Raw genomic sequence first — 63,894 nt, forward strand, 5'->3', positions numbered from 1 at the left:
GGGGGGAGGGGGGAGCTGAGCAGACCCCTGCTCCCATCCAAGGGACAGAGGAACTGAACAAGGAGCCACTTGCCCCGAGTCTCAGAGAAAGCTGGTCTCTGAGTCAGACCGGGAGCGTATGGCCCTCCGTGGAGCCCAGGACCCCTGCAAAGACCCCTGCAAAGACGTGGGTAAAACGGAAATGTACACGCTTCGGGCGGGACAAGGGGAGGGGAGGGAGGGCTGGAGGGTATTCTGTGTTTGTCCCAGTTCCGGGCAGTAGACAGAGCCTGAGCCTAGATGCCAAGACAGAAGATGGGACCAGCTGTTTATTCAACAAAAGCCTTTTATTCATTCAAAAATCAACCATTGGGTTTATTCCGCAGATATTAAAAAAATGGGTAGAGGGCCAGGCTTCCCATCACGGTGCCCTTATGCTAATTAACTTGCTATCCCCGGGAGGGAGACTTAGAAGAGGGGGCATCTGGGAGACACGCTGCCGATAATACTCGGCTGAAGCCCAGAGCCCAGGTGAGATCGAAGCCCCCTCCTCTGCTCCCGCGCAGCTGGCCCCCTCCAAGCTCCTGTTTGGCCAGTTGGGGGCGGGGTGGGGGTGGGGAGGGGGCTCACATGCCTTTGCAGCTCCCCGCCACCAGGGGGCGCGCCTGCGTCCCCTTGGATTCCCCTGACTAGGCGGCAGGGCTGCGCTGGGAACAGGGTAGCTTTGCGCAGGGCTTGCAGGGGGCTTTTCTCCAGGGAGAGGCTGCCTCTCCCGGGGGGCCAGGGCACCCCCAACCTTCTTACCCTTAGAGGAAAGACAGGTTCCCGAAAGCCCAGGTGTGCCTGTCGTCTAGGAAGCTGGCTGTCAAACAGAAAAGCATTTCAGGGGAACGAAGACACACACGTGTTCCTAGACGTTACTCAGAATGTTGCCTGGTTACATTACCAGGAACTCTGGCATTCGCCTCGGTGCCATCAACACAGAGTGGGGAGGGGACGCTGTGAGGAAGAGGCCAGGGCCGCTGCTAGGGTCAGCAGAGGGACGGAGAGCCTGGCCACCAGTGGGTCTGGAACCCCCAGAGAGCAGCATGTGACCGCCCTGGGCCTCGGGTGGAAATCGCTGCTGGGGACAGAGGCCCACAGCTGCTCAGGATTCCAGATCTAGAGGCGTGGTGAGAGAAGGGGACAGAACTGTCCCTGCCCGGCAACGTAGGGCACAAATGGCCAGTGTCCAGCACCCCACCAGGAAGAAGGCTGGCCCTTCCAGGGGCTCCGGGCTGTCCCAGGGCATGGACCCAAGGTGCGCCTGAGCCATGGGTCCACAGAACACCTGTTAAGGCCAAAAGCCACACCCATGGCTCCAAACCAGGACAGAGGGCAAGAAGGTGAGAAGAAGGCCTCATAGGCAGATGCTCTATGGATGTCTGGGGGGGTGGGGTGGGGGCTGGGGGGGCTCCACATGGGTAACCCTGGGTAATTCTGAGCTACAAGTCCCTTACCGAGATGATGCCTCTAGCACAGGCTACTCGACAGCTCCTCCCCACTGGGCCAGAGAGGCAAATCGAGGCTCAGGCAGGAGCCAGAGAAGAAATGTGACATGGGGAAGGGCCCCCCTCTCCCCAACTCCAGCCCCAAGCCAGCAAGTCAATCTCCTGCCCTAGGTTCCTAGATCAGAGCTGGGATCAGGTGGGGAGTCCCGGGGCTTCTGAGCCAGTGGCCTGAGCAGGAAGGTGACCATGGGGGCCTGGAGGGACCCCGCCTACAAAGTCGCCTGTGAAAATGAAAGCGGTCCTGGTACCCGTGGAATCTGGGGGCTTCCAGTGGAGGTGGAGGACAGCCACGGGCTCTGCTGAGCAAAAAGGGAGTCTGGGACTAGCTGAGCGGTCCGGCCCGCGGGAACGGACATGCAAGCCCCGCGCTGGCAGAGCCATGCTCTGGGTTAATTAGCAGACGCTCTGGCCTCCTGGGAAAGTGCAAAGTGAAGACCAAGGACAATTCAAAGTGAGAACCAAGGGCCAGCTTTTCCTCTCCTGGGGCTGGGGTAAGCAGGGAGAGGACAGGCTGCTGACTTTGCAAAGAAGCAGGAATTCTAGAGTCAGATCTGGACTGAGGGAGGCTGCTTCCCATTCCAGAAGCCTTCCTTCGATGAGGTTCTCGGCCAAAGAGTCCAGGAGGGACCAGGAAGAACTGCAAAAAGAGCCAGGTAGGTCGTCTGACCCCACACACCACAACTGCCATATCCGCAGAGACTTGTGCCAAGAGACCAAAGAGTGACTCGGGCCGTTCCCGTGTCTGCTGGACTCTGGCAAACTTAGCCACGACCGCAGAATCATAAACCGTAAAAAGCGCAGGTTTACAGTTAGACAGCGTCGGCATGGAGGAGGACCTTCCAGATCAAGCAGCCCAAGCCCTCCTGGCTTTGCAGCTCAGGTAGCCGGGGCCCAGAGAGGCTGGGGCTGCCCACAGTCACACAGCAGGGCCGGCCGCAGGCTTCCAGCCTCTGGCCTGAAGTCATCTGGCTTTTCTGATGGCAGCTCTCGGGCTATCCTGTCTCAGTGACTGGTGGGGTTAGAAGCTTCCTATGAGCACATGGGGGCCACAGGCTCTAGGAGCGGTCACTACTGAAGGGGACTGCCTGCGGCCTTTCTCTCCTGCCCTCCCTCCCAGCATCTGAGCTGAGAGGGTAGCAGGCAGGATGCTCTGTGGTCCCCTGGACAAGGCAGGCAGGCAGAAAAGCAAGTGGGAGAGAACTAAGTGACGGTTTTCAAAATATCCACCGCGGAGGGCGAAGGAGCCCTTCCTTCTGCTCAGGCGCTTGCCGAGAGCGCCCCCCTCCCCTTCCCGAAGGGACCCAGTCCTCCTCCGCTGGCTCCGAGGCCCCATGCTGCGGCAAACACCAAAGCCAGAGTCGCGAAACCAAAAGATGTCCCCTGTTCGTCCTCGGAAAAGATGCTGTGGACTCAGAGGAGGACACAGGATGGGGAGCGCGGACAGGAAGCCGAGAAAAGGGGCTCAAGAGGAAGCATTCGGGCTGGGGGTGGGGGGGACAGTGCATCAGCCATTTAAGAGACCTACCCTTCCCCCTCTCCACACATCAAGCACAGTATCTGGAAAAAAAAAAAAAGAGAGAGAGAGAGAGAGAGAGAGAAAGAGAGAGAAAGTTTTTTGGCTTCTTGGCCGCTGCCGGCCACCATCCTCCCAAGCACAGGTGGGCAGGGGGGCAAGGGCGTGCACATGTCAACGGTAGCCCCCGCATCCCTGGGAGCTTTGGACACGCGAGGCAGCAGCAACAGTTAACAACCAATAAATAAAAGATATCAATTCTATATGTATAAAAAAAACTCACTTTCCCCACAAAAAGCACAATACTGTTATCACACAAAAAAACCATTCTCATCATGAATCATCCTAGCCACGCAGGGGGTTTCCACTGCTCGAGGATGGAACGGCAAAGAGCGGGATCCGGCGGCCCCTCCCCCCGCCGCCCCGAGCGCACGGCGGGATCCGGCGCCCCTCCCCACCCCCCGCCACCCCGAGCGCACCGTGGCCGTGGCCCTGACTCCCCGTGGCCTCTCCGGCTGCCGAAGGACGGCCGAGGCGGGAGGCAGTGTTCTCTGAGGTCAACGCAAAGGTAGCCTTCTCCCCATCTGTCAGTCTGCACCTTCTAGGACAGAAGGTAGTTTTGTTTTTTGTTTTTTGTTTCTTTTTCAAGGTCTGTTTGAAATAAAAAACAAAAGCACACGCACAGGAGAGCGGGAGGGACCCAGAGGCTGCCCGCGAAGCAGCCGAGTCCTTGGTTTTGCAGAAGGCTCGAGCCTTTTCCGTTCCGTGTTGGTTTCTGGACAAGCAGAGGTGGTCGGCGATTGGAGCCGGTGGCTTCAGGCGGCGGTGGGTGCAGGGCAGGGGGGAGGCGAGCCGGGCCTCGCGGTTCCAGGGCAGCCCGGCCGGCTGTGGATGCGGAGAAAGGCTGGGTGGACACAGGAGGGCGGTGTTGGGGCGGAGGGGGCCTCACGGCTCGGAGGAGGTGAGTGATTCCCAGGCATCTGGAAGACACGAGAAGGTGAGACAGGCCCAGAGCTGGCTGCCAGGGACGCACCCCCACAGGGCTGGGAGCAGAGTCAGCAAGGGGGTGGGGTGGCATTCTGTCAGAAGTCCTGAAATTTAAGGGGCGCACCCTCTGATCCACCATTCGGTATTTATCCTTCAGAAATAGATCAGGTGGGGGCGCCTGGGTGGCTCTGTTGGTTAAGCACCTGCCTTTGGCTCAGGTAATGATTCTGGGGTCCTGGGATAGAGTCCCGAGTCGGGCTCCCTGCTCAGCAGGGGTCTGCTTCTTTCTCCCTCTCCCTCCGTCTGCTGCTGGCCCTACCTGTGCTTTCTCTCTCCCTCTCTCTCTGTCAATTAAATAAAATTTTTAAAAATAAAAATTTTTAAAAATATTTTTTTTTTTAATTTTACCTATAACAGGAGAATAAAAAGGAAGGGACCAAACTCAGCGTCCACTAGTGGGGAGCTGGCCGGACACCCAGGACACAGCCTGAGCATCACGTGACGGACAACTGTTGAGAACCAACGCATGGCGAGGCCTAGAAGCTCAGTGGGCTGAGTGAGCAGGGAAGGGCAAAGAACGCCCTAAGACCCCACTTCACACCCACTAGGATGGCTCTCCCTGAACACGGGGAAGTAGCAAGTGTTGGAGAGCATGTGGAGAAACGGGGACCCTCACCCTTGCTGCTGAGGAGGCAAGATGGTTGCATGGAAACCAGTCTGAGGGTTCTTCAAAAAGTTAAACACAGAGTTAGCCCAGGAGCCAGCATTTCTACTCCTAGGGATCCTCTCAGTGGATATGGCATCTGATTTTGGAGGGATACAGGTGTTTTGAAACTAGACAGAGGGGATGGTTGCATGTCATTGTGAATGTACGAAATGCCACTGAATGGTTCATTTGAAAATGGTTCATTGGAACCCACACTTCCCCTCTGAGATGGGGCGTCCTGCTGGCTCCATCACTAGAGTATATGACTCCTGATCTCAGGGTTCTGCGTTCAAGCCTCACATTTGGTGTGGAGCCTCCTTAAAATAAATTAATATTTTAAAATGGTTAAATGGTTCATTTTAAGTTAGGTGAATTTTGCCTTGATCTATTTTTGAAAAAAGGCACGGAGGGCCATCCTGTCTGTCAGCGTCTCCGCCATCCACAGATCCTTTCTGTCACCTGCTCCACTTAAATCGCACGTCTCTGCTCTCTTGACTGCACGGGCGTAGGTGTCTGATCCAAAAGGGGCCACTTCCCAGATCTGTGTGACATGACCTGAAAGCATCATCTGGGTCAGTCGGAAGCTAGGGGGCGGGGCCGTGGGGGAACAGCAAGGCCCCATGGGACCAGAATCAGGGGCCACCGTGGTAGAGGAAGGAGTCACTCAGGGAAAAGCCTGCGTCCTCTCAACCTTCCCTTCCCGTGCCAACCCTGGGGCACTTGGCTGAGTGTCCAATCACAAGCTTTGCCTTCTGTGGCAATCTGCGAACCCTTGTGATCTGCAGTGTTGTGTTAAAACTGCAAACGTGGTGAGACTCATGAAATGCATTTAAATCCATGAATTCATGATTGTATATTAAAAAAAAAAAAAAGTCACCGGTCACCTCAAAATGACGTTGGGAAACCGACTCCTTTTGAACACTGAAAAGGAGGAAGAATCGAGTATCTATCCTGCCTTTCCAGTTAAAAAGTAGGCTTTGGAGTAACCAGATAGTTGATGAGGGGAAGGTTTCCTGCATAGAAGCAACGAAGCCACCGACAACGGACAGGCTGCTTTAGGACGTCAGCTACAGAATGAATGAATGAAGTGGTCCTCACCAGTGCCTGCTGGTGTCACCAGACCTCACGAGCTACCTGTTGGACATACACAGCCCCACTTGGGAGGTGTTCTCAACAAACAACAACCAGACTGAGGGCCAGACAAGCCTGTAGATCCAGGAAGTACAGGGAACCGAAGAACATGTGAGAACCACCATGGGGGCACCATCCGTAAACCCCAGACGGACAACTCTACAGAAAATGTTTCTCAACATGTTCAGCAAGCCAAAGAATGAAGGGGAAACACAGACTAAAATAAATTTGAGAGACCTATCGACCAATTGCTACGGATGGCATTTACTCAGATTCTGATTCCAAGAAACAAAACCCGTGAGGTAACAGGAAATGGGAATGCCAGCTACAGGCCGGGGTGCGGGGGTAGTAAGGCATTAGTACTGATTTTTCTACTATTATGGATTTTGGAAAGGATCGATATCTTTCAGGAATACATTTTGAAATACTTACGTATGAAATGACAGAATGTCTTGAATTTGCTTCAGAGTAACTGCAAAATGCATAGGGAGGGTATAGACCGTACAAGACTGGTGGCAAATAGGTGATTCTGAAGGAGGGTGGTCAGGAATGAGATTACACCATTCGCTCCACCACTGCTTGGGAATATAAAGTTTTTTAAAAAATCCACTTCAAGATTTCAAGTGTCCCGCAGCACAGGACTCTATAAATTATGGCCCAGCTATACAACAGAATACTATGCAACTATTAAAAACAATTGTCTCAAACCACCTTTTTACGGATATAGAAAACAGAATCACCGTTTTGGGGTGTCTCCGAGAATTATGTAACAGTAACTTATCTAACAATTAGGATACATTAGGAATCTGAGAAGGCAAATCCATTACCAAAATGATGGAACACATGTTGGATATAATTACGACACAGTAGGTTCTAGGACAAGCCTGAGAAAAGGAAGAGGGCTATTTTGGGGACGAGCTATAGAAAGGCTGTCTGAAAAGCTTGTCATGGAAATAAAGTCACATCTCCTTGTCCACCATGTTGCTGTTGACACTCAGATGGATGTCTCCATACATGGTGTTAAGGAAAGCCCATGCAGACACAGCGTGACATGAACTTTGTGCCAAGTTGGGTAAAAGGCACTACAGATTTCTTTTCTTGGAGCACCTGGGTGGCTCAGTTGGTTAAGCATCTGACTTCTGACTTTGGCTCAGGTCATGATCACAGCAGGGTCATGAGATCGAGCCCTGCATCAGGGTCCACACTGGGCTGGAGCCTGCCTGAGATTCTCTCTCTCTCCCTTTCCCTCTGCTCCTTCCCCCAACTCCTGTGTGCTCTCTCTCTCTCTTAAAAAAAATATATATATATTTTCTAAGTGTTGAGTCTCCAAAAGAAAACATAAATGTTTCCTATAAGTTGTTCATAAAAAAAAGAAAAAAAACAGCCAACAACATATGGTTATGAATTCATTGTGGCTGAGGAATACAAACACATATGTGTTCATAAAAAAACGTAAGGCAGAAACAATTAGGGTGATTGAAAAACAATCGTGCACCATAAAGAAATTAGTGACACTGTGTGAGTTTTTCTGGGGGGTGGATATATCAAGAACCTATGTTTGTACCACTTTTTCCATGGCCTGCGGGAGACAAAGCAGCATGTCACAGGACAGCTGCCAAGGAGGCCATTGGTGGTAATACACAAAAGAAGCTTCTGGGAAATGAGACAATGGATCATACACACCGTGGGGCTCAGAGCCACATACCGAGTGCTTCTAAGATCAGAGAAACAACTAGGATGATTCCTTTAGAAATTGGTTTGATTACATATCCCCAAGTGACCCAGTTACTGAGTATTAAGTTTTTGTGAGTGTTCCATTCCTTTTGAATCACTCTAGACCCAAAATGCTCACAGTGGTTATATCTGGGTTATACATGAAGGTTTTTAAAAATAAACTTTTTGTGTTCTATTTCAACATGTTGTCTAAGGTCTCTTCAATGGAAAAGGATTTCTTGTGTAAATTCATCAACAGCAGCAGCTGCCTCATAGAAGCCTCAGAACAGCAGAAGCCCCTGAAATAAAGCATCAGCAAATCAAATCTGATGATACGTAAAAAGGCTAACACATCACAGTGGAAGTGGAGTTTATTCTAAGAATGCAAGGGAGGCTCAGCATTCAGAAACCAATCAGTGCTATTCATTAGGTTAACACCCAAAAAGGGAGAAGAGGCATATGAACATTTTGATAGTTGCAGAAATTTTCTTCTATAAAACTCAACACTCTCCATGGTTATTTAAAAAAAAAAAAAAAGAAAAAAGAAAACTCCTAGGAGTCGTCCCTGGCTGGCTCAGTTGGAAGAGCATGGGACTCTTGATCTCAGGGTTGTGAGTTCAAGCCCCACGCGGGGTGTAGTAATTGCTTAAAACAAATGAACATAAATAAAAACAACTCCTGGTGAACTAGAAAAGGAAACTTTCTAAATCTGATAAAACCTATCAACAGAAGACCTATACCAGACATTCTAATGATAGTTATTGGACTAACTGTAACTTAACTAATCTAACTAATAGTGAATTATTGAAAGCTATCCTGCAAGACCAGGAGTAAGACAAGAATGCTCACCATCCCTACTCCTAGGTGACACTGCACTGGAAGGCCCAGCCAGTGCAAGGAAGCAGGACAAAGAAAAAGATGGCAGAAGGACAAGAGAGGAAGAAATAAGGCATAGACAGTCCCAAAGAATTGAAGGTAGGTTCTTAGATTTGATAAGTGATGTTAGCAGGACCATTAGATCTATCATTAATAAACAAAAACCAAATGAATTTCTAGAAACCAGAAATAAACGGGAAATACAATTTAAAAAAAAACATTGACTATCTAGTGATAAATCTATCATAAGATGTGAAAGACCTTCTAGCTGAAATCAATAAAATGTCCTAGAGGAAAAATATTTAAGACCTAAATGAATGGATATACCATGTTCATGGATTGGAACACTCCACACAACAAAGATGCCAATTCTCCCCCAAACTGAACTGTTGATTCAACTCAATCCCAATCTGTGTGCATATGTGTGTATAGAGATGGATACATTGATCCTAAAAATCTATATAGAAATGCACATAGCTTAATGTATCCCAGGCACTCCTGAAAAAAAAACCAATGAGGGGTCACTTCCAAGATCAGATTATGAAAAGATGGATGCCTGCAATTCGGGTTCTCACTCTCCTTCCCTCCTGGGAAGCTCACCCTGTTGGAAGCCAGCAGCCCCATGCAGAAGTCCCCACAGTGACCAAGGCTGCCGATCCAAATGAGTGAGCTTGGAAGTGGGTGTCCCCCACCAAGACTTCAGATGACACCGCAGCCCTGGCCAGCAGCTGAGGCTGATCTAGGTTACTTGAGGCTGAGGAGTTTCCCAGAAGTTGAGTCTCTTGGTGCTAAACCTGGGACAGTCCCGGGGAAACGGGGATGGCTGGTCACCTGGCTGACAGCTCGACTATGTCCTCATGACCGACCTCAAGCCAAAGGCCCCCAGCTAAGCTGTGCCCAAATTCCTAATGTCCAATCTTTTCAGTGCCTATTTTGAGGTAACCTAGCATTCAGCAACAGATAACTAAGATGGTACTTCCTAAAAGGGTTTGGTCCCCGACGTCCATGCTCACCAGAGAAAGGCAAGCTAAAATTACAAGCCATCATGACACACACCCCAAAATGTGTGAAATGTCAAAGACAGGGAATATCCAGCATTGGCTGGGCTGCGGAGGAACTGGAACTCTGAGACAGTGCTAGCAGGGTCCAAAACGGGGGGCCACACGGGAACACTCGAGTGGCCTCTAGTGGAGCCAATGCACACATAACCTATGTCCCACAATCCTCCTCAGATGCACACTGAGGGAACACCTTGTCCACCCAGCAGAAGGCCCATTCAAGAATGACCTTGTGGGGGTAGTCAACGCCCCCATTCCTCGCCCACAGCACGGAGGACAGAACAGAGAGAAAGCAGACAAAAGAGGTAGGGGAGAATCAAGAAGACAAAGGGAGACAGTCCTCTTGTGGCCACAGAGGCCTCTCCGGCCGCTACAACTCAGCACGTCCAGCAAACTTGACTGGATGAAACAGAAACCATATCTGAGCTACAGAGCAAGAGACCCGGGGCTCACTCAGGGCTTCCACGGGCCACACACGGAGGGTGCACACGGCCCTCACTCCCCACCCTGCCGCCTCCCAACAACTGTGCTTTTCAAAGCGCTTCCGATCCAGGGACATTTCTACTTAAGCAAACTCTCGGGCCGAATTGGGGCATATAAAAATGACAAAGACAGAGGGGCTGTAGCTGATTGGAACTCCAGCTCCAGGCCATCTCCTACCAGCTCAGCTCCAACTGGACAGGCCCCAAGGACCCCCAGGAGACCCAGTGAATCCCAAGTGTCCTGTGGCTGGCTTCCCACCCACCTTCGCCCCTAACTCCAAGCCCCAGTTCCCCCTCCACTCACCCCGGCTCTGGGCCCCGGACTATACCAGCCCATCATAGAGGGACAGTGCCTGCACGATGGAAGGGTCCGCCTTCGATCCTTCCTGAAACTCCTGCAGGGTCAGCTTCCCGTCGGCATTCTGCGAGCAGAGAGAGGGGGCTGAAGGTGAGGGACAACCAGCCTCCTAGGATAGGGACCTCAGGTCTGGACCCTGGAGCCCTGCTCCCCAAGTCCATCCCAGGACTGGCCCTGAGAGAGCTTCCAAAGTTAGGTCAGGAGGGAGGCAGTGTGGCTCACTTGGTAGGAGGAGTCAGGTATCAGAGAGACCCGGGCACTTCCTGGCAAGGTGACCTTGGGCACGTGACCCGGGGCCCCTAACGCCATACTTATCATTATCATTGCAATGAGTTCCCATAAATGGCAGTCAATCCCCAAGGGCTGAGAGTCCACTGCGTTTCTCTGGGGTTACTCCTGCAAGGGCGTTTAAACCACTCCCAGAGCAGCCCACACCAGATGCCAGGAGACCCAACAGAGCTCACAAAAAAGGACTTGAGTGGGTCCCTCGGGCTAACAGTGATTTGGACCAGAATCCCTGTCTTGGAGCATCTCTCAAGGAAACCCAGGAGAACCCGGAAGAGACGGCTCACTGCGGGCCCTGAGCTGCACATCTCATGCATGGTCTCAGAGGCTCCTCGCGGCCGCCCTAAGAAGAGGCACGGCTCTTATTCCCATTTTGCTGGTAAGGAAACTGAGGCTCTGTCACCACCCCAGGATCCTATGGCTAGTCACTGGGGAAGGTAGAATTTACACCAGTCTGGGTGGGTGGTGGGCTCGGTTTCCCTACATAAAGGAGGTATGAGTCAGGGAGATTTAAGGAGCTTGTGGTCTTGCCATTAAACAGCATCGAACCATCCTGTACAATGTCAATATCCTTCACTCCACACGCTGTGGACGCATCTTTTGATCATCGCCAAGAGATCTGCACAGTCTGAACCTAGAGGTCTTCGCTGCCTCTCTGACATGTGCTGATCTCGGGCTCCAAGCTTTCCGGGCAGGCACCTGGACCCTGCCCACTGTCAGGGGAGCCTGGGTGGCTCTGTCGGTTAAGCATCTGCCTTTGGCTCAGGTCCTGATCCCAGGGTTCTGGGATTGAGCCCTCCATCGGGCTCCCTGCTTATTGGGGATGCCTTTTTCTCCCTCTCCCACTCCCCCTGCTTGTGCTCTCTCTGTCAAATAAATAAAATCTTAAATAAATAAATAAATAAGCCCTCTGTCACTGCAATTTGTGTTCTTTGATTTAAAGCAAGCAATACTGGGTTGCGCTACTCTCACCATATCAAATTTCTAATAAAAACAAAGTTATTTCACTTGTTAAGAAGAGTTTGATATAAACAAGAATTTCTTAACCAGGGGGTCTGTGGCTAGAATGCAGCAGGTCTGTAAACTTAGATGGGAAAAAAAATGAGGTCTTTCTTTCTTTTTCTTTTTTTTTTTTTTTTTTTTTAGATTTTTATTTATTTGACAGAGAAAGAGAGAGCACAAGCAGGCAGAGCTGCCGGCAGAAGGGGAAGGAAAAGAGGAAAAGCAGACTCCCCACTGAGCAGGGAGCCCCATGCAGGACTCCATCCCAGGACCCTGGGATAATGACCTAAGCCAAAGGCAGACGCTTAACCAACTGAGCCACCCAGGCACCCCAAAATGAGGTCTTTCTAGTCACTAACTCGTAACTGAAATATAGCTTTTCCATCCACGATGCTAGTAGGTGACAATGCCCGAGAGAACCAGCCGCACCTGGGACCTGTGTCAACCGTGGGGGGTCACGGGCCATGTCACAGCGCATCACAGACACCGCGGGCATCACGAATGCCTGCCATCGCTTTGAAACTGGGGGGTGATAACACCCACCGTTACACCTTCTTAAATTTCAGAAAGAAGCTTACAGAATGCTGTATCACAGAGTCTTTTAAAAGATATTTTGAAGGCTGTATTCCAAAATCATTGACTTCCTTTTTGATCCAATGGACATGACTGGATGCGCTGAAAACTGTTATTTGAGACGCCCAGAGACTTCTCCAGTACGCCCAAGGGGTCCAGGTCAAGAAGTAAAAACGGTTAAGAATCCTGGCTGCGGAAAGAAGTGCTGGCTTAACTTTCTTAAAACTCTGGCCTGCATGGACCGGCTCTGCATCTCCGAGGGTCTGCACGGCCCCCCCACCGCGGCCCAGGGCCTCCACCCCCGCCCCCACGCCTTACCTCCCTGGTCAAGGACCAGCCTCACCCGCGGCTCACCTTGTCCATCATGGCGAAGATCCGGTCCACCCTCTTCTCGGGGGTGTTCTCCTCCTCGGGGAGCTCCACGGTGTTCCCCTGCCAGAGAGAGACACGCTAGGCGCTGCGCTCCTGGCCATGCGGCTTTGGGGTCCCGGCCAAAACTATGCCCCCAGATCTGGGCGGGCTCCCCGTGTGGGCTGCTCTCCCCCGCCTCCACCCCTGCCCTCTCTGCCTCCTGCCCTGGAAAGCTCTGCCCCTCCCCCCTCAGCCCCACAGACACCCCAGCCGCCCGCCACCGCCACCGCACAGATGCGCAGCGACCCCTCTGCTTGCCAACCCAGCCCCGGCGAGAGAGCGGCTGCGGGAGCGGACTCCCTCTAAGGGCCGACCAGGCCCTGTCCCTACACATGAGGCTCCTGCTGCCTCTCCTACCCCACAGGGCCCAGGCCTCACCACCATCTGGTAAATGGCGTCCACAATGTCCAGCATCTCGTTCCTGGTGATGTAGCCGTCGTTATCCAGATCGTAGAGCTTGAAGGCCCCTGCGATCGAGCAGCGGGGCGGAGTCACCCCCGCGGGGGGCGGGGCCTGACAGGCTCTGTCCCGCCCCGGCCCCGCCCCCCAGCCCCCCATTCCCCCAGCATGCCGGGGAGCCCCTCCCCACTACTCCTCCGCAAATAGGATTCACATCAGAACAAACAGGGACCGACAGACACACACACACACACACATCGACACAGGTACCATTTCAACTAGGGGTGTGTTTTTGTTCTTTTGTTAAAGGAACTAAAAGTAAAAAGAAGGGGGCTCTGGGCCTGCAGAGCTGGTCTCCCCACCAAGTGTCAGCTTCCTCCCCACCGAACTCACTCCCCTCCCGCAGTCCCGAGCTCCCTGCTAGGGGGTCAACTTAGAAAACAAAATAATATGCCCGGAATGGGGGTGAGGTGGGGGTAGATTTTACAAGAATAAAACCCTCCTTTATTCCTAAAAAAGAAGAAGAAGAAGGAGAAAGAGGAAAGAGAAACCACTGTTTTCTTGTTGCCGGCGCCATGCAGCGTGAAGGCCCAAGAGAGCAGTGGATTCTGGCTCAGCTCTTTCCACCCTGGCTCCAGACTCCCTTTTGCCCCTGCCCGCTCTGCCCTGAGGCCTCGCACACGCTGTTCCCCTGTTCCACACACCTTCTCCCCTCCTCCCACCCATGCCAGCTGTCCCCCGGCCAGGCTCAGCTCCTGACCCCTCACAGCCCCGCGGGCTCCTGTCTGCTCACCCTCCCTTTCCTGCCTCCATGGAGGTTTTATGGGATTTTTCAAAATCATGTCCCCAGGCTAGACTGACAACCACAGGAGCGGTCGCCTGCCTGTGTGCTTCTCTGGTGGCTCCCTGGCCTCCTTGCCAGCATTGACCGTGGCCGTGGCTGTGGCTGTGGCCGTGGATCTCTGCTGAGTGAGTGAGTAAGTGCATGAATGAGACCGGTCATCAAAACAGCGCCAGCGCCGGAACCGGGTCTTTTAACACAAAGGCTACACTACCTGCGGTCCTCGTATACGCCTGTTGACAGCCCCATCTGTCCACCCTGCCTCGGTAAGCTGTGTTCCTCCTCCATGGTCACCCCCAGGGAAGCTCCTCTGACCCATAAAGGCAGGACATCTGTGCCATCTCTCAGCCCTGGACCAACAGCCAGGGCCCAGCCAGGGGCTGCCTGGCGGAACCCAGGGACAGGACTTACACCGAAGCTTTTCGTCCAGGGTTCCCCTTGAGGTCACCGACAGTGCCTGGATGAACTCGGAGAACTCAATCCGCCCATCCTGATGGGAGAGAGGGGCAGGGTGGCCCCGGTCAGTACTGGATCTCTGGTCAGGCCGGGCCCTGGGTGTGTGATGGGCGACGGGCAGGCACCAGATACCCACAACCGAAGGACAGACACCCAGGCAGAGAGGACAAGAGACAGGGGACAGGGACGGGGTGGGGGGTAGGATCACAGATGAATCAGGCCAGGCAGAAGGAACAGAAGAAAGAGTGAGGCCAAAGCCAGAGCCCAACTCCACATCTGATGGGAGAAAGAGCCGGAAGGTGCCGCCAATACACACACCCCCTCTCCGGGCAAGGGCCGCCTGGAGATCCCCTTTCCCCTTGGCCCAGAGCCCCAGGCTCCCAGACTTTGGAGGAGGGCAAGGCTCTAGATTGTTTAATCCCACCTGTTCGTTTTGCAAATAGAGAAACTGAGGCTGGGGGAGGGCAGAGCTCTTCCCAGGGCCAGGCAGTGTGACTGTCAGCCTGAGGGCACCTGGGGAGAAAGCTGGGGTGTGACAATCCAAGTCCGAGGGCCCAACAGGACAGAATGCGAAAACAAGTTACAGTAAATCCACCGTGAACACGAGGAAGCCTGGAAAAATACAGGCGTGGGACACGGTGCTGAGGACTGTGGGGGCCTGACAGTGGATCCGCCAAGATGAGACTCGAAAACACGATGCTCTGCGAAAGCAGCCGGGTGTGAATGACCGCCCCCCACCCTCGGTTCTGTCTGCTGCTCAGAGCCTCAGTTTCCCCATCTGCAAAACGGGGGTGTTCAAAGCACATACCCCGCAGGGAGCTGGTTGTAAATAGTCCACCTAGAAAGCTTTGCACACAGTCCAGGCTCGGTGGATGTCAGTGCGGATGATTCTAAATCTGGTTATTATCCCTGTAGGCATTTGCATTCTGTGCTTGTAAGAAAAAGGTCAAGGTATACATATGTGTGTGCGCGTGTACGTCTCCGTGGAGCAGGTGTTAAGTGTGTGCGTTGCATTTATGTGGGCACGAGTGTGCATACGCAGGCGTGTGTGCCTGTGTGTGCAAGTGCACACTGCGCGTGTGTGCGCGTGTGTGTGCCTTCTCCAGCAGGGAACGCTGGCAGAAAAGCGTGGGTGTGGAGGTGCGGCGGGCGCCTGCCGGAGGGAGGGGGCTCTGCGCCGGGCGCGGGCCCGTCCATGTCCAGCTCACCTTGTTTTCATCAAAGACGTTGAAAACAAACGTGGCAAACTTGGTAGGATCTCCAAATGGGAAGAACTGCTTGTAGATTTTCTGGAAGCCTGCAGCGTCCAGCTGCCCGCTGGGGCAGTCCTTGATGAAGCCTTTGTACCTAGAGGTAGCAGACCAGGCCAGAGAGGGGAAAGGAGACGCTGACATCACCCTCCTGCCAGCAGGAGGCTCTGAGCCCCGTGGGGGGTGTTGGGCTGCACTTCCTCTGCCTCTGGCCAGCTGGGCGACCTGGGACAGGTGACTGCATCTCTCAGAGCCTCAACCGTGCAAGGGGGATAAGAAGTACCATGAGAATGAACCCCTCCTGCCTGTCCCCCAACCACACGGCGGGGCTAAAACAAAACTCACCCGAACCAGCTCCCCAAAGGAGCGCTCTTACACCAACCACTCCCCGCCTCCCCCACCTTCTCCACTGAGCCTCTCCTGACACCACAGAGTAGGCAGAGCCACCATATGGGGCCGGCAGCTGGCTCCTCCCACACGCCTGCGCCCCACAATATGCACACCCCCTCCCCCACCTTTGTTCCCAGGGATCTGCGCTGAAGGACACGGGGAGCAGGGCAGCGAGCGCCCAGGGTGCTCTGGTTTGTTCCAGCATCCTGCAGCCACAGAGCCCACGGACAGCAGCCTGGCTTTGTACTCCAAATCCCAGCTTTGCTCCTTGCTGGCTGTGCAACCTTGGGCAAGTGCCTTCCCGTCTCTGAGCCTCCATCCCCTCCTCCATAAACGGGGCCAGCTCCCACAGCTATCTTGTTGCGATCAGATGAGATGATCATGTAACATACTTACCCCAGGGCTGGGCATAAGAGATCAGCAGCAGCATGATCTTTAGTGTTATGAACTCAGAGGAGTTGTTGTAAAACAATTCATGAGTCGGCTCCTGTGTGTAGCTTAGCAACCCAGCTGGAGGAGGAGATTTCCCAGCATAAAGGGAAGGGAGCGAGCCACCAGCCATTATCTGCTCCCAGCCCTTCGCTCTCTGCGCCCTTCCCTGCAAACGCCTTCTCCCGGGCCGCCCACGCAGCCGGTGAGCAGGGCTGCAGTTAAGCCCATTTAACGGATGGGAAAGCTGAGGCTCAGGAGGGGGACTTGCTCATCCTTGCAATCCAGACTGGAGCTGGGTGGAAGGCAGACACCGAAGAAACCAGATGCTCACAGACACGGGGTCGCTGAAATTCACCTGCCGCATTGTTCCAAGACCCTCGTGTCCAGGGAGGGGATTCCGGGCACCCGCTGTCCTCCTGCCCCCAGGGAACAATCTAACGGGCCTGGGGGGACACTTCACACGTAAGGACCTAAAGGGACACCTAGGAAACTCAGGGATCTACAGCCTCAGAACTGAGATCAGATGTGAACAAGAAAATAAGAGGGACTCCTGGTGGCTCCGTCAGTTAAGTGTCTGCCTTAGGTTCAGGTCATGAGCTTGAGTCTTGCATCAGGCTCCCTGGTCAGCACAGCGCCTGCTTCTCTCTCTCCCTCTGCTGCCTCTCCCTGCTTGTAAGCACACTGTCTCTGTCAAATAAATAAATAAAATCTTAAAAAGAAAAAAAAAGAAAAGATTCTTGCTAATGTATCAGCTGCTCCTCGGGCATGAGTGTTGTTGGGGTGCAGGGGAGGCTGGAAGATGGAATGTGGTGGGGGGCTTCATGCCTGGGGTGGGCTGAAGTGGGCGCCCATAGGCGGCCCTCCCATGGCGGCCCCAACCTCACCCTCCGCCTGGACCTTTGGCAACAGTCCCCAAGCCCTGGGTGCTGAGCTCAGTCTTCACAGCTGTTCCTCGTGAGTCGCCTCTGCCCTGCGAAGTGGGCTCGCAGATGAGGCAAGAGGTCGGGCACCCTTCCCACCACCGGAACCAGGAAGGGACCCAGCCTGTGCAGTTCCCTCCCCTAAATTCTCCTTCCCAGCGGGGTGCTCTTGGTCCAAGCTTCATAGCCAGGCAGGACACACACACACACAGCTAGGGAGGAGCATTTCAAGGACAAGATCTGGTCCATGAGCCCAGGCTCCCTGGCCAAGACAGGTCCCTGGGCAGGAGGAGGGGAAGTGTCTGGTGCCAGGACTTGGGGGTCATGTGGGGGCCGGCTCCAACATCCCCAGATCCCTCTGGATGCCTGATTGGGGGGCCTCCCCCTGAGCTTCTCATTTCCCCACAATGGGTATATGTTACTTAAATGATCCGCAGAGACTGTTAAAAACAATAAAGAGAAGACAGAAGCCTCCCTGGAGGGTCCCTGCGGGTGGCTCCCCAGGGGGCGGGCTCTTGGACTAGAAGGCGGTTAGCTCAGCGGCAGAGCCCTCAGCAGGGAGAGCAGCTGCCTGAGCCCGCAGCGGAGGTCCTGCGGGGGTAACCGGGGACAGGCAGGGGCGCAGGAGGCCAGCCTCAGTGGGGAGCCTTCGGGGAGCCTGTCCGGTTCCCCCTGCAGAGGCTGTCATGGTGGGGCCCCAGGAAGCCCACCTGCAGGGGAGATGCCAATTAGAGGCTGCCCAATGGCCCGGCATCCTCTTGCCGGGCACCTCCCCCTTCCACACTCAACCCCTAGGGCCTCAAAGGTTCCTCTGCTCCCTCAGCCCCCAGAGACCCCAGCACACCATGTCCTGTTTGTCTCCAGGCTGTGTCCCCGTCTGACTGTAATCTCCCTGACGCAGCAGTGCCCTGTGCCCAGGACAGGTGCTGGTGTACGATGGGGGTTCAGTAAATGTCTGTCCAAAGAGATGGATGGATGGACGGATGGATGGATGGACGGATGGGCATACAAACTGCCAGGCAAGGACAGAGGGAGGGCGAGCCCAGGCATCTGGTACCTCCCTGAGCCCCGAGGACCCTGGCCAGAACCGGAGAGCTTCCTTCAGATGGCTAAAGAACCGCGGATGTCCCCCTACCCTCTGCGACAGGGAACTGGGGGTCTCAGAGAGGGCGAGAGAGCGGCTCAAGGTTGCACAGATCATTAGCCGCAGGACCAGGGCTCAGACCCAGGTCTCCTGCCTGCCACCCACGCCTCCTCCAGCCGGTGGAAACACAAAGCACGTGCCCCCCAACCACTGTGCCACCCCGTCGTTCATCATTAGAAGGCGGGGGCACCCTGCCTCGCCGGAGCAGAGATGGGGGAGCTGTCCCAGACACCCTGGTTACCCCGACTCCTGATTCACCCTGTGAGTTGTCACAGCTCTGGGCAGGACTTCACAAAAGGGTCCAGTCCTGAGGCGCCGCCTACCCTCCAGCGGTGGGACACCCCACCCCGGCACATGCCCCCTCCCCACTGCCTGCAGGGCACCGGGGGTGGAGGGGGAGGGGCTGCTGCCTCATGATGAAGTGCATGTCCAGGACTTCTATCCCCAGGACGACTGAGCGACGTGACCCCATCCCCCTCCCATGGCCAGGCCTCAGGTTCCAACAAGCCCAGGTCCCTTCCGCTCTCCTTTAGACACACAGCGGACGGGAAAGCGGACACACAGCCTGGCCCCATCCTGTCTCACTGGGAGAGGGACCTTGAGGGACCCCTTCCCTGCAATGCCCCTCAGTTTCCCTGCTGCTAAAATAAGTGACCCAGACCGGCTCCGGAGGCAGGGTTTCCCCACAACAGCACCTCTGACATTTGGGGTTGGAAGATTCTCGGGGGGGGGGGGGCTGTCCTGTGGCCCTAGCCTCCATCTGCTAGCTATCCGTAGTACCTGCCTCCAAGTTGGGACAAAGGTGTCTCCAGACAGAGGCCAAATATCCCCCGGGTTCCTCTGGGAACCCCATGAGCTAGAGGGGGTCTGGCACCTGAGTCTTCTGTGCTCCTGAGTGACAGCTACTACCGGGGCCTACCGAGAGCCAGAAAAATGGCTACATGCCTTCTAAGCCTAATTTCACCCCATGATCCCAATGAGCCCAGGAGGCAAGGACGATTATGCCCATTTTACAGATGGGGAAACTGAGGCTGGGGAAGGTTACGTCTTGCCCCGGCTCAGGGCCATCACTCAGCACCCCTTCTGTTCAGCCCTCACCTCCCCCCCTACCCTTCTGCCTCCCACCCACCTTTTCCTTCTCAGCTTCTATGTTTCCCTTAGAGACACGCCCCCTGGCCACTGCAGACAGTGTCACGCTCTGGGACCAACAGTCCCCGCAAGTCAAGTGTCATATGCGGTGGAAAGGAAGCAGGGAAGATCTTTTTATTTTGTTTATTATTACTAGCTCCATGCACTGAACATGCCCAAATTCCAAAATTTGTAAAAGAAGTTTACAATTTTTTTTTAGTTTACAATTTAGTTTACAATTTTCTTTATAAAAGAAGTTTTAATTTTTTTTAGAGTTTAAATAACTGAAAAGGAAGGGCTCGGGCTTGCCCATTAGACGTGGCTCAATCCCAGGACCACCCTGGACCTGTGTGTGACCCTGGGCAGGTGACTTCCTCTTCCTGGGCCTCAGTTTACCGATCCATGATGTGGGAACCAACACAGCACCTACCCCCAGGCCCTGGGTGAGCTTCGGCAAATGGCAAGTGTGGTAGATGGCAAAGGACATCCTGGACATCTGCCGGACGTCAAGCTCCAGCCCCAACCTCTCCCACAGAGCAGAGCCCCAGATGTCACGGACACGGACCCCTCCCAGCCTGGCCACCCTGTCCTGCCAGGTGCCCCAAGGAGCAGGCTCCAGTGTACCAAGACCCCTGATGCCCTGTGCAGAGGCCACTCCCATAACAGCCTTAATGGTTAGGATAGTAAATTTCAGGTGATGTGTATTTCACCACATTAAAAAAAAGTAACTAAAATCATTACAGAATATTCTAGATCAGGTATAAAAATAACAAATACAGACACAGTTTGGTTTAAGACAGCATGCGATATAGAAAATCCTACATAATAAGAGTTCTTTATATCCACATAGATCCTTGAACCTCGAACACAACTGACCATCATCTGCTAAAAAATGAGCTACCTTCAAAAAGGGTGCTGGGGTGCCTGGGTGGCTCAGTGGGTTAAAGCCTCTGCCTTCGGCTCAGGTCATGATCCCAGGGTCCTGGGATCGAGCCCCACATTGGGCTCTCTGCTCGGCGGGGAGCCTGCTTCCTCCTCTCTCTCTCTCTCTCTCTTTCTCGCTCTCTCTCTGCCTACTTGTGATCTGTCACATAAATAAATAAATAAATCTTTTAAAAATAAATAAATAAATAAATAAAAAGGGTGCTGCCAAAAAAAAAAAAAGCTACTGCAGAAAACGAAACCTTTGAAAAACCAAACCAAACTACAATCATGACGCTCCCTAGATTTGCCTTCTCTTTTGTAAACCGTCCTTAGTTACTAGGACTCATGGAAGCTAATTTTTTATATTAAGTCATCTTTTTATTGAGGCAAGAAGATGACATTTTGTTCAATCAGTTATCTTGGTACCTGTCGCCAGCCTTGAAATCTTGTGCGAGAATAAGGGTCTTAGCTCCCTGGGGGCCAGAGGCGTTGTCCGGCCACCTAAGCACAGGCATTTGATGGGGTTGGCTATGTTGGGGGGCCGGCAGTTCGAGAGAGGGTGGGGATAAGAACAAAGTCGCAGACCTGACCAGTGCTCTCTTACACGTCTTTGAAAGGCAAAGGACTAAAGAAACCTGTCGTTTCATAAAGCAGCAAAGGCTGAATGCCACTTCTGGAAGGGGCTTCCCCACCATGCCAGCCTGGGCTGTGCCTGTGTCCCCCTCCCCCAGGGGACTCCAGGCACCTGTCTCCACCTGCCCTCAGCCCCCCTGCACTGGCCTGGCACATAGCAGGTGCTCAGTAAAGACTTTCTGAGCGGACAACTGAATGGAGAGTGAATGAACGAATCCTCGCTGTGATACGGGGGTCCGACTCCATCTCTGCTTCCCATTCTCGGAGGACCCCGAGCAAGGCCCAAAGGCTCCAGCCTGCTAGGACTTTCTGGGATTCCGTGGTCTCAGTTCTCAGGGAACCCCGCCGCATGGGAGCCAGCTCGAGGCCAGGCCCAGAGCATGCCCCTCTCTCGCCAGGCCCAGGGTAAAACAGCCTTCTGCAGCGGGAAGGGTGAGGGATAGACGGATACACGGGAGCGCTTTGCCCCCACCCGCCACGCGCCACCCGCCGCCAGCGCGGGCCCAGCTGCCTCCGAGGTGCACCTGACGGATTCTTGTCCCATTCTCTCTCAAACAACCCCCTCCCGTGCTGCTCCCCTCGCCGCGCAGATCCTGGAGGAGGATCCCACACACACCCATGAGGAAGAAGCCTCTTCCTTCCTGCCCTCCCTGCCTCCTCCAGCCCCCATGGTCTTCTGTCTGCTTTCTCTCTGTCCTCCGAGCGATGGCAATTTCACAATCATCCGCAAGGGCCTGGGACCTGCCGCAGCTTCTTAGCCCGCACTGCGGGTCCTCACCTTCCACGGCAACAAGCCGGGCTCAGCATGTGGACCCCGACACTGGCCTGACCTCTCAGCCTCCAGCCCCCTCCCTGCAAATACAGAGAACCACACAGCAGCGCGGGGCAGGGAGCCCCTGAGATGACCCCGAGGGGGCCGCCAGCAGGAGCCTGGTGTAGACTGAGCCCTGATGAGTCTGGCCTGGGCACCCACGGCTGCAGGCTGGCCTGTGCTCCGGACAACCTGGGGCCTGGGCTCTCCCGAAGACCTGCGCCCGACCAGCACCAAGGCCCAAGTGCAACTCCAGGCTCTGCTTCTGCTCCCTGGGCAGTCTATGACCAATCATAGAATCATGTAAGAGCCCTGGGCCTTGGGCTTAGCCGGAGGAACAAGGGGCTCTTAATCTTGAGGTTATGAGTCTGAGCTCCATGCTGGGTGCAGAGATGACTTAAAAATAAAATCTTAAAAAAAAAAAAAAAAAAAAAAGGAGGGTGCCAGGGTGGCTCAGTGGGTTAAAGCCTCTGCCTTCAGCTCGGGTCATGATCTCAGGGTCCTGGGATCGAGTCCCGCATCGGGTTCTCTGCTCGGTGGGGAGCCTGCTTCCTCCTCTCTCTCTACCTGCCTCTCTGCCTACTTGTGATCTCTGTCTGTCAAATAAATAAATAAAATCTTTAAAAAAAAAAAAAAAAAGGGAAAAGGGAAAAAGCCCTGGGCCTTGGTTCCCCGCTGCATTGTGGCTACTGAAAATCTACACAAAATAAGGGGATCCTAGAGCATGCTGGAGAAACAGAGACTGGGTGGTCAGGGCATGCCTCTCCGAAGAGAGGACCCTGGGCTGGCGATGCCAAGACCTGGGTGCAGAGGGAACAGCAAGGATGAGGGGTTCAGAGGTAGAAATGAGCATGGTGTGGGGGAGGGTCAGCAAGTGTGTGTTGGGGGGGTGCCCAGTGAGGCCATGGGAGAAGGGGAGGTGAGTGATCCTGGGAAGCCCACGCTTTCCCGGGAAGGCTGGCGTCAGCACTGCCCCCAGCTGTTGGGTGCCCCAAGAGCTGTCTGAGATGTGAAGGGGCTGCCTGGGGGCTGTGGTGGCAAAGTGTCCTCTGAGAACGGCCCAGGGCACTTGGGACATAGGAGCTCATCTTACCTGCTTCCTGTGCAAAAGACAGAGGGGACGGTGGGCCACCTACAGTGCCAGTGAACCAGTGACATTCGGGCCAGTTGAGGAAGAACAGAAGGGCTCATTTTGTTTGCCAGCAACAATGGCACTGGCCGCCCAGAGCCCTGGAGGAAACTGATCGAGTGCTATAATCTGTGATCCATTACCAATGTCTGCTGTGGGCACCAGCGGAGAGGGTGGAGGTATGAGTGTCCCTGTTTAACTATCCCCAGGCTAGCTTCGCCCTATGGGATTCTAGAACACCACAGTGAGGTGGGTCAGTGACTGACCCAGGAAGGCCAGTGGAAAGCACTGAGTCGGCTGTCTCCTAGGCTTGAAGGCACCACCAAAATGAACCAAAGGACATGTACTTGAGGCCCACAGAACTTTCTGGCAAAGAAAGATCAGTTCTTGTCTTTATAAGCTCTTCAGAGAGAGTCACCCTATGGCAAGGGCTGCATGTCACAAGGCCCAGGGCCCCGGCTCTGTTACGGCAGCCTCCACGACGGCTCTCCAGGGGCCAGCCTCTACGGCCTCCCTGCTGTTCCTTGAACACACCAAGTCTATTCCCCGTGCACCTGCCGATTGCTCTTCCCTGTGCCTGGAACTCCCCTCCACGGCCAAGTCCTTGTCCAGGTTGTAGCTGAAATAGCAGCTTGGCAAAGGAACCTAAGTCACTCCACCTGTCTGGGCCTCAGTTTCCCCACTGTCATAATGAGAAGGGGACTTGGAGAACTGCTCCATGGCTCGTACTGATGACGATACTGATATCATTATTATTAGCACCGCCGGCAGAGAGAATGTAACTAGGCTGTGCTCCAGACGGTTTATGTGAATTAGATCATTTGTTCTTTACAATATTCCTATAAAGGTTAACTCTCCAGATGGGAAAACCAAGGTACCGACATGTCCAATAACTTGCTCCAGATTGCTCACGCAGGTCCTGGGGTGTGGGTCCCCAAGCCCGGCGCCCTGGTTCCGAAGCCCGTCTGGCCGCTGTGCTCTGCCTTCCCCTGGTGGAAGCACATGTGTGAGCAAGGCAGGGCCCGGGGGCTCAGCAGCCCCATCTAGGAAATGCCGCCATGTTGGGTCACTTCTCTGGGCGACAGCAGGGAGGAACTGAATGAGGCCACGTCTGAGAGCTCGCGAAGCACACGGCAGCACTGGGAAAGCATCCGCCAGCTCTCCAGGACAGATCGCAGCCCCGTCGGACCCCAGGGCGACTCCGGGGAGTCAACAGCAACGTACGTGAAGCACGGGATGTGCTTCCTGGGAGCGGAGCACCTGCCGTGGCCGGGCTCTGGGGGCACAGGGGCAAACAGTACAGGGCCTGCCCTCAGGGCCAGGAAAGGAGGCAGGGAGGCTCACAGATGAGCAACAGTTGCCAGTTGAGTCTGCAGCTGTGGTGGGTCCCCTAAGCTAACCTGAGGGCCCAGGCGGTCTCAGGAATGAAGCCCTGAGGGTAGGGAGATAGGAGCCAAGCAAAGAGGCGGAGGGGTGTCCCCAGGAGTGGGGGAGGCCAGGCCAAGGTTGGGAAGGCCCAGGGGGCAAAGTGAGTTGAGGAACAGCCAGCAATTCAGGCAGGTCAGGGGGCAGAAGGAGATGGTGGTGAGACTGGCAGGGTCAGACCACACCCGCCCTCATTCCCATATAACCATGCCAAAGGAAGGTTTTAAGCAGAAGCCAGACACTGTCAGGTTTTTGTTCAACAATGACTCCTCTGGCTGTCAGGTGGGAAGGAGGGGGATTATGTACAGACGGGGAATCCCGGAAGGCTTCCTGGAGGAGGTGACTGGAGGAGGTGACGTGCAGGTTGAGCTTCGGGAAAGACGATTATCAGTTGGCCTAGGAAGGTCAGAAAGAAGGGTGGGTAGTTCCAGAGGGGAGATATGAGCAGACAAAGGCCCAGGAAGGAAGGGCGGGGAGTTCTGGAAGGCAGAGCCATGGGGATAAAGACCTAGAAGTAGGAACGTTTCTGGAACGCTCACCTGGGGAAGCGGAGAACTGAAAAGGAGGTCAGAGGCAGATCAGACCCACATGTTGGTCCTCGGATGTAGGGGCGGAAAAGGCAGCGGCTGCTGCTCCCTCCACATGCGCTCCTCCCCTGCTCCCGCCCCACCAACTCCTCAGGAGGAACCAACTCACCATCCGGGTTCTGGCCACTGGGCTAGATGTCCAGCACGGGGTCAGCAGAGCTGGGCAGGGCGGCCATAGCTCTTGCCCTCCACAGCCTGGACTCAGGGACGGGAGTTGTACGAAGTGGCCCCTAGGGCAGCCTGGCCCTGCACACCCCACCCCCGGAGCTGCCCCAGAGTCTCTGGGCATGGATCCTTGCAGGCCTGCCACGCCCTGGCTGTGATGGGGGCCCTTTCTAGGCCTCAGTTCCCCATCCGAACGGCACACAGAAGACCACCCACCGTGGCTGTCATCTTTTGGGCATGGTGCTATGACCCTCACAGGGAATGTCTTCCCAGTACATCATCATTCCCATCACACGCATGGGGAAACTGAGGCTCAGAGAATCACTTGAGGTCTGGTCAGGATTCTAGATCCATTTCTCACCCACCCAACTTGCCTGGAAGTTCTCCAGGCTTGCCTCCTCCCCTCCGCAACCCCCCACCTCAAGTCTCCCTTTATGTGAGCCTCCCCTGCCAGCTCCACATTCTGCGACATTCCGCAGGGGACCAGGGGACAATCAGCATGCCGCTCCCTCTCCCCCAGTCCAGGCAGGCATCACTCCTTCATCCCAGCCCACGTCAACCGCTCACTGCTATACTTTCCTTCTACTCCATGACATACAGCCTCAGAAGCCTTCTTAACCCGGCCCTCTGGGCAGCCACTACAGACTGATGAGAGCCGGCATCTAAAAGAAAACCTGTTTGCCATCTTGGCCCAGTCTCACCAACCACTTTATAGAAAAGGTGACTGAACCCCAGAAATGGGAAGAGACTTCTCAAGGCCACTGGTGACTTAGTGACAAAGCCAGGCCTGGGACCCAGTCTCCAGACACGTTTCTGGTCCCAACCCCTCTCTTTGGTGAGCAGGGCCTGGTGGTCCCCAACACCCACCTCCACCCCAGTTCAACTGGCCCTACACCAGCCCTCTGGGGACAAAAGAATCTAAGCGAAGCCTGCCCGGTCTGGCTGGTACAGCAGGCACGCTCAGAAGTCCCTCCACATGGCCCTGTTCTGGGCAGCTGCACTGCTGTCCCCTCAGCCCAAAGCCGACAGCTGCCCAGGCCTCCCCGCCAATAGTTTGGGGGAAACGAGCTACTCACCACTGCTGGACTTCCTTCTCGGTAACTGCAAGAGAAAACAGAAGCAGACTTTTAGCTCTAGGGAGGTGCCTTAGGAGACGGGCAGACCCGGGTCACCTCCCTCCTGTCCTCCCCAGCCCGCCCCTGTGGCCTACCCACCCATGTCCCCCAGATGATCTGTCCCAGTCAGGAGCTGCGTGTCCAGCCACTCTGGCAGGGGACAGCACTGGCCTATCCTTCCTGAGGCCAACTGGGCTTCTAGAAGGACTGACAAGAACAGCCTCTTCCATGCGGGGTTGGCTCTCCCTGCCGTCCTGGGGGCTGGGTGGGGGGGGGGCGGCGCAGGAAAGAGCCTCACATCCAGGTCAGTGTTTGAGATACGCTGCCCCCCAAGTCTCAGCCCGGGGACAGCACCGTTGGAGAAGGCACCCGGGGGCCTGCCTGCATGTGGTGGGCCAGGGCAGGAAGGCTGAGCAGCCCACCGGGACCTGGCTGTGCCCAGCCCCCTCCCCTCCTCGGCCTGGCCCTCCGGCCCCCCACAGCGGTCAGTTCCAGCTTTTTTACAGGCAAGACGAGAACAGAGCCGTGAACCAAAACCTGGGACAAGCCACATAATGTGGTCAAACATCCAGCCAAGTCCAAATAGTCATTCCTTATTGAACCGTGAAACGAATAAACAAATCCCCTTCTTTTTTTTCTGAAAAGTACTAAATTGGCTCAGGTTGGAACCAAACCAGGGTTCTCTCTAGGATCACAGAATGAGAACAGGTAACCACCTCCTAGGCCACACTCATTCTCTGCGGGGGTGACCCTGGGAAAGTGCCTCAGTTTCCCCATTTGTAAAGCAGGAGTCCTAGGACCCGCCACAGGAGCTGTGCTAGGAATTCGATCAGAACAGGTGCGAAGCGGGTGTGAACGCTCCTGAGCCCCTGGCCCGCCAACGGGCTCCGCGCAGGCTTGCAGAAGGAAGGAATGCAGGTACAGATGAACGGACGGACGGGAAGGTGGGTGTTGGGTGGGGGTGAGCTGCACAACGGAATGGCAACCTCTTCCCAGAGAAGTGGGAAGGGAGGCCCCACGGGCTATCCCTGAATTGCTGTGCCCGATGACTCGAGGAGGCTGCTTTTCAAATACCCACTCAAAGGAAGCCAGTCCCGACTGCCAGATACCAAGTGCCCACTGGCTCTGTGCCAGAGTGGGCCTCTGTGCTTTGGCTCAGCCACCCTGACAACAGCTTCGAGGGAAGACAGCCTTCCTCCACCCTGGCTCCAAATGGGGAAACTGAGGCACAAAGGGGGCCAGGACACGAAGTGAGAGGGTGAGGGTCTGCACTCCATGTGTGGCTCGGCCACCTGACCCACAGCCTGGAACCCGGTGGGCTGTGGATCAGGACCTGGGGGACCAGCTGGAGGCCCCCCGCCAGGTTCCTCCTTGCACAGCCCAGATCTCAGGGGGAGGAAGAGGCTAGTTCTCGAGAGGGCAGCTGATAAACAGAGGGCACGGCTACGGTGGGAGGCGCTGGTTACTTGGATCAGCCAGACCTGGTGTAAAGAATGCAATTTTCCCAGAGAGTTCTGGCAGAGGGTAGAAGGTGGGAAGGGGGTCAGGCGTGGAGGTGGAGAGGGAAGGTGACCTTGGTCTAACCCAGGCTGAGCTGCCCTGGGCTCGCCACCCACACCTGGCAGTGAAGGGCTACAGGAGCACAGGTGATGCTCAAAGCCAGGACCTGGAGAAACACAGGACCCCCATCACGGCACGGGCAGGAGCTTCCGGGCGCAGCTTCCTGGCTGTGGCGCCAGACTAGGCTGGCTGGATTCAAACCCAGCCCCACAGCTTACTAGCTTGTGTCCTCAGGCAAAGTACTTCCCCTCTCTGAGCCTCAGTTCCCTCATCTGTGAAATGGGCTCGTGTGAAAACGACAATGCCTTGATGCTCTTCTGCATAAGAATCCACAGGTAGGGGCGCCTCGTGGCTCAGTGGATGAAGAGTCTGCCTTATGCTCGGGTCATGATCCCAGGGTCCTGGAATCGAGCCCTGTGTCGGGTGCCCTGCAGAACAGGGAGTCTGCTTTTCCCTCTCCCTCTGCCCCTCCCCGCCTGCTCTGGCACTCTCTCTCTCAAACAAATAAATAAATAAAATCTTAAAAAAAAAAAAAAAAGAGTCCCGCAGGTTGGTGGCGGTCCCATTTCCCAATAGATTGAGGTTCAGACAAGTCCACTTGCTTGCAGCAACCCAAGGTCACCTTGCCAGGAAATGTCAGGGCCAGGACCGCTTTTGGAGCCGGGGATGGACACCCAACTGGGTGCCTCTGAATGACCTTGGGTGACCTTGGCATCACGTGACAGAAACAGCACGAGCTGGGTGGTAAGAGTTTGGATGACAGATCCACTGCTGACCTCTGGCCTCGTGGAGTCAGAGAAGGCTCCCCTGGAATTCCCCAGCTCAGAAATTTCCCCCAAGTCCCCAGGACGGAACAGCTGCATGGGGGGAGGGGACACAGTTGACTGCCCCTCCCCCACTAGAATGGTCCCCTGCACCAATCAGCAGGCAACCAAGCCCGGGGTGGGGGGGGGGGGCCTACTGATGCTTTAAGGAGCTAATTAACCTCTAGGAAACAGATGAAGCCATCAGGGGTCTCCTGGCACCATGCCAGGGCCAGCAGGTCAACACTGCCTCCCTGCCTGGAGCCACAGAGGGTCCTGGGTGGGGCAGCAATCAGGCAGCCCTCTGAGGACCCAGCCACCTACATGAAGCTCCTCTACCAGGGTCAGGAGCCTGGAGGTGACCAGTGTGAACCAGACTGTCCAAGGAGGCAGCCGAGCCAGAGACCTGAGGAAGGGACCCAAGGCCACGGCCAGAAGGAGGTCATTGCCCAGGTCTGTCCAATGCCAGGACCTGCATCCTTACCATTCTCTCTGGGTTTCCAGGAGCTCAGCCATCCTCCATGCTACCTTCTCGATTCTCCCCTCACCACCTGTCCAATGGTTCACTCAGGACATTTCTTTATATCAGCTCATTTATTTCACTGACTTGCCTGATCTAGATTCAGTCTAAGCACCAACAGCCATAAAATCACCAATGATACGTGCTGCTCGTATCTTCTCTAACACACGACCATGAAGACGACTGTCCTTGATCTCCAATAGTGAAACATCCCAACATCGCGTGAGAGGAGGGGACATCCACAGAGTCCTCCTGCCAGACATATTCAACCTGAGTCTAATCACGGGGACATAACCAGACAAATCCAGAAGGCAGGACACTCTACAAGGCAACTGGCCAGGACACTTGAGTCAGTCAGTGGCATGAAAGGTAAAGCGAGGCAGGGGATCATTCTGGAAAAAGGGAAAAGGCCATCAAGCGCAACCCACAAAGCCTGGATTGGGTCCTCCATCTGGCATTAAAGACCAGCCGCGGAACACATGACTCGGACCTCGGAGGAAGCTGCGCCACGGGCCACAATTGGATGTCCCGATGACTCCGCTGATTTTCTTAGGGGTGGGAACGGCACAGAGGTGGTGTGGGAGAATGCCCCTTTTCATCGGAGATGTGCCCAGCAGTATTTAGGGGTGAGGGTCAGGATGCTGGCAGCTTCGTGCGGGAGGTTCAGAAATGCACACACACACACACACACACACATTTAGAAAGAGAAGCAGCCAACCCCAGCAAAACACTGGCCGTGGGCGAATCTGGATGAAGGACATACAGGTGCTCCTACACTGTCATCTCAATGTTGCTCCTACTTTCAAAATAGAAGGTTGCAGGGACAAGTTTGTCCTCATCAGCCCACAAACCTGGGTGTGCCCCCACCCCACCCCCAGCGCCAGAAGGGCCGGGGGGTCCTGCAGCTCTGACCACCACCGGCACAGGGAGGGAGGGAGGGGTTGGGGGTGTCACGGGGTCCCTCTGCTCCACACTCCCCCTGGATACCAGAGTGACATTCCCATGCTTAGGCTTCCCAGCTCCTCCCCGGGGTGTCCATCCAAGTGTGAAATTAAACAGGCGTCCACCCACACCGCACTTGAACGAGGCGGGTCCAAGCTCAAGGCTCAGGGCTCAGGACAACAAAAGGCTGTCCTCAGGGCTACCGCAGGCCAGCACTGCCCCCTCCAAGCCCCTCGCTAGCCATCCCCCGCCTCCTGACCTCTGCACCTGCGGATCCTCTGCCCAGGACATACGTCCTCACCTTCTCCTGGGTAATTCCTATGCTCCTTTCCGATCCCCACTGGGATGTCCCTTTTCTGCAGAGCCCTCCTCCCCCACCACAACCCCCCACTGAAGCCCCCCCACCATGTGTGGGAATCACTGTTTCCTGCCTGGTCTGTCTTCCCATCGGCTCACAGCAGGGAGGGGGACCAGGTGCTGCCCGCCCGGGGCCAGCTCAGCAAGGGGCAAGGGGGTGAAATGGACTGGTCTGAGGAAGGGGCTCTGGGGCCAGCCCAGCCAGCACCCCAGGCCAGGGCTCTGGTTGTGGGGCCCTAAGCAATGACTCCACACCTCAGAGCCTCGGTTTACACATCTGAAAAGGAGACAGATGACAGCATCTGCCTTAGAGGGAGGAGGGCATGGAAAGTGCGTGTCACGATGTCTGGCATCCAGCAGGCGCTCAACAGTGGCACTTTTTCTCCTCTTCTCAATTGGATGCTAAGTACCCAGAGGCCAAGGCACTTCTCCTGGCATGCCCCAGCATCACCTGGGCACCCGGCCCCGTGCCCTGCACACAGGGGGCAGAAAATAAACGCTCCTCCCTCGTCACCAAGCCACTTGGCTGCACTGGTGACACATCCTGCTGGGTTTCTCACACATGTTTACTTTCACAACTGCCATCGGCTTTGGCCAACGTTAAAAACGAGCTGTCATCCTCCAGCCCCCTTCTGCCTACAGGCCAGGGGCACCCAGGCTCATTAGGAAACCAGTATTTAAAACTGCATGGCTGAGGCGGAGGGAGGCTCTGGGTCCACATCCTGTCTCAGCCTTGTGTAGGCTGTGTGACTCTGAATAAGTTACTTAACCTCTCTGAGCCTGATTCCTCATTGAAGGATGGGGTATAAACTCCTACCAGACAGAGCCATGGTGAGGGCTTCTTGAGAGGGAGCTAGAAAATTCCGGTCTTAGAGCAGGCACAGAGCCAGGAGGAAAGGGGCCGGGCATCCCCCCCGCCCCCCCCCACCACGAACCTCCCTGAGAGGCGGGGGGGTGGGGGGGGGTGGGGGTACCTGCCGGTGGCTGGGTGCGGGGAGGGGCCCGGCCCGGTGTGGCCGGCTCCCCAGCTGTGCAACCAGGCCTTCCCCCCCCCCCCCCGGTGGGGGTGCCTGCCGAGCCCCTGCCCTTGCCCCTCCCACAGGAACAGCAGGAAGAGCAGGATCGTGCTCCTGGGCCTCCTCCCTCGTGCACAGTTCTCGTCTGCCAGGAACGAACGCGAGAGAGAGCCGGTCCCTGGAGCCCAGGATAAATGTTGAGTCTGATTCTGATTTCCCTAAAGCAAAATACCTCTCTCCTGATTGCAGCTCAGCTCAAACACGGCGGGAACAGAAAGCGGGGAGGCTGGCTGCCCCCACAGAGGCGCTGGCGGCTGCGGGAGGGATGGTGGGCCCGCCCTGCTCCTTCCCGCCTCTCCAGCCACTGTCCTGTGGCCAGTCCAGGCCCCGTCTCCGTCTCTAGGGACAGAGGCTGTGTCGAGGGCCTGTGTCACCCATGCCTCCCACCGCCCCGCTGCAGCAAGAACACCTCTGGTTCGACGAACACAAAGAGAGAAGAGAAAGTAGGGCCCTTTGGGCCTACCCCCAGCCACCCCTTGTCACTAACCGCCGGGACAAAGAAGTGCTCAGAAGCGCAGAGAGAGCTTCTAGAGCTCAGCACCCCTCAAACAGCGCCTCGTCGGGCCCTGGGCCTCTCCTGTGCTCAACCTCCAAATAGTGGGGTCACCTGAGCCCCTTTGTCACACGGCAGTCGGGGACGGGGGCAGCACAGTCACCCCACCCACCTCACCCCAAGCTCCCCGCCGGCTGGCTCCCTCTAGCTCAATCCCTGCCCACACTCCTCACGGTGGTCCAGGGGCCCCTCATGCTTCACGAGGCCCAAAGGGATTCCCCACCTCAGACTGAACCTCCCCTTCCTGGGGACACCCCTCTTCCTGCTCTACGAGGCAGAAAACCCAGGAACAGCCCCCTATTCCAGAGCCAGCCGGTGTCCCTCACCTGATCCCCCTCACCCGAGCACTGGCCAAGCACTGGCCGGCCTCTCACCACCCCCACCGGCAGCTGCCCTCATCCCTAATTCAGCATGTCCCTCCCCGGGGCACAGCTCAGAGAAGGGAGGGAAGCCGCAGCCGGGCCCCACAGCAGCCTGCCCCTCCCTCCATCCTGGGACAGGCCCACCCCACCCCCACTTCCAAGAGGGGCAGGCAGTTCCCTATAGGGAAGGCAGCATAGCAGGATAGGCTTCTGGGCCCTGGATTCCGGGGGTCTGCTATGCCCCTGCCGCATGACCTGTCCCTTTTCCTGTCTAGGAAAGAGGACATGGACCCTCCCCCGCCCCCCCTGCACACAGCAGATGTTACCTACAGTGCTAAGGGCTGGGTGAGCAGACACCCACTCTTCCCCAGCCTCCAAGGGCCACACGCGTCCCAAACCGCAGACCATTACCCAACAGACCCGTGTATGGGAGGCTGAAATATGCTGGTTCCCATGGGGACTGGGGCCTAAGGGGCCCACCTTGGCCATAAAGCTCTCCACAGACTCTGGAGAGCTCCAGCTCCCAGCTCCCACACCCCAGGAAGTGACCTGCAGGCAGCCAGCGGATGGCCATGGACCAACACCCCGACTGCAGGCCCTGTGGCCCAAGGAGCAGCAGGCCACGGACACCCACCAGGGACAGCGTGGAAATAGGAGGGTGGGCACGGGCCCTGGGCCAGAGAACCAGGGCCAGGTGTTGTACTAAGGTGCTAGGAGCCCTTGACCTCGGGTGGAAGGGGGTGGTGGGGGGTGGCGGGCTCCTCGGAGAGGAGGAGCCCTTGGGGATGGTTGCCTCAGAGATCAGATACAACCAGAGAACAGACGCAGGAGCTGACTCTCGCTCTGGGCCTCCTCTAGGGTGGGGAGAGAGACAGGCCCTCGCCCGCCCCTCTCCTGTCTTCCATAAATGCCCAGTTGGAGGGAGCCAGCCTGAGCTCATCAGAAAGGCAGCTGGCTTCCCGCCCAGAATTCCAGGGCGCTCCAGGCTGAGCGGGGTGCTGCGGAAGCCCCTCTAGCTGACCCAGAAGCAGTGAGTTCCCCAGGGCCCTTGACCTCCACCCTCCCCCACGCCCGCAGCCCTGTCCTCTGGGCCCCTCCCCGCCCTCCCCACCGGTGGTTGACCCAGCCTCCTCTCCGTGCTTTCTCCACCCTCGCCAGCTGGACCCACAGCAGTCTGCAGGGACACACCGGGCAGGGCCTCAACTGCTGTGCTCATGCCGTACCTTCTGTGCGGGCTCACCTGCGGGGACTCGCGGGCATCAGGCTGCCATCTGCAGACAAGCCTGAACCAGATCTGCGAGTCGCTGCGAGTCTAGCCCTGTGCAGAGCCCTCTGCGCACAGCATTTTGTAAAGCCTCCCAGAGCCCCAGGGGTCATGGCTCCGGCCAGAGCTAGGCCAGCTGCCCACCCCTCACCCCTCTGCTCCAGGGACCGACCCGGGCTGACCGGCCTGCAGCCCTCGAAGCCGGCCTCTCTCCCACCTCAGGCTTTTGTGGGGACAGGCCCACCGGCTACCTAGCTCTGCTGTGTGACCTCAGGTTATATATGCCCCTCTCTGAGCCTTGAGGTCCCCTGCCTCTCATGGAGCTGCTGTTGGAGCCAACCAGGGGATGCAGGCCAAGATCGCTGAGCTCAGTATGTGACGAGTGACACGGAGACTCAGACTATCACCATGACAGCCACAGTATTAGGATAAGATGTCAGGGGTCTCACTGCCCCTGCAGCAGCTGCAGAGAGCTGGAGAAGACGCAGCCTGCTGGGGGGAGAAGGGGCGATGATGGGAAATGTCCTGGGGCAAAGGCAGGAGCCAAGCCGTCAAGGGGACCAAGCCGTGAGAGCTGCTCAGGGCTGCGCAGATCCCAAGTAAAATGCCCCTGCTCCTTCTTGACCCCTCAAGACCCTCCCAAGCCCTAGAATGGCACCAGCGCTGTTGGCTGTGCTCTTGGGTTGCTTCAAGCCCTGTGTTGACAGCTGGGGGGGGGGGGGGTCCCCGCCACCCACTCCCCCAGCTATTGGAAGAAACTGAGGCTTCCCAGAGGGAAAGGCATTTGTCCAAGGTCACAGTCATTGGTGGAGGACTGGAGGTGGGCACCCAGCTCCTTCTAACGCTGACGCCCATCCTCAAGAAGGCTTTAGCCTGGAGATGGTCGTCCCCAGGGAGGGGGCCACCGCCGAGCCCCGCAGGCCATGGCAAGCCCTCGCTGAGTACCTACAGTGGGCCAGGCCCTGGGTGCCTGGGGTGTGAGGTCCCTGGTCCAGCAGGGAGCGGCGGCTCCTGCCCATCAAAGTACCCCTTGCTGGTCCGCACCCCGAGAACCAGGCTCCAGGCTCCACCTTTCTTTCTCCTGGACGCTGAGACCTTCCCACATTTAGATCTGCCAGCAAAAGCGTGACTGTCTTTCTGCTCGTGTCTCAGTTTTCTCATCTGACAAATGGGGTAAGAATCTTCACTCCCACTGGCTCATGGGGAGGAGAAAGGGCTTGGTCCCTGGAGCAGGGGCAGAGTCTCAGGAAGCCACAGGAAACAGGGTGTATTTCAAATCGTATGTTCCAGCTCAAATATTCCCCTGAGTTTTGCATTCTGCTCTGTCATTTATACGCATTTATTTTACCCTAAAAATAAAGTTATAAGATGCATTGACTTTAATTTCTAAATAGGTTAAATAACTTTCTCCCCTAAAATTCTCAAATGTGCAGAGAGATGTACTCTGTCTTGCAGCTTCCAGGGACGAAGAAGTCTCTGTTTACTTAGCATTGACTGTGTGCCCACCCACGCTAAGCACGCAGCATGCGTTAATCTCACTCAGAGCCCGAGCGAGGCTGTGGGACAAGGACTTTGCATTCTTCCTGCTACAGATCAGGAGACGGAGGCTTCTAGAGGTGAAGCCACTTGCCCAAGGACCAACGTCAGTCTGCACAGAGGCTGGGACCAGAACCAGGGTCCATGCGAGTCCAGAACTTGCTGGCAAAGGACAGCACTTCTCATATCACACAAATGCATTCTGGCAGTTACCTTCCAGCCTGCCTCCCAAACGGCATCACCTGGAGCCCTCCAAGAGGCACCAAATCTTTGGCTTGCCTGACTCCCCGGCAAAGGGCCACTGGAGCTGGGAAGCAAAGATTCTCAGTATCTGCTCATCGATTAACAACTTGCTTTGGCCGAGCAACCCAGACCAAGGGACGCTCCCAGGTTCCAACCCCAGCCCTCCCATGTTCCAGCTGTGGGACACTGGACAAGTCAGTTCACCTCTCTGAGGGAGGCCCAGTCTCCTCATCAGGAGGTTGAGGATAAAAATCAACCCGGGCTGCATACGCAGAGGAAAGCCTGGACAGCAGGAGGAGAGGTTCTGTTCCCGTCTTTCTGCCTGCCTGGATTCTCTAATTTGGTCTTTCCTCGGTGGCCGGGGCTCCATGGGGCGGGCTCTGTGTCTGCCTAGGTCACAGCCATAAAACAACCTCCAGTATGCAGTAGGTGCTCAATGCGTATCTGTTCTTGGAGAATGCATGTGTGTGTGTCCTGCTTGTTGGGGTGGGGAAGCAGACGCGCCTGCTTTTACTTTCTAGAACTCAAGGTTATGCCTCGTGGCTCATAAGTGGGCTTGTCCTGAGGCTGTACTCTTCTTAGGCACTCCTTTTCTCTCTCTCTAAAAATAACACTAATTAATTAATTAATTAATTAAAAGGGAAGGGAAGAGAGATAAGAAGGACGGAGGGACAGACGGACGGATACGGGGTATCTTGACCCCTTCATTCATCCAGTAATCGCCGAGCAGCCTATGGGCCAGGCCCCGAGCTGGGCTCCGGGGACACAGCACTGACCCAGACACAGGTCCTTGCGCTCCAAGTCTCGGACGAGGAGAGACGGACCCAAGCACACAACAGCCCCGCCGTCTAACCACGTGTGTGAAGTGAGATCCTGACCCAGTCAGGGGGTCGCGCTGCTCCCTGGGGAAAAGGGCACGGGGGACTGACACCGAAAGGATGGGCGGGCCTCAGCAGGTGAAGAGGAAGGGAGAGAGCTTTCCGGAGATGACCCACAGCGTGGTGAGCTCAGGGAACCACGGGAAGCCACAGCTCGCTGGGACAAAGGACTGGCCTGAAGAAGCAGGACATGGTCTCGGCAGATGAGGCACAGTGCGGGCCCCAAAAGGTTAGCAATTGCTACTATTACTAATAAAGGTGTCACAGCATCCAGAGACAAGATGAACAGAGCCACTAACCCGGGCACCTTGGATGGGGGAGGGGTGTGAGGAGCCCCATCCTGGGGCATGTGGCATCTGCCTACCCCAACATCCCCCCACTTCCCTGCCTCATCCCCAGACCTGGGAGCAGGTGGGGACATGCTGGGCTGGTCTCCATCCCAGCTCAGGCAGGAGCCAGCTCAGTCTCAGCCCTTAATAAGGTCACAAGTCCCAGAGCAAGGAAACTTCGGAACGCAAGTGGGGGAGGCGACCCGAGAGGCCCAGGGAAGGTGCAAGCCCCCCCCCCAGACCGGGGAGCTGGAGGCAACACTGTTGGGGATACAGGGACCAAGCGGGGGCAGCACTGGGCATGGAAACTGGGCAGGCACGGGGTCAGCAGGACCCCGCCCCACCTCCACCGCCAGCACTCCTCCCTCCCCTTCCTGCCCAAGATGTGGCAAGGTCCCCACTGAGAGTGACCAGCCAGCGGCAGGCAGTGACGCCTGCACCTGAGGCCCACGAGGGTGGCCCTGATCCCCACAGTGTCCCTAGGGGGATGCTGAGTGGGTTCTGGAGCCCGAGGTACCCTGGGTGGCCAGCAGCACTGCGGGCTCTGGCCCTTTAAGAACTGAGAACAGAGGGTGACTCCGATCTGGCCTCTGCATGGAAGTGATTTGTCCTGGTCCTTATCCTGGTCCTGGGCAGCAGGAGGACCCTAGCACTGGGGCTCCAAGCAGTAACGCGTCACAGAGAGGTACAGCCGCACACCATTCAGCCCTGCCGGAACCCATCGGAGGCCAGATGGAGGCTGTGACCCCTTGACGGGGCCTCCTTTGGTCAGGGTGGACACCCAACTCCCCTAGGGTCCGTGGGGCTTCACATGGCTCACCTGGTTCCCAAGACTGGCCCCCAGCAGGGCTCCCTCCAGTGGGCCCCCACCCTACTGAGGGACAGCCCCTTCCCGGGGCTAATTTACTATTCCTCCTCCTTACCAGGTGTCTCCTCTCCATCGCAGCCAGTGCGCCTTCCCTGCGTCCTCAGTCCCTACATCACCTACGTCCCAGATGCCTCCAGACCTGGAACATGCCGCTCCTTCTGCCTAAAACACTTCCAGCACCCCCCACAAATTACCCCCCCAAAACCTCTTTGTGCCTCCTCAGCTCCAGGTAGGGTCATCAGATTTAGCACATAAAGATACAGGATGCCTGGTTAAATCTGGATTTCAGATCAATAATGAATAACTGTTGATTATGGCTGGCAACCCTACCCTCAGGTTTCAACCGAAACATCACCTCTTCCGGAAAGCCCTCCCAGATGCACCTCGGACCCGGTAGCCTCCTGCAGCATTGTGGAATGCCCTGCCTTGATGCTTATCCTAGCCTCCTAGCCGTCGCCCCACCAAACTGCAAATGCCAGGAAGGCCAGAAATCCATCCATCCAGAAATCCTGGCACTCACAGGACCTGGCATGGGGCAGTGGATCCACAAAGACTCTCCGCATCTCTAAGTAAAGAGTGGCAAGGCCGCCCAGGGATACCCTTGGCCGAAGTCACCCGACACGGGCACCCGGGGCCTCCAGCCCTTCTCCCCCAGCCGGCTGGGCCTCCTTCTCACAACCACCCCCAGCTCCGCCGGGCCTGGGCCAAGGAAACACACATCGAGGTAAAAGGGACTAGCAGGTTCCTCTCCTTTATTTCGTGGGCTGCTATTAGTTTTAAATAAGATCATGCTCTGCTCAGGCCTAGCAAGGGCCTCATCACGGGCAGTCTGGAAATAATAATCACCCACCGGGGCTGTGTGGGCTGCTGAGCCCCGGACGGGGGGCCGGACTCTGGGGGCCAGGGGGGTGAGGAGGGGAAGGTGGGCGGAAGCCCAGGCAGCACGGGCTTTGAGCCCTGTCGAGCGCCTTGTCTGCCCAGCACACACACCGTATACTTTTGAACAGAAGGGAAGCATTCGCTTTTTCCCCCACAGTGCCAAAAATAGCCCATCTCCTGCCTTTGAACAGGAATCTCTTGGTTCCTACAAAGAGACAGGAGCAGCGGGGGGGGGGAGGAGGGACCATGCTGGTTGGCTGGACCCCTCCTCGTGTCCCCAGCCTCCGGGGAGGTGGGAAGGGCCCAGACCCTTCCTTGCTGGGGCCCAGCCTCCCTGTGCCTGGGTTCTCAGGACCACCCCCTAGACAGAGCAGGCCCCCCAGCCCGGGCCTAGGACGTAGGAGGGGGGACAGACAGGAACAGAAAGTGCAGACCGGAGACGGATAAGAAACTCTGCTCTCTTGTTAGTTTCTTCCTTTCCGTAGCTGCTCGTTGGTTCCAACAGCTACGTGCCAGGCTCTGTTCTACGGGCCGGGGGAACAGCGGTGACCCCCACAATGAGACGAGTCTGTCTTCAGGGTGCTCACAGCTGAATGAGAAGGGGACAAGCTGAACGTGTCCTTGCCACCTGGTCTGGGGAGGCCACTGCCCAGTTCCTGGGCATCTCCCTCGGAGAAGCCACAGAGATGCTGGCAGAAGCGGGGGGCAGGGGGATCAGGTGAAGAGAGCCTCCGAGCTGCCCCTTGCCCAGCGCTCGGACTCTCATTCAACCCGGCAGCCAGCCTGCAGGAGGCCACCGGGGCTCCGAGGAGGGATGCAGGAGCTTGGGACCCGCCAGTCCCTCTGGCCAATATTTTCACACTCATTCCGGCCACAATCTCGGTAGGCCGGCAGGTAGGTAGATTATCACTGTCTGCCCATTTTACAGGTGAAGTAAGGAGGCTGGGGGAAGAACTTGGTCAAGTTCCGGGAGCTCAGGAGAGAAGCTGGGCTTCACACCCAGGCCTGGCTGCTACCTGAGCAGGAGCGTCTGACACGACACCACAGACGAGCCCTCTCCACTCGCGTCACTGGCCCCTCTCCAGACTGGCCCCTCTCCAGTTCTACGACGGAAGACAGAGCAGAGACTGTCAGGGTGGGAAGCAGCCCCAGGGCTGGGAGGTGGAGACCGGGGGATCTGAACCCAGCTCCGCCTACCACCAAATCCAGGGCTTTCCTGGTTCCCACAGCAGCTTCTTATTTGGGGGGGGGGGGGGGAGAGGCCACCTTCTGTCCCCAAAAGGCCAGAGCAGTGGGGGAGCCAGGGGAGGCTGGGGAGAGAGAGAGAGGGAGAGAGAGGGAGCCCACTTCCTAGCTAAAAACCCAAGCCTAAAATAAAAAAAAAGTGGAGTGCTATTTCTGCTTCGGGTTAAACATTCCTCAAAGCCACAGTCCTCCCGCCCTCTTCCTTCTCCCCTGCCAGGGAATCTGGAGCACGGTGGCCTGGACGCCCCATCAGCTTCCTGGTGCCACCCTAGGAGACCAGGCGTGCCAGAGCCTGCAGCTGCCCTGCCCCCCTTCCCGGGCACCCCCAACACAGACTCACCAGTTGGGGAGCACTGCCCCCTGGGTGGCCCCATCAGGATACCCTCAAGCTAAGAAAAGGTGACACCCCATCACATAGACAGAGGGACATCAGAGAAACTGAGACCCTGAGGGGGCAGCTAAAAGCCATAGCAAGTGGGGCTGGAACCAGGACCCCAGACTCCAACCTGGAGATCCGTCCCCTCCCGGCCCACCCCATCTGATGGCAGGTCGGGAGCACAAGCACGTCCCACCCTGGTCAGCAGAGGACCAAAACAAGGCAACACACAGACAAACACTTTGGGAAACCCAGAGCCTTCTACAGAGGTGTTCGCAGTCCTGCCCTATTCGTGACTCCAGGTCGGGCACTGCAGAAAAAAAAAAAACTTCCCACTACACATGTCCCAACCTTCAAGACTGCTACCAGGCCTCCGGGCCCTGAGGACCCCTCTGTTACTGGGTCCCTGAGCCTTGCACTGCACCTGTGGTCTCCTGCTTTGTCCAAGAGATGTTTCTCAAGGCACCCTGGCCATACCAGGCACTGGCAGGGCAGTAAGGCTGGGGGCGCTCCAGGCGTATACTGTTGGTCTCCAAGACCTTATCCTTGGGCTGCCTCCTGCTTCTCAGCTCCAGCCTGCGGGCTCCTCAGCAGCAGGGATGGTGCCAGCCCTGGACAGTGGGACACACCGCCTCTGAGCTCCCAGGCTGGGAGGACCCTGTGAGGTTAGCACAGCACTGGCCACCCCACGAGCATCGGAGCCTCCCCGGAATGGGCAGAGGCTGAGAAAGCCTAAGAGGCCGAGGCCGGGCAGCCCCCCGTTGCCCCCTGGACTTCTCAAGACCATCGTCCTGCTGCCTTCCTGCAGGTCTTAGTTCTACCTACACCCAGAGGAAGCCAAGGCCGAGGCTGCCCCCAAATCCCTAGCAGGAGCCAAAACATCTAGAACCACTAGGGCCACCTGTAAAGCTATGAAGCTTGGAAGGATCCTACCCACTGTCCAACCTCACTTCCAGCCCAGGAATGTGGGACGCCCCGCCAGTATGTGATATCCAGCAGCTGCTTGAGTGCCTCCATTGATGGGGTGCTCACTACCTTACTCAGCAGCTCTAAGGTTATAAGGTTCACAGAGATTGTAGGAGGCAGGCACACAGAGGGAAGGGCAAGGTTTTGGCAGACAAAGATTTGAGCCTGAGCCCCAACGTGGCCGCGGACTGTGTGGGAAGCCATGCGCACCTCTCTCAATCTGCTGGGGCCTCTTTTTCTTCACCTATAAAATGGGCACAGTCGTCGCTACTCCCAGGGTTGTGGCGAGACCAGAGGCCGGTGTATCTGTACTCAGTATTCACCGCCCAGTATACTCCCTTGGTAAGTGGGGGCTGTCACTTTTGTTCCTTCTCCCCAGCTCTCCCCCTGCCCCGGGACGGGACGGAAGGGCTCCCACAGAGGTCCGCGGTGAGGGGGGAAGGGTGGACAGCCGCAGCCCAGTCTCCTGGTCCCCGAGCAGGCAACTGCACCATCGTCTTCTGATTCAGGTCCCCGGGCCTGTCTCTGCCTCCTCCCCCCACAGCGCACCCCTCCTCCCGTCCCAGCGCCCCCCGCCCCCCAGGAGCATCTGCGTCTACAACCTGCGCAGAGCTGCCCGCACACCCAGCAGCACGCGCGCGCACGCGCGGGCACAGACACACCGGCTCGCCCACTCCCGACACACGCCGTGACCCCGTCACTCACGCCCGGAGCCCGCCCCCGCGAACCGGGGCTCGCACATGTGATCCGCGGCCCCCGCCCCACCACACACCCACACCAGGCACCCACGCTGGCTCACGATCGCCTGCACACCTCCGAGGCAGCTTCTCGGCACCCCCCACGCCCAAGGACCCCCGTTCGGCCCAGGATCAAACGCCAGCGGTGTCGCTCACCGGACGGGCGGCCTTGGGCCCACCCTGATCCCTCGTGAGCCTCAGTTTCTCATCTGTAAGCGAGGGCCACCCACGATTCCCGGGAGGAGCTGGCGATCGGCGCGTGGAACCCTGAGCCGGGTCTGGCTGACATGAACGTGCAGCGGGGCCGGCCTCTGATCCACGGTGTTGATTGCGGATTCGCCTTCATGACCGATGAGCCACCAAATCCCCGTCTCAGTGATCTCTAACCTCACCCACAACAGCCCCAATTTGCAGATGAGGAAACCGAGGCAGAGGAAACTAAGAACTGTACCTGCAGGTGAGACAGCTCATGATCCCAAGGCAGCGGACACCAAAGCCGGCTCGCTCAGTCCCTGGAGCCCCAGTGTGGCCGCCCCCCAGACTTCTCACCAGCCGGCCATCAGAATGTCATACAGAAAGGGAAACTGAGTCGCAGGGGCACTGGGGACTCCACCGACACTGTCCAGGCTGTGAGGGTTCTGGGAATGAAGCCCACATCCCTCTGATGGCTTTGTCCTCATACCCGATCTCAAGTGGAACCAACAGCAGCTTGATGACCTGTACCTGATCGCCATTTGCCATCGCCGCAGCATCCGATCGCTTCGGGACCTCACTCCAGAGCACCTGCCGCTGCTCAGGAATATCCTCCGGGAGGGCCAGGAGGCCATCCTGCAGCGCTACCAGGTGAAGGGGGACCAGCTCCGCGTGTACCTGCATTACCTGCCTTCCTACTACCATCTGCACGTGCACTTCACGGCCCTGGGCTTCGAGGCCCCCGGCACAGGTGTGGAGCGGGCTCATCTGTTAGCGAATGTGATCGAGAACCTGGAGTGTGATCCGGACTACTACCAGCGGCGCACCCTCACCTTCGCCCTCAGGGCTGATGACCCACTGCTCGGGCTCTTGCAGGAGGCCCAGACAAGCTGAGTCCAACCCCAGGGCTGCCCGGCAAAGAGCACAGATGTGTGGGATTGGGGACGGGGGTGGGAGGGACCTGGGGAAGGGCTCGGGACTTTTAGCACCAAGTGAATTTTTTTAAAAAAATGTATTTTGTACTGGCTTATTCCTAGGATGTGAATAAATTATTAGTCTCCTTTGGCCCTCCCAGGCCACCTCCAAACAGGGACCTAAATTCCACCACTCAGTGAGCCAGGAGCCCAGTGCAGAAGGATCCTACCACGGACACCTGTGCCAAATACAGAGGCCACCACGGGGTGGGGAGGTGGCCAAGGACCCCTGTCCCCTGACACCAAGAGCTAAGCAGCCTCTTTCTTATGGGAGTCTTTACTGAGCACTTACTACTCGCCTGTCTGCCTGTTGGGAAAAGCACTGTGGTCCATCCCCACCTCGCACACAGGACACCCAGGACTCAGAGGCGTAAGGGGCTGGGCAGAGTCGCAGCCCGAAGACAGCAAGCTATCCCACAAGCTCTCAACACTCTGCAGTCCTGCCCTCGGCTGGGAATCTGACCCCAATTTCAAGTTACCTGGAAACTTGGCACATTAATTTATGACGTTCTCTGCCCTGGTAAACAGACCACACCCCGGACATGCGGAGTGTTACATCCAGTAAGAAGGATGCTCTTTTTAATTGATACTGGTTTTTTCCTTGCCTGAGAGGAAGAGATATTTAGGACAAGATGAACCAAATCAGAAAACAGCAAGACACCCTTGTCTCAACCCCAACAACCAACTATCATGGCACAGTGGGGGACACCCCAACATTTAGAGGCAGTACTCCTGGGTTTCTGCCTGCTATCTGCCTTATAACCTTGGGAGGAACACTTCGTCTCTCTAATACTTGGTTCTTCCATTTGTAAAATAAAGGCACCTCCTCTAGCTCAAAGGTCCTAGGATCCTATTTAATAGTAATCAAAGGAATGAACACTGAAAGAGTAGGGTCGCCTCGGTGGCTCAGTGGGTTAAAGCCTCTGCCTTTGGCTTAGGTCATTATCCCAGAGTTCTGGGATCGAGCCCCGCATCAGGGACTCTGCTCAGCAGGGAGCCTGCTTCCTTTCCTCTCTTTCTGCCTGCCTCTCTGACTAATTGTGATCTCTATCTGTCAAATAAATAAAATCTTTTAAAAAAAAAGGAAACAAAGAGTGAGCTACTCTTTTCTTCCCCACAAAATCAGCAGTGATCAAGAAAAGCAGTAAGACTCAGTGCTGGCAAGATTGCAGGGAAACAGGCACCCTCTCATCCACATTTGCTAAGAACGGAAATGGGAGCAGTTTCATTTTGGGGAATTTTTTTTTTTTTTTTTTTTTTTTTAACAGAAGCACAGCGAGAGAGGGAACACAATCAGGGGGAGTGGGAGACAGAGAAGCAGGCTTCCTGCTGAGCAGGGAGCCCAATGCGGGGCTGGATCCCAGGACCCTGGGATTAGGACCTGAGCCAAAGGCAGACACTTAATGACTGAACCACCCCGGTGCCCCTTAGGGAATGTATCTTCAAGAAGAGCTACATGCAAAAATTTATTGCAAAGATGTTCCTACAAAGATTGAGTAGAAAAATGTCTGTCACAGCACTATTGATATTGGCAAAAAGAAGGAGGAGGAGGAGAAGGAAGAGGGAAGGAAGGAAGGAACCTAACTGTCCAATGACAGGGGATCAAATAAAACACTGCATTCATGTGATGCACCATTAAAAAAATCACGCTTTTTATTTTTTTAATCATGCTTTAAACTTTTCTTTCTTTCTTTCTTTCTTTCTTTCTTTCTTTCTTTCTTTCTTTTTTTTTTTTTAAGTAGAATCCATGCCTGACATGGAGCCCAACCGAGGGCTCCAACGCACGACCCTGGGATCAAGACCTGAGCTGAGATCGAGAGTCGGACGCTTAACCGACTGAGCCCCCCAGGCACCCCTTAAAAGTCACGTTTTGAAAGAATAGTTCAGGATGTGAGCAAACATTCACAATTGTCAGGTTTAAAAAAGAAAGTAAGAAGTATAAAATCCCAAATGTATAAGGTAATGAAGCCTACATAATGAGTTCCCCAGGATCTTCTTGCTAAACATACGCAGAATCTGTGGTCCTGCCCACGGACACCCAGTTCCTCACCCTGACCTCCCCCGGCCCTCCTGAGCACCCTCTCCTCCGATCCATTCTTGGACTGCAGATAAGAACACTCTCCACACCCACATCTAACTTTCTCCTTCCACGGCCCCCCGCCCAACTCAGAAAATGGGCAGATCCCTTCCATGGCCTTCAGGGCCCTGGGTGCAGAGCGCTGTGAGCCAGGCCCAGCTCCAGCTGCACTGCCCCACGCCCCACGATCTGCCCAGAGGGGCGGAGGTCTGACCTTGGGAGGAGAGGGAGCTGGGTGGCCAGAAAATGGGCTTTCCCCTCATACGGCCAGCACCTCCGGGGTGAGGCAGTATAATGCTGGAGACGGAAGGAGACGGAACAGGTGTGAGGAGAAGGCAATGCTCTGTGACTCCCCCCAAGTTCCTGCCCCACCTCTGGCCTCTCTGCGTCTCTTAGCACAAAAGGGCAGGCTGCAGACCCACTCGGCTCTCCCCGCTCTAGGAGACAGAGGATCCTAGGAGCAAAGCCACCAGAAGTCTAAAGGGTCGCCTCCCATCCAGAACCAGGAACCGTACTAAACCCTTCACATACTCCCAAAGCCAACTCTGGGGGTCTGGGCTGCCCGTCTTCCACAGGAGGGAAGTAAAGATCTGTGACAAGGGCTTTGCCCAAGGAAAGAGCCAGAACGCCAGCCCATCTGGCCCCGGAAGCCGACTATCCTCCCTGAGATCCTGCTGCCAAACCACCCCTCTTCCCTTTCTCGCCCAGAGTTGGGACCTTCAAGCATCCTCCCACTTGGACCCCCAGAGTCACCTGGGAAGCTGCTGTCGATGAATGAGCCGGTGCTCAGAGAGGGTAAGTGACTTGCCCAAGGTCACAGAGCCTGACTGAGGACCCAGCCCCCTTCTCCAGGATACTGAGTTCTTTCCTAAGAGCAGACGTGGATGTTTCCTGCCCAGATGCACCCACCCCTCCCACCGCCCGCAGCGTAACGCCCTAACCTCAGTTCCTCTTGCTGCTTCCTCTTACCTCCAGTGGAGAGAGGGAGCGGGCCTCCCTGGTCTCACCCCCTTGTGCCCAGGATACATAGAATTACAGAAACCGCCTTCCTCCCTCTGGGCCTTCCCTCTCCTGGGTGGCTTATTCCTTGCCTGGCTGTGGGGCCCTTCACAGCCTGACTCATTTGTCCCCAGATGGGTACCAGCTACAGCTTCCCCCCGCGGCCATGTCTTGCCCCCTTTGGCTAAGCAGCCCCGCGGGGAGGGGAGTGATCATCGGAGAATATTCCTTCTCTTACAGGAAGGGACCCTCGTGTGACCATCCCAAGCCAGAGAATCACAAGAGCCCAACGGGCGACACTCAGCATCTCTTAACCCCAGACTCCTGAAGGCAAACGGGGGTCCCCTTCTCAGCTCTGCGAGGGCAGAAGCATTAGGGGCCGGCTGCCTGGACCTCCCCTCTGGCTGTGTCTCCCCTCCACAAGCTGCTGCATGCCGGGCACCCTCCTGGGCATCAGGAATAAGGCTGCAGAGATTCAAGGTTGGCAAGCAAGGTCAAGGCAGAGCCTGGGCTGACCAAGAGCCACAAGAAGCAGGCGACCTCCTCCGAGTCCTGGACGGAGGGGGTCCCTGAAGAGTGCCAGGAGCCCCAGGGGGAGAGGCTAAGGAAGGGAGGTAGGGTGGTGGTATCTGCTTGTTGGGGCTACCTGGCTGGAGCCCAGAGGCCTGAAAACCAACGCAGCTCAGATCGCAGCAGACGGCTTAAGCTTGGTTTCTGGGACCATCTGGCTGGTTTCCCTCTGGAGGCAAGAGTTACATGCCTCCCCTTCCCTTTTCAGGGTCTGCGCCCAACCCCGAGTGAGCCTTTGATGACTGGCGGGTGAGGGCAGACCAGGTAAAACAAGAACCTGCTAGGATTCAGGCACACCAAGTTTCCCACTTTTCTCTGCCTCCTGTGGGCCAGGCATAAAGTCCGGGGCTGTGGGAAGATTCCTGTGCAGAGAGACGAGCTTTGATGGCAAGATGTGTTTACGATCAATTCAAGATGAAGCTGAGTCGTGTCGTCAAAGTGACACGAGTGACAACTGTTCACATGCACCCTTACGTCCTTGACAAGTGTTTGTCGCGCCTCAAGGAGGACCCTTTGCGAAAGGCTACATATTGGGCTATAAGGAAATTGCCCTGGGAGCCAAGTACCACGAGCATACCCATTTCACAGATGACGAAACCGAGGGTCACTTCGGGGAGGGGCTGGCCTGTCCCACAGCCTGGGCACACAGGGTTGAGAACAGCTTCACCAACAAGCTGGAAGACACCGGACCAGGCGTCTGAGAAACTGCACTGCCGGCCACAGGGACTCCTGTTCTCCGAGTAATGGCTGGACAGGGCCGCCCCCCCTCCCCCGCAGTCTCGAAGCCCCTGCTGCTCCTGGATGTGAGCTGTGCCAGGAAGGGTGAGGATGGTATGATGGGACACGACGATTTACAAAATCTTATCTGCAGAGGAGGAAAAAACATCTCCTCTGCAGTGTTCAGCCTGAAAGACGGGAGGTTTTCGCTAGGCTTCGACCAGATGTGTCTGAGACCTTCTCCTGCGCCCCCACGCACGCACGCACAGACGCAAACACACACCACCGGGACAGTCTTTCCCACGGAGCTGGAGAGGGGCGGCAGCCAGCAATGACCCAGGTGAACATCTGGACTCCCCTCTGGGCGCTGCCGCCAGCTGTGCTCTCCCGAGGTGGCCTAGCACCCCAGGAAACCAGTGTGGGTCTTTGGATGGGGCTCCTGGGAACCAGGATCTGCGCGACAAACACCTGCCAAGGACGCAAGGCCCTGGACTCAGCCCAGACCTGAGGCCTGAGGCCTGAGAAATCTGAGCGCAAAGCCAGCCATGCACTTGAAACTTAACAAGCTCTCCCGGAGACGCCGACGGCCCCTGCTGAGTGCGCCTCTCTTCACACAGAACCCCCAGAACACAGAGCAGATGGCCCCAGGCCCCATCAGAAGGAAGCCCATCCGGGGGCCTTAGGACAAGCTGGAGGCATTCTCTACTTTTCCTGCCGGGAGTCTTTCCATCAGCAAATATCTGTGGACCTACTAAGTGCCAGCAGAGCCAAGCAGCAGCAAGGGAGACAGACGGGAAGCCGATGAATCCCCCTGCCGCCTCCCCCAGCCCATACCTAATAAGGTTCTATGGAGGAAAGTACTCAGCTAACTCTCTGATCAAAACTGTTCCAGGTCTCCAAAGGCCTTTAAAAATAGCCCAGGCTGGCTCAGCACCGCCAGACCCCTTCCTACCAAAGCCCTGTTGACTCACCTTCTCCCAAGGCTGACAGATGTGCCGGGGGCGGGGGGGGGGGGGGCAAAAATGACCGCCCCCCACCCCTTCCCATTTAGAATCAGAGAGGGACCCACAGAAGAAAAGCCTCTCCTAACTTCTCCACCTGAGTTCCGAGCTCTTTCAGGGGCATAACTTTGGAGACAGACCAGAGTTTGAGTCCCAACACTTGCCTGGTGACTGGCTGTGGATCTCGGGCACACGACTTCACCTCTGAGTGTTAGTTTCCTTATCTGCAAATGCAGTTGGTAGCAGTGCCCACCATGTGTAAGGTGAGTCTATGAGCTGATGATGCAGAGCTTGGCAAGGGACATGCTCAGGAAGCGGGCCACCTGGCTTCATGCGTGGGGACACCCTGTGCAACCCAAGCCCACCCCTCCTGTCAAAGCCCGTGGTGCCCTCTGCCTCCCTGGGCCCAGGAGCCTGGGAAGTCCCTCCTGCAGCCAGCCTGCGAACGGACAGCCACGGCCCACATCTGGACAGAGCCCGAGGGAACACCCAGCTCATCTCACAGAACGGCAGCCAAATGGGGCCACCTCCTGCCTCCCCCACCTCCCAGGAAAGAGGGTAAGAGCAGGAAGGACAGAGTCCCAGTCCTTGGAGCTTCTGCGCTTGAGGGAGCAGCTACAGGGATGTGAGCTCCTCGCTGGAGAATGCCACTGGAGAAGGACCAGTACCTCCTAGCAGATTAGCGCCCACTCAGGAAAGCCCCCTTTGTTCTAAGCACATGGGGGCGAGGGGCAGGGTGCCGAAGCGTGGGCTTGGCCAGACCTGCAAACGTGCCCAGAAGACCAATGGGGGGGGGGGGGAGGGGGGACAGAGGTTGTGCAATGCACCACCAGAAGCTGCCTCCCAGGCTTCCATCCACGCAGGAGGCTGGCAGTCCATCTCCTTCCTGGGGGAAGAGTGCAGAGGGGCTGGGCCCCTGTGGCTGCCAGGTATGGGGCCTGAACTCCAACCCACACCCAGGGCGGGTGCCCCCCCCCCCCCCCCCCGTCCAAGTCAGACGCTCAGGGAGGAGCCCTTCCAACCCATGCAGCTGTCCTCCTCCCGGTCCCCCCGCAAAACAAGAGCATGTGGTCAGGAGCTGGTGCTGTGAACTCCTGGCAAGCGGGGGTGTCCCCCTAAGAAGGTGCAGGGAAGGGAGAAGTCCTTCATAGAGAAACCAGAGATGCTAGGGTACAGGACAGTTGTGAAGTTGGGCCAAGTGGAAAGACACACTTGGCCAGCTCTGGAGAAGTCCGAAATGCCCAGACCCTCCTCTTAGGGGGTCCCCCCCCCCCGATGGTGATCTGTTGAGATGGCCCAGATTACCCCCCACTCCCCCCCACCCCACCCCCATCAACGCATTTTCCAGTGTGGCAGATAGAGCCCGAAAAGGGGAGGTGAGATCAGAGCCACGGGAGAATCCGCCCTGTAAATCTGCAGCCCACAGGGCGCCCAGGACCCCGCGCCGCCGCCGCCGCCTCGAGCTCTCTGGCAAATCTCGCCCCCCTCCCACCCCAACGCACACAATCCGGGCCAGGGAGGGGGCGACAGGCCAACCTCGCAGCAGCAGCAGCAACGGCAACAGCAGCGGCATCGTGATGCATGAATCACCCACCCCGCGGCGCTCGTGCCAGTCTGCTCCGCACAGCCCCAGCCACCGCGCCACCCGGAGCCCCCTCCCCGACCACCGCCCCTCGCCCCGGCACACCCCGGCTCTTTCGCACAGCTCTGCAGAGAAGGGGCCCGCGGGGGTGGGGGTAGGGGGCTGGGGCCGGTCCTCCCGGCCCGGGGGTGGCCCCGCGCCCGCCGACAGGCGGCACCCGTCCCGGGCGTGGGGGTGGGGAGGGGTGCCCTAGAACAATAGGGCCAGGTGTGGGGCCGGGGGCGCGGCCGGGGGGCCGTGGAGGGGCCGGCGCGGAGGCTGGGCGGGGACTGGCCGAGGGAGGGGTGCGGCGGGCGCGCCCCGAGGAGGGATGCGGGGTCCGGGGAGTGGGGGTGGGGGGGCCCGGGCGTGGGGGAGGGGCGCGAGGGGGCGGAGGCAGCGCCGCGGAGCGCGGGGCTGGGGTCCCGGCGCGCGCACTCACAGTAGGTCTTCCTGGTCAGCTCCTCCACAACTTCGGGCTTCAACTTGCTGTTGGATTTCCCCATCCTCGGCGGCCACGGCCCCCCGCCCCCGGCCGGACCCCGTCGGGGCGCCCAGCGGGAGCGGCTCGGCAGGCGCGGGGCCGGGGCGGGCGGCGGGCGGGGCGCGCGGAGGGCCGGCGGGCCGGAGCCGAGCCGGAGCCGGAGCCGGGCCGGGGCCGCGCCTTTGTCTCCGCCGGGCCCGCGCGGCCCGGGCGCGGGGCTCCGGCGCGCGGCGCTGCGCGGCTGGCGGCGCCTCGGCCCCCCTGGGCGCGGCGCGGGGCCGGGGGCGCGGGGCGGCCGCTCGCAGGCCGGGGCCGTCCGGCCGCCGCCCTCTCCGGGCGCCGCGGCGCGGAGCTGCGCTGGGCTGGGCGCCGACGCGGCCGCGGGGTGGCCGCGGTCGTCCCTGGTTACTGGGCTCCGCGGCACATGCTCGCTGCTGCGCTCCCTCTCGCCGCCGCCCCTGCGCTCCCCGCCTCCCGCCTCCCGCCTCCCGCTCGCACCGGCGCGCCAGGGGTGGACCCGGAGCCGCCACTCAGCGCCCGGCGCCACCTCCCGCCCCGCACCCGCCCGGCCGGGCCTGCGCCCCGCCGCACGGCAGCCCCGCGGGCACCGAGCCGGCCGGCGGAGGGGCGCCCCCGGCCTCGCCCGGGCCCGCGGCGGGAGGGGGCGGTCACCCTCCCCCGGCCCCCCGCGGCTCCGCCGGGCGGGGGAGGGCCCGGAAGATCTGACGTGAATGGGGCCAAGTCTCTGCGCGGCGAGACTCATTCATTCGACGCGGATTTGTGGGGCGCCGGGGACCCGCGGGTGAATGGGACCGGCGCGGCCCCGGGGCGGGGGGGTAGGGGGATCACTGCGCGGCAGGATGTCACATGTCTGCTGGGGGATACCTACCGCGGCGTGGGGGGGAAGGTGACCTCCAAGCCCGGGGAGGGAGGGGGGGTGGTTGGAACCATGTTCCGGGCCACCAAAACCTGCAGGAGCAGAGGCCCGAACCCGAGGGAGAACTCCTCTCAGAGCACAGGGCCGCAGGCGCGGGCTGGGTATGATCTGAAACCCAAGAGAAGGGCCAGGGCCAGTGGGGACCGGCCTGCCCCTGTCCCCAAGGAGCTGGGCCTCTGGGCTTTAAGTACAGGGGTGACCGGGGTAGATCGGTTTTCTCTGCTTCTCTGGTCTCCATGCGGGAGCCGGGGTGTCCCTTCCTGTGGAGGGGCCCTCGGGGCCGGGGTCCACCTGGATGAACAGAGGCAAGAGAGCGTCCGCATGGCCTCCCCCGACCGTCAGCATCTACAATGTCCTTATGCTGGGACCTCTCTTGTCCCGAAAAGCTTTAGCTTTTTCTCCTTCGCAGCCACCACAGACTAAAGGTCTGTTTTGTTGTTTGTGTTTATTTCTCGTGTGTCCCCTCCCCTGGAGGGTGAATCCCCTGAGGGCGGCGTTCTTGTCTTACTTGTAGTTGTATCTCTAACACCTAGAAGGCACCTGACTTGCAATGGTCACTCAGCAAACCTCACTGATGAGAAGGAGGGGGCTGGGGCCTCGGGGTGGACAGAGCCCAGGAGGAAGAGGCAAGAATGGGGTGGTGGGCAGGGTTTCTTTTTCTCCCCACGTTAGCACAGTCTTCAGACTTCAAAGGGCCTGGGGTACCCAGAGGAACCAGGAGGGCCTCTCAACCCCCAGATACCGCCCTCCTGCCTCCAAACATGGCCCATTCCCGATTCCCCTCCCTACACCGCCCAGCCTGGGGGGAGCCCCAGGCCCTAGGAAGCCTTCGGATAAACATATCCGTGCCAGCCATTCGTCAGGGAATATAGTGGGGAATGATCTGGAGAAGGGTGAGCACTGCCCCGGCCCTGCCCCGGAGCCCAGCAGCCCTTATGTGGCCTTATAGGGGCACAGCAAGGTGGGGCTTGGAAAGCCAGGGAGAGGTTGGAGGTAAGTCAGACTCCGCATCTGTTGGTGTTTAACTGGATCTCTTGGCTGCAGCTCCCAGCCCTGATTCTCGGCAGAAATGGACAGAATCAGGACCCACAGGAGGGTGCTGGTGACCCGGTCTGGCGACATAGGCGAGGACACGGAGAGAAGTGGTTAGACGCTGTTAGAATGGGTGTCCATCACTCGGGTGGGGAGTGGACGGGTGTGCATGCGGCAAGAGCAGGAGTCCAGCGCTGGTCGTCGGAAGTATGAAACCGTGTTGGACGAAGTGCCCAGGAAACGGGATTCGGACGCCTGGAGTTTAGGGTCACAGAGGCTGCAGGGATCCCCTGGGGAGTCCTCCTCGTAGAGACGGAATGGAAAGCCACATGGCAGGATAAGGTCACTAAGGAGGGGGAGGGTAGACAGGGAGAGCATGAACCACTGAACCCTCAGGAGCAGCTCCCCGAGGGTTATAAACCAGAGTGTATAAAGTACTTGGATGAATTACATACACCTGCGAAGAGCAGCGGAAGGTTCTCCCTGCAGGGCTTCCATCCTCTGTTACCAGTGTCGGTGGGATTACAAGTCCCTTTACTTTCCGGCTTCATTTGCCTTTTTCCTTGCATTAAAAAAGAATGGGATGTGACTCACATAACGTGAAACCTACCGTCCCAGATGTGCAGTTCCGTGGTTTCAGGATATTGGCTAGGTTGTGCCACCGTCATCACTACCAATTCCACAAATTCACCTGTATTTTATACAGATTGTTTTCTGCCACGAACCCGTTGCTTTTGAATACGACAACCATTCAATCAAGTCATCTCGCTCACCTGCGGTAGCCCAGGGAAGGTGCCTTCCTGAATCACCTGCCCGAGCGTAGCGATGACCCAGATGCCCAGGCCCCATCCAGAAGGGGCAGATCTGAATGAGGTGGGGGCGTTGCCTGGGAATCGGCATCTTAGCCCAGCCTCTGGTCCTTCCCCTGCCTTTCAGCGGAGAGTCCCTTGTCTTATTTCATAAGCTCGCCTGGGAGAGTGACCCCAGAAGCTTGCTCAGTAGTTCTTCCAGAAAGCCTTTAGGGAACAAAAAGGATGGACCTGTGGTAGGCAGAGTCTGGGTTAAATACTCCCTATGCCCCTGCATCTTGGGCGTCAGTACCTCCCCCGCTAGATCAGCAGCTCTGGCCCAGTCTCAGAATTCCAGTTCTTCTCTGCGCATATCCAGTGTGCTACGGGGTCTGGTCATTCAGGTGTCCCTTAAACTCATCAGGCTGGAAACATCATTTATCACGCCCCCCAAGAATCTTCTTTCCTTGGGCAAATGGCTTCTCCTATACTCTGGCTCCAGCCAAAAATCTGAAACATCTCAGAGGCCCCTGCTCTCCCCAGAGACCCTACCCTATACATCCATCAGCCTGAGCAGGTGAATCCAGCCACCGCCCTCTCCCAAAGCCATTTTCTCTCCTGACTCCCCTCCAGCTCCCTCTCATGGGGCTTCCTCCTCCAGGACTGGTCTCTCTTCCCCTCCCACGATAGTGCCCTCCTACACCTGCCAGAGCCCTCCTACACCTGCCGTGCCCCGTGCAGGGACCCCTCCCACACCAAGGCCACTGAACACGTGCAGTGTGGCCAGGCCAAAGGAGATGCTGAAGTTTTGCCCAAAACAAAGAAATGAAAAAATAGCTCGTTGGTATTTTTAAAAGTTGAATGCCATATTGAACTGGTAATGTTTGGGATAGAAAGTTTCCATATCTTAACTTTTAAGTGTCTACTAGAAACTTGAAAATTGCACCTGTGGCTCACGTGGTCTTTCTGTGGGGCAGCACATCAACATCACCTCCTCGGAACTCCCTTGGCTCGCTCAGGTGAGCTCAGGTCCCCCTGGGGTGCAGCTTCCCATAGGCACCTGGTCCATGGTTTGTGACACTTTATATGATAAGGAGGCGTATCTAGGGAAGTCCCTTCCTTTCCAGGGGCCTGGGAGGAATCAGGGGACAAATGAAGGATGCCCAGGGCAGAGTCAGCTGCTGGGGGCAGAGCGTGCTGAAATTTGGCCCAGCGGAGGGGAGCACAAGGGAAGAGGAGGGATCCCACTGAGCCCCCATCAGGGAGTGTGACACACACACACACACACACACACACCCAGTCCTGGTCAGTCCTGTCCCTCATGCACCAGATGGCTTTTGGTAGATCACATCTCATAAACGAATCTGATCTTCTCATGGGGGGAGGGCAGATTTGCAAGGATCAAAAATGCTTTCCATGAGCACAGGACAAAGTGAGTATCTTTAACCTATTAAGAACTTTCTAAGTCAATAAGAAAAAGATTAGCTCTCTCTCTCTCTCTTTTTTTAAGATTTTATTTATTTATTTATTTATTTGAGAGAGAGGGATGGAGAATGAATGAGGGAGGAGGAGAGGGAGAGGGAAAAGCCGACTCCCCGCTGAGTAGGGAGCCCCATCTGAGAGCTCATTTGGGAGCTCATTTTCGAGACTTGATCCAGGGACTCCGGGATCATGACCTGAGCCCAAGGCGACGCTTAACCAACGGAGCCATCAGGTGCCCCAAAGATGAGTTCTCAATAGGAGGTTGGGGAAGGAACCCAAGCAAGCGACACAAGAGTAAATGCAAGTGACCAGTCCCCAGGAAAGCTGTCCCTTACAAGCCATCAAAGAAGACAAATTGGCAAAAAGAAAAAAAGGGAATAATCCTACCCAGTGTTGGCATAGGAGCAAGGAAATGGTCATCCGGACACTGCCAAGCAGGGTGCAAGTGGGTACATCCTTTCTAAAGAACACTTTGGCAATAAATACCCGTATTCCCGACTCAGCAGTTCCACTTCTAGGAAATTATCCTAAGCCAACGGTTAGAGATCTATACAAATGTTAAGCCTCAAAGATGTTACTGCAGCAACATTTAAAATAATGACAATAAAAAACGAAAGTGGTCTGTATATCCCAAACGAGCGATTCGCCTGTTGTACTGTTGGGATCCTGTAAGACATTAAATTATAACGTAGCTGGAAACCTATTCACAAGGTATAGATCTGTTTGCAGCGCAAAACACACAGAAAAGTTTCAACAAACCCTATAAGAGGATCCCAACTGGGGGGCGGGGAAGAACCTATGCACATAACTGGGTATTTTCATTGAGTCATTTTTTTATCACATCTTTCTCCAAATTGTTTTTTTTAAGATTTTATTTGTTTATTTGAGAGAGAGTGGAAGTGAGAGAGATCACAGGGCGGGGTGGGGAAGCAGGCTCCCTCCTGAGCAGAGAGGCCGATGCGGGGCTTGATTCCAGGACCCTGAGATCATGACCCGAACCAAAGGCAGAAGATTAAACGACTGAGCCACCCAGGCGCCTATATTTTTCCCCAAACTAAAAAAATATTGCCAAATGTACATAAGTCTGTGCCTCCTGAAGAAAAACCAGTTTCTGATTTATACATCCATGGGAAGAAGCATTCCCCTCTACGATGCTTGTTGGGAGTAGGCCATACTGTGAACCACTCTGTCCACAAAGTTGAGTTGTATATGAGCATCGTAAAAGCTCTGAGAAGTCCTGCAGTGAAGGAATCTATTTTATTTAAGTAAGCATTTTCCACTCTTACTTGGCTGGTACCATTTTTTTTTTTTTTTCTTAACTCCCATTAGCATTTAAAGAACTGGAATCCTATAGAATGAAGAAGCTTGAGGAACCCCCTGTTTTATCAGTCCGACCCCCCTGGGAGAAGTGATGGGGAGAGCATTCCCTCAAGGTAAGTGGGACAACACTGAACCCTGATGAGGGTTAAGCAGATGCAAGGGCCGGCCTGGGCAGCATGTCTCCCTGTGTTCTCTCAGAGAGAATCCTCTGGTCGTTCCCACTCATCTTGCCCGTCTGAGTGACTACTCTCTCAGGGCAAATGGTGTGTGGAGAGGACCAGGAGCTGGTCGTCCACTCATGTCAGAGCTGCCCACCATGGCATGTCCTCCCTGGGCCCTCTGGCCAGCCCTGTGTTTTGGGAACCCGTGGACGTGGCCAGTCACTTCCTCCCTGCCGAGGGAAGCCCACGGGACACTGGTTAACACAGCCCCAAAGTCACCTGCATTTACTGGTTGCGTTTTCAAATCTGGTAAATGAGCGCGTAAAGATGCCACCTCCCCACAAGGTCGTTATAAGAATCAAGTGAGGTGGGCACCTGGGTGGCTCAGTGGGTTAAGCCTCTGCCTTCAGCTCAGGTCATGATCTCAGGGCCCTGGGATCAAGCCCCGCATCGAGCTCTTAGCTCATCAGGGAGCCTGCTTCCCCCCCCCCCCCGCTCACTCTTCCTGCCTCTCTGCCTGCTTGTGATCTGTCAAATAAATTAATAAAATCTTAAAAAAAAAAAAAAAAAAGAATCAAGCGAGGTGATCATGTAGAATACTTCATGCCACTCGGTATAGATTGGCTACTGTTATTGATGAATAATAACATTGTATTTTAATAATAGTAAAGTTGTTATTGACAAAGGAAAAGGCAATCATTTAATGAAGCCATCTGTGGGAAGGGCCCTAAACCGACAGTCTGAGTGCCGGTCCTCCCTGTGGGATCCGGGGTCAGGCACGGAGTCTTTCTGAGTCTCAAATTCCTCATTTCTAAGTGGGAACCACAGTGTCCTGAGGGGCACCTGCTGCCTTGTGGGGCCATCTGTGGGCTTGAAGCAGGTTCCTTGGGTCACAGGAGCATGGAACAGCTGAGGGAGCACCTTTGTGAATGAGAAACAGGTGCAAAGCCCAGCTGGCTTCTCTCCTTGGTTCTCTCTGGTGCCCTGGAACTGAGAAGGGGTTCCCTTCCCTCCTGGGGTGCCTGGCCATCCTGCCACGGACAGGCAGACTGTTGGGGTCCACTCAGCTTTGCTGGCGAGCTTGGGGACAGGTGCCTTCTCTGAACCTCACCTTCCAAGCATTGAAGCCTTCAGGGAGGGTCTCGAGTAAGGCCCTTCCCACACGCCTCCCGATGTCCCAGCATGGAGCCATATATGAGAAGGACAGGAGACAAGCCTTAGGGCCCCTGAGAGACGCCCCTGGAAGGGAACCTCCCGGCTTTGGGGTTTCCTGCAACAGGGACCAAAGCTGCTCATGGCAGCAGAGCTGTCAATGTGTGTAGGTACAGGAGTGCTCAGGGCCCTGGGGAGCAGCCGGAGAGGTTGAGGAGCAGAACCAGGACCCATGAATCTCCAGGATATGGGATCTGCAGGCAACGCCGAGGAAACGGGGGGTCCAGGCGGCCGGCAGCTCCCGCCACGTCCTCCCACTCTGTAGTTCCGTGTTCAGAATTCAGTCCTGCAAGAGATGTGGGTGGTGTTGGGGTCTTGGGACCACACTGGACGTGCGGTGGGAAACTCCTCCAGTGGGAGAAGGGCAGTCTCCCCCCACCAAGGTAAACTGAGCACTTTTCCTAAAAGAATGGGGAGTGAATGTTGGAGTCGGGGGCAGATCCAGTAAATGCCCAGACAGCTGGTCTGCAGACAGCTTCCTGGAGGCCTCCTGCCCTCCAGCACCTGCCTGCCAGCCTGACCGGTGAGTCACAAACCCCCAATTCTGGGAGAGAGGATCTGATTGGCCCAGGTGAGTCAGGTCCAATCAGCCCCGGCCAACCAGGGTCAGGTCACATAGTTTATGGCTCCAGAGGCCTGCCCTCAGGAAAGGGGAGCTGGACTGACCCCCTAAATATCACCGGCCACAGAATTCGAGAATCTTCAAAGCTGGGAGCCACAACTTTGAAGACCACTCAGCCCAGTGTGCCCATTTTACAGATGGGAGAGCGGAGGATGCTGTGTTCTGTGGCTTCTGCCAGGTGGGGGTAGATCTCCCAAGAGCCAGCGGGCTCCCCCAGGGTCCAGCTCATGCACACGCTCAGAGCAGGGGTGGGGCGGAGGAGCAGCTTTTCTGGAGGTTCCAGGCCAGGAGTCCCTGAATGCCCTCGTGCCAGGGAGCTACCCACCACCTGGCCTGTCCCTGGCTCATCAGCGAGATGCCTGTTGGTTTCTGAGCCCCTGATGGCCTCTGCGATCCGGCCCAGCTCTCCCAGGGCCCTGGGTCCCCTACGTCAGTGATCTCTGAGCCACGCATGGGCCCAAGGAAGGTCGAACCACATGCATCTCGTTGCTGCTGCCTGCCCAGAGCCCAGCCTGGAGAGGAAGCTCAGACCACACTGGAAGTGGCTGGGCCGTGCCTCCTCATCCCCTCTTCTCCTCCTTGGCCATGACCTTAAGTCCATCCATCTCCTTGAGGTCAACCACATACAGAATCCAATAATGCTCCCAGTCCTGTCCTGTCCTGGGTTCCAGGCCCACTCACTTCTGGCACAGACCTGGACCGTTGTTCTCACCTTCTAAACCTCAGTTTCCCTACCTGTACACTGAGGGGCTACAAGGTGCCTTCCATCTGGGGTGCTGTGTGCTTTGACAGTTCTGAGTTGGGGTCTAGTCTTGAAGGGGCAGAACTGACCAGGATAGAAGCAGGACATCTTCCTTCACTTGCAGTCCTTCTTGCAAGGACTTGGTAACAGGCAGGTCCCAGGGTAACAACTGCAGCCCCCCGCCCTTCACCGTGCCCTTGCAGGGTGCCTAGCAACGCACCAAGTGCTTCCCATGCATGGGCCCCTGAGCCTTTGCAGGATCCTGCGAATTAGGCAGCAAGGCCCAGAGAGGTTGAGCCACTGAGCCTGGGCACACAGCTGCGGACGAGCCGTAGGGATTCAAGTGAGGTCTGTCTGACTCCCCAGCCTGGGGGCTCACTCTGTGGCACACAGACATCCTGGCACCCGGGTATGAAGAGATGTGTGCTCAGCAGAGACCTGCTTGGTTGCACAGTCCACCGACACTGGCAGGACACAGGGCCACAGGATTCAGGGATACCAAGTACTCACTGTTGTGTGAGTGAGCTCCCCATAACCCCTACCTCCAAACGGCTCTGGGGGAGCTTGGGGTGGGCACTGGTCCTGCTCACCTCCCGATGTTTTGCAGACAGAGACCGACAGCCCCCTTCCTGGGGTCCAGCAAACAGTGGACAGCCATCATTTGTGGTGGATCTTTAAAGCCTTTGTTTTCAGTGGCCTTGGGGTGTCATTATCATACGGCCATGCTGAGCACCCCACTTCCCCAGCCCAGGAAAATCCATGCCAGCGCAGGACTCCTTCCCCCCACCTCCCCAAGACCAGTGCACTGCTGGAGCTCAGACTGAGGCTTCATGTGGTTTCTGGGCATGTTGTAAATTAGGATGTAGGGAAAGTTCCACTGGTAGGTGGGGACACAGGGCTGAGTTTGGAGGGGAAGTTCCAGAAGCGTCTTTCCTGGGCTCGGCCCCCATCTCCCTGGGGCTTCCTGCCCCAGCCCCTCCTGCTTCTTGCAGTTCTCATTGAAGCTTCCTGGCTTGAAGGAAACCCGTCAATGCTGAGCTGACTGCAGGCCCCCCCCCCGGCCCCCCCGGGCGAGCCTCCGTGGAGAGCAGGTGCAACTTGGGGTCCTTCTACATGGGCTGATGGCTTGGCTGTAGCCAAGCCGCAAACACCCCCTTTCTTGGTTGTCTCCACCTTGTCTCTGAAGACAGGGTTTGACCCTGAGCCTGGAAGGCTGTGGGAGCCAGCACGGGCCATGGGGGCGGTGGGGGATGGGCAACCCTGCCGGAACGAGGCCCCTTACTGCCCGAGTGGCCCTGGATTCTCCCGTTTTGCTGCTCATCCACGTTTCCCAGCAAGCCCCTCTGGAGAAGTAAATAGAGCCTTGTTAATAATTCTGTCCGAATGACCCTGGCTCCGGAGCCAGATGATCCAAGTTAAGAGTAGTTCTCAGGGGCCTGGAGAGACTCATTATGTGGAGGTAAAACATGGTTGAAAATCAATGAGGCCACCCACGGATGCGTTTTATGAGGGCCTTGACAGTGAAAAGGCCAGAGCCGCAGCCACAGGCCCACAGGTAAAGGCGGGGGGGGGGGGGGGGGACAGGGAAGAAGTGTGCCTGAAATCCAGATGGGATAAATGAAGTTTTTCTCAAAAACAGCAAAATCAGCTTTTCCCAGGCTCAGCCCTGGCAGCTTTGCTGCTTCAAGTCCAACCCTGAGCAGTGTGGAAAGGACTCAGCCCAGGAGGTAGCACACCTAGGCTTGTGCCCTGGGGCCTCACCCTGGATGGCTTGTCAGGGCCCTTCTTGTGCTCAGTGTGGGTCTGGGGTCAGGGTCCCTCCCGCAAACCCCCTCCCGCCAGACTACTGAAATCGCACCTGGCTGCACGCCTGTCTTCCGGGCACTGGAGATGAATGAATGTCATTAGCAGATTCTCAAGAAAGACACCGTATAAATCATCCCTTCCTCTCCACGACAGCCCTTCCACTTACTTCGCTAATTACCTCCTTCTCATTTTTCAGAATTCTGCCCCCACCATTTGCAGGCAGTCCTCTGGGACCATCCAGGGAGACTGCGAAGGGCCCTCAGGGCTCCCTGCGCCTCGTGTATCCCTCTCATCAAGCACTTTGTAGTAACAGAAAACATGACCTAAACTGGCTGAAGCAACTCATGTAACACGGAGACCAGCAGCGTCTGCTTTCAGGCAAGGCTTGATCCAGGCTTCAGGATTTCCTCTCTCTTTTTCTGGCTCTGTTTCCTCAGTGTTGGGGCCTATTCTGAGCAATGCTCTCCAGCTTGGTTACCGGAAGCAGCTTAGGGCTTCCAGGTGTTCACTTCTTGGCTGAAAGTGACCCAAGTCCTCCCACCCCGCCAACTGAGACTCCAAGGTGACATCTCTTTGGACCAGATGGCCTAAAGTGGGTCATTTGTCTGTTCTCAAGCCAATCAATGTACAGGGGGCAGGGCTATGGGCCCCTGGGTGGATCATTTGGTTGAGCATCTGACTCTTGATTTGGGCTCAGGTCATGGCCTCAGGGTCATGAGATCAGCCCCACATTGGGCTCTGCGCTCAGCATGGAATCTTGCTTATAATTCTCTCCCTCTCCCTCTGCCCTTCCTCCACCCACCCCCACCCCTACTCTCTCTCTAAAAAATAATAAAAATAAACCAATCAGGGCTCAAGTCTGGAGCCAGGAATGTGGGGTCACTTTCACCCAAACCAGAATCCCGATAAATCAGAGGTTGGATCTGGGATAGAGAAGGGGGGATGAAAGCCAGAGAGGCCGCCGAGACATGTCCCCCACATCACTCCTTTGTGCTGTGGTTATCAGTGTGCCCATCACAGAGCCATCTGACCATGTTACTTCCCTGTTAAAGCTTCCAGTGCCTTCCTCCTATCTTCAGAGGCAAGTCCAAGCTCTTGCAGAGGGCGTCCTGACGTAGCCATGCCTGCTTCTCTAGTCTCTTCTCTTGGCTTCCCACTTCCCACTCATGGTTCCAGCTCTGCTGGATTTGTCCAGCTATGCCAGGCTCTCTCTCATCACTGGCCTTAGCACATGCTGTTCCCCCTGCCTGAACCCCTGTCCACCACCCGCTTCATCAGGTTAATTCATCCTACACAGGACGGTACTTCCTCCCTGCAGCTCTTCTTGACCTAGCCAGGGTCGGGGCTCCAGGCTCTGTGTTGCCAGATGTGTCTCAGCTTGGATCACTGTATTTTTTTTAACAGTTTTGTGTGATACATTTCACATACAATTCACCCATTTAAAGTGCACATTTAATGGTTTTCAGTATTTATGTAGAGTTGTACAACTCCCACCACAAAGGCATTTTCACCACTTCGAGAAAGACACCTTGTGCTCACCCAGCACCCACCAACCTACTTTCTGCCTCTACAGACTTTTCTACTGTAGACATATTATGTAAATGGCGGCCTTTCGCAGCTGGCTTGTTTTTGCTTACATCTGCTGTAAAATGGTGTCAAGGTCCATCCCTGTTGTAGCAGGTGTCAGCCCTTCATCCCTTGTTACGTCCTTTGTTTGGGTAGATCACTTTTGCATTCATCAGTGATGGACATCTGGGTGCTTTCTACTATCTGGCTCTCAGGCATGATGCTGCTAGGGACATTCGTAGACAAGTGTTTGTGTGGACATCTGTTTGCATTTCCTGACTGTGTACCTAGGAATGGAATTGCTGGGTCACATGATGACTATGCTTCATCTTTGGAGAAACTGCCAGATTTTTCCAAAGCATCATTTTGCATGCCCATCAGCGGTGTGTGAGGGCTCCAACTGCTCCACATCCTCACCAACCAGTTGTTATAACGTCTTTTTTTATAGCCATGCCAGTGGCAATGAATCAGTATTCTCACTAATTTTGACTTACATTTCCCTGATGAGTAATGAGGTTGAGTATCTTTTCTTGTGCTTGCTGGCTGCCTATTCAGATGCCAAGACCATCTGGTGGGGGAAAGAAGGGTCCTTTTCTTGCTTCCAAGGAACGTGGAAAAGTGAATCTCCACATGCAAAAGAATGAGGTTGGACCCTGTCTCACACTAAATACAAAAATTAACTGAAAATAAATCAAAGCTCTAACCTAGAAGCTGAAATTATAGAACTATTAGAAGAAAACATAGAGGAACAGCTTCATGGCAGTGGATTTGGCAGTGATTTCTTCTTCATGATGTCAAAAGCACAGGCAATGCAAGGAAAAATAAATAAATTAGTCTTCATCACAATTTAAAATTTTTGTGTATTAAAGAAACTATCAAGAATGAACATCAACGGGGCACCTGGGTGGGTTAAGCCTCTGCCTTCAGCTCAGGTCATGATCTCGGGGTCCAGGGATCGAGTCCCACATTGGGCTCTCTGCTCCGCGGGGAGCCTGCTTCCCCGCCCCCTTGCTTTCCTCTCTGCCTACTTGTGATCTGTCAAATAAATAAATAAAATCTTAAAAAAAAAAAAAAAGAATGAACATCAACCCACTGAGTGGGAGAAAATATTTGCAAATCGTATCTCTGATAGGGGATTAATATCCACTATATATAAAGAACTTCTAAAGCTCAACCACAACAATAACAACAACAACAACAGTTCAAAAATGGGCAAAGCGAACCTCGAGGGCATCATGTTGAGTGAAATATACCAGTCACAAAAAGACAAATACTATAGGATTCTATTTATACAATGTACCTAGAGATGTCAAATTCACAGAGCCAGGGAGTAGAATGGTGGTTCCAGGGGTTGCGGGGGGTGGGGGAAAATGGTGAGTTGTTGATTAATGGGTACAGAGTATCAGTTTTGCAAGGTGAAAAGTTCTAAAGATTGGCTGTACAATGCAATTGTACTGAACTCCACACTTAAAAATTGTTAAGATTGTAAATTTTATGTTACATATATTTTGCCATAGGTAAAACCAAGCTAAAACTAAAAATGGGCCAAGTCTTTGAATATTTATTTCTCCAAAGAACACATATAGATGGCCAATAAGCATGCAAAAAGATGTTGAACATTACTGGTCATTAGGGAAATTCAAGTCAAGACCACAATAAGATACCAAATCACAGCCATTTGGATGGCTATGATAAAAAATAATAACAAGCAACCTTGTGGAGAA

At 56.2% G+C, this 63,894-nt stretch overlaps 1 protein-coding gene across 1 annotated transcript; it reads right to left on the reverse strand.

The window, feature by feature from the left end:
• Nucleotides 1–307: 307 nt before the first annotated feature.
• Nucleotides 308–50,625, reverse strand: NCS1 (neuronal calcium sensor 1). Its single transcript, XM_059141358.1, has 8 exons — nt 50,461–50,625; nt 26,335–26,359; nt 15,529–15,667; nt 14,276–14,354; nt 13,003–13,091; nt 12,568–12,645; nt 10,300–10,417; nt 308–4,022 (listed from the first exon to the last, which is right to left on the reverse strand). Exons 1-7 carry the CDS (start codon nt 50,522–50,524, stop codon nt 10,319–10,321), a joined length of 573 nt encoding a protein of 190 aa, XP_058997341.1. The 5' UTR covers nt 50,525–50,625; the 3' UTR covers nt 308–4,022; nt 10,300–10,318.
• Nucleotides 50,626–63,894: the final 13,269 nt, after the last annotated feature.

Source organism: Mustela lutreola, chromosome 12 (genome assembly GCF_030435805.1).
Source record: "Mustela lutreola isolate mMusLut2 chromosome 12, mMusLut2.pri, whole genome shotgun sequence".
Lineage (NCBI taxonomy): Eukaryota > Metazoa > Chordata > Mammalia > Carnivora > Mustelidae > Mustela > Mustela lutreola.

Coding starts and splice junctions, on each gene's coding strand:
- NCS1 (XM_059141358.1), bottom strand. CDS start 50,524: ATGGGGAAATCCAACAGCAAGTTGAAGCCCGAAGTTGTGGAGGAGCTG. Junction 14,355..15,528: donor ACGTCTTTGATGAAAACAAG/GTGAGCTGGACA, acceptor CTCTCCCATCAG/GATGGGCGGATTGAGTTCTC. Junction 12,646..13,002: donor ACGCCATTTACCAGATGGTG/GTGAGGCCTGGG, acceptor TCTCTCTGGCAG/GGGAACACCGTGGAGCTCCC.